The sequence below is a fragment of the Adiantum capillus-veneris genome, chromosome 10 (genome assembly GCF_014529385.1).
Source record: "Adiantum capillus-veneris isolate H3 chromosome 10, ASM1452938v2, whole genome shotgun sequence".
Lineage (NCBI taxonomy): Eukaryota > Viridiplantae > Streptophyta > Polypodiopsida > Polypodiales > Pteridaceae > Adiantum > Adiantum capillus-veneris.
Window position 1 is genome coordinate 63,290,651 of NC_140940.1, and position 60,948 is coordinate 63,351,598.

General features: G+C 40.2%; 1 pseudogene; it reads right to left on the bottom strand.

Annotated features, from left to right (window-relative positions):
• Positions 1 to 53,594: 53,594 nt before the first annotated feature.
• LOC147448951 (TPD1 protein homolog 1-like) lies at positions 53,595 to 54,106 on the bottom strand (annotated as a pseudogene).
• Between the last annotated feature and the right edge of the window lie 6,842 nt (positions 54,107 to 60,948).

A 60,948-nucleotide genomic window follows, 5' to 3' on the forward strand; every position in this document is an offset into this window, starting at 1 on the left:
ACCAAAGGTAGATATTCATTCCAATTAGATTGGTTTTCATTGACATACATTCGTAACATATCCTCTAAAATACGATTCACTCTCTCCGTTTTCCCATCAGTTTGAGGATGAAAAGCTGTAGACATGTGTAACTGGGTACCTATAGAGTCAAAATTCTCTCTCCAAAAATGAGAAGTGAACTTAGAATCTCTTCAGATACTATGCTCTTGGGCATGCCATGCAAATGAAATATCTCTTTCACAAACAAGCGTGCAATGGTCAATGCAGTATTAGTTATTTTTACAGGAAAGAAGTGAGCTTGTTTTGTGAGTCTATCTACCACCACAAAGATCGAGTCATACCCTCCACGAGTAGTAGGAAGTCTAATGATAAAGTCCATGGATATAGACTTCCACTTCTGTAAAGGAATGTCTAAGGGTTGAAGGTCATCAGGCATCCTCTTATGTTCAATTTTAACTTGTTGACACTGAAAGCATTCACGCACATAATTCTTAACATCCAATTTCATACGCAGCCAAAAGAATGAACTTTTAATTAATCTTTTCATATGTCTTATTCAATCCAAGATGACCAGAAAAAGGTGAATTATGACACTCATGCAGAATTTGACTCTTAGAAACAGAAATTTGCAGGAATACACAAGCCGTCATAATAATACAGATTTCCCTTATACAAGTGATATCTGTTCTCATACATCTCACCAATATTCTCACGCAAGAATTTCAAAATAGGCATATAAAAAGAATCATTTTCAACTAGCATGTATCTCATCAATCAAGTTGGATCGCACAACAGTCAACAAATTACACATGGTCCTACGACTCAATGCATCTGTAACTTTATTTTCTTTTCCCACACAAATACTTCAAATCAATATGATACTCAACCAACAATTCAATCCATCTCCTTTGTCTGTTGTTTAACAATGGCTGAGTGAAAATATACTTCAAACTTTGATGATCAGTACGCAATTCAAATTTGACACCAAGCAAAAGATGACGCTAATGTTTGAACAAAAGGGGGATAAGCAAAGCCAAGGCGTGGCGGCAACGAGGGAATCGCAGGGCAAAGGGAGAGAGGCTCGCCCTGGCCGGCATGGTTCTCGAATGAAGGCGGCGAAGAGACGAAAGTTTCAGAGCAGACCATTGCGAAGCTTTTTGGCGCTGGCCACTCTCATCCAATTTCACGCTACTCCGGAATCCTCCTGCCACATCATCGAAGGGGTACCCATTAGTGACATCGCTAATGGGTAGGCCCCTTTTAGCAAGAAATAAAGTTCATGCAACTTATAAAAAGGAAAGGATGCGGCTCTCAAGAGCTCTCTCATTTTTTTGGGGAATCCATCTCCTCTTGTCATTGAACTTTCTCTCCCGGGAAAGAAAATCTTGGTGTTCTTAAGCTTCATTAGCCGAGTTTAACTTAATCTCCTTAAGATAACCCAAAGTTCTAGAAGCTAAGAGCTCTAAGCCTATGCTCCAGTCTCATTAAGCTAAGCCTAAGCCTTCATGATCAAGTTATCTAAGCCTAAACTTGCCCTTAATTAAGCTAAGCCTAAGCCTTGATGATCAAGTTCTCTAAACCTAATCTCGCCCTCATTAAGCCAAGCCTAAGCCTTGTTGATCACGAGCTCCAACCAAGCTTCTCTTACTCATTAGCTGTCAACCTAAGCTTTAAACCAAAACCATAAGCCCTTAACCCGGATAAGCCTAATCTCTAAATCAAGTCATCAAAACCTTAACCTGGATAAGCTTAATCTCGGATGTCATTAATTAGCCATCATTATCATGAGATCTCAAATTTGAAGCCTAAGCTTTCTAAGCCACCTAAGCCCGTTGAATCCGGAATTAAGCCGGCAACCTTAAATTGAATCGGACCAACCAAGGCGATTGGAACTTTAAGGCAAAAGACATTCGAAGGAAGTTCTTTACCGATAGTATTGACTAGCACCTGGATTAAGACAGGTTAGACTTTGTAAAGTGCATAAACATTTCCATTATTGTTTGATTAAAGAAGAGATATTGTGGCTTATTTGGTGTTAAGAGAACTATCTGTTTTGAGCTCTATTTTCGTTAATTGTGTCTAATGCACCTCTTTTCCCCGCACCTCTCACAGCCAGGGGCCCGGTGCCTTCCCGACTCACCTTTCGCACACAAATTTCCCGACATTATCGGTGAACCCAATGTGAAACGAGCCAGTGTGAGCAGTGTCGTGGAGAAAGATGTCGACACCTCAAGAGTCATCCATGCAACAAATGATGTAGCAGTTTGCTGCTTACATGCAACAACAACAGGCTGCCCAACAACACTATAATTTGCAAGAGAGGATCAGTAAAGCTCGACACACAGTTACCAAGAAATTACAGCGATTTGAAGGCCGGAATATTAGCAAGTTTTGCAATATCTACGAGCAAGCAATGGAAGAGAATGGAATTGATCATCAAAATGCAGTGGGAGGATTCCATTGAATTGCAGAGCCAGAAATTATGAGCCGAATAAAAGAAATTCAGGCGGTTCAAGGCCCGAATTGGCAGGATTTGAAGAAGGCGCTTCAGGAGGAATACTTCCTTAACACTAGGTTGGTAACCTAAGAGGACATAAAAGTGTCCTTTCAGGGTTTTGAAAAAAACCTCCAAAACCATAGTAGATCCACTCATTTTGTAAAATCCTTTCATGAGGTTATAGTTCAAGGCCTACTACACATGGAAAAAATAAGAGACTTGTAAAATTTCTCATCTTTTGGTCACACCAAGCCTCCAAAGTTAATGGACCAGTACATTTTCATCAAAATAGTCATTTCTTTCATTATTTTGTATAAAAATAAGATTAGGGATTTTTGTAGGACTTGAGATAAATTCCCTAGTTAAATTCAATGGGTTGGTGATCAGTACATATGATTGCTTCTAACTCACTATTTTTTGTTTTGCCAAAAGAAATAGGTACCAAAAAGTTGAATTTTTACCATTCTGCAAACCTATCATCAAAGTTTGTATAGCCACGTTGAATACAAATAATATATGTATGTTTTCTTAGTTCCCTATTGTCCTTTAGGTTCATAAGGAGCCATGGAGCATGTAAAAATAATAATACATCTCTTACCAAGGGGAATCTTGGGGACAAAGATGAAGTGCTAAATACAGCAAACATGAAAAAACTGGGTTCAACATTATGAGTTGTAGAATCCTATAGAAACTATTGAATATCTAGCCAAATTTGATCCTTATGACTAGATATGGTTACTACCTACAAAATGAATATAGTTACCACAAGAAACTAGCAATATTGAAAAAGCTATACTTGATATACTAGAATGTTTCGTTTCTTCTATAATTGAAAAAATCAACCATCGTTGTGTACTATGCAAAATAGGGTATTAGGTGCCCAAAAACTCAAGGAATATTAGCTTTATGTTACAATATGGGACATATAAAATCAAAACTAAATTTGGATATCATGAAAGCCACGAAAAAAATCATAGAAGAGCTAAAATTGGCTAAAAAACAGGATTTGACAATTTTTGTAATTTGGTCATAACTTACAACTTTAACATTTATTTCTCCCTAGAAGCATCAGGACATGTTGAGGACTACTAAAGATAGTTCTCTAGCATTATAGACCTCACAAACATGGATTCTAGAGTGGTATAGTTGCAAAAAGTTGAAAAAAGCCAAAAACAGGACCCGTTTTTTCATACAGTTTAGGTTGTGAAATGTTGTGCAAAGACAAGGTTAAAGATGGAATTGATATTTCAAAAAAATGTCAAGTTTTTTTCAGCTCATGAGACAACTTTCTAGATAGATAGCACCTCAAAATCCATTTTGAAACTCTTGACATAATTCAAGGAAATGGTGACTTAACAGGACATAAAAGTGTCCCATTACCAACCTAGTGTTAAGGATTCACAAAGAATAACCAGACGTAAAGTGGGTGCAGAAGAAGAACAAAAATGTTACTGCACGAGAATTTGAGAAGAAATTCGAGCAACTTTCCTCGAGAGAGCAACGTTCAATGAAGGATCAGAAGGTTGAACATAGGGCATAAGTTTACTAAGGAGACATTGCAGCCAGTTGAAGGTTGGGGAACATGGTTTCCTCAACGAAGAGGAGAGAGAGAGACGAAACCATGTTCCCCAACCTTCAACTGGCTGCAATGTCTCCTTAGTAAACTTATGCCCTATGTTCAACCTTCTGATCCTTCATTGAACGTTGCTCTCTCGAGGAAAGTTGCTCGAATTTCTTCTCAAATTTTCGTGCAGTAACATTTTTGTTCTTCTTCTGCACCCACTTTACGTCTGGTTATTCTTTGTGAATCCGTAACACTAGGTTGGTAATGGGACACTTTTATGTCCTGTTAAGTCACCATTTCCTTGAATTATGTCGAGAGTTTCAAAATGGATTTTGAGGTGCTATCTATCTAGAAAGTTGTCTCATGAGCTGAAAAAAAAATGACATTTTATTGGAATATCAATTCCATCTTTAACCTTGTCTTTGCACAACATTTCACAACCTAAACTGTATGAAAAAACGGGTCCTGTTTTTGGCTTTTTTCAACTTTTTGCAACTATACCACTCTAGAATCCATGTTTGTGAGGTCTATAATGCTAGAGAACTATCTTTAGTAGTCCTCAACATGTCCTGATGCTTCTAGGGAGAAATAAATGTTAAAGTTGTAAGTTATGACCAAATTACAAAAATTGTCAAATCCTGTTTTTTAGCCAATTTTAGCTCTTCTATGATTTTTTTCGTGGCTTTCATGATATCCAAATTTAGTTTTGATTTTATATGTCCCATATTGTAACATAAAGCTAATATTCCTTGAGTTTTTGGGCACCTAATACCCTATTTGCATAGTACACAACGATGGTTGATTTTTTCAATTATAGAAGAAACGAAACATTCTAGTATATCAAGTATAGCTTTTTCAATATTGCTAGTTTCTTGTGGTAACTATATTCATTTTGTAGGTAGTAACCATATCTAGTCATAAGGATCAAATTTGGCTAGATATTCAATAGTTTCTATAGGATTCTACAACTCATAATGTTGAACCCAGTTTTTTCATGTTTGCTGTATTTAGCACTTCATCTTTGTCCCCAAGATTCCCCTTGGTAAGAGATGTATTATTATTTTTACATGCTCCATGGCTCCTTATGAACCTAAAGGACAATAGGGAACTAAGAAAACATACATATATTATTTGTATTCAACGTGGCTATACAAACTTTGATGATAGGTTTGCAGAATGGTAAAAATTCAACTTTTTGGTACCTATTTCTTTTGGCAAAACAAAAAATAGTGAGTTAGAAGCAATCATATGTACTGATCACCAACCCATTGAATTTAACTAGGGAATTTATCTCAAGTCCTACAAAAATCCCTAATCTTATTTTTATACAAAATAATGAAAGAAATGACTATTTTGATGAAAATGTACTGGTCCATTAACTTTGGAGGCTTGGTGTGACCAAAAGATGAGAAATTTTACAAGTCTCTTATTTTTTTCATGTGTAGTAGGCCTTGAACTATAACCTCATGAAAGGATTTTACAAAATGAGTGGATCTACTATGGTTTTGGAGGTTTTTTTCAAAACCCTGAAAGGACACTTTTATGTCCTGTTAGGTTACCAACCTAGTGTTAAGGAAGTATTCCTCCTGAAGCGCCTTCTTCAAATCCTGCCAATTTGGGCCTTGAACCACCTAAATTTCTTTTATTCGGCTCATAATTTCCGGCTCTGCAATTCAATGGAATCCTCCCACTGCATTTTGATGATCAATTCCATTCTCTTCCATTGCTTGCTCGTAGATATTGCAAAACTTGCTAATATCCCGGCCTTCAAATCGCTGTAATTTCTTGGTAACTGTGTGTCGAGCTTTACTGATCCTCTCTTGCAAATTATAGTGTTGTTGGGCAGCCTGTTGTTGTTGTATGTAAGCAGCAAACTGCTACATCACTTGTTGCATGGCTGGCTCTTGCGGTGTCGACATCTTTCTCCACGACACTGCTCACACTGGCTCGTTTCACATTGGGTTCACCGATAATGTCGGGAAATTTGTGTGCGAAAGGTGAGTCGGGAAGGCACCGGGCCCGTGGCTGTGAGAGGTGCGGGGAAAAGAGGTGCAGTAGACACAATTAACGAAAACAGAGCTCAAAACAGATAGTTCTCTTAACACCAAATAAGCCACAATATCTCTGATTTAATCAAACAATAATGGAAATGTTTATGCACTTTACAAAGTCTAACCTGTCTTAATCCAGGTGCTAGTCAATACTATCGGTAAAGAACTTCCTTCGAATGTCTTTTGCCTTAAAGTTCCAATCGCCTTGGTTGGTCCGATTCAATTTAAGGTTGCCGGCTTAATTCCGGATTCAACGGGCTTAGGTGGCTTAGAAAGCTTAGGCTTCAAATTTGAGATCTCATGATAATGATGGCTAATTAATGACATCCGAGATTAAGCTTATCCAGGTTAAGGTTTTGATGACTTGATTTAGAGATTAGGCTTATCCGGGTTAAGGGCTTATGGTTTTGGTTTAAAGCTTAGGTTGACAGCTAATGAGTAAGAGAAGCTTGGTTGGAGCTCGTGATCAACAAGGCTTAGGCTTGGCTTAATGAGGGCGAGATTAGGTTTAGAGAACTTGATCATCAAGGCTTAGGGTTAGCTTAATTAAGGGCAAGTTTAGGCTTAGATAACTTGATCATGAAGGCTTAGGCTTAGCTTAATGAGACTAGAGCATAGGCTTAGAGCTCTTAGCTTCTAGAACTTTGGGTTATCTTAAGGAGATTAAGTTAAACTCGACTAATGAAGCTTAAGAACACCAAGATTTTCTTTCCCGGGAGAGAAAGTTCAATGACAAGAGGAGATGGATTCCCCAAAAAAATGAGAGAGCTCTTGAGAGCCGCATCCTTTCCTTTTTATAAGTTGCATGAACTTTATTTCTTGCTAAAAGGGGCCTACCCATTAGCGATGTCACTAATGGGTACCCCTTCGATGATGTGGCAGGAGGATTCCGGAGTAGCATGAAATTGGATGAGAGTGGCCAGCGCCAAAAAGCTTCGCAATGGTCTGCTCTGAAACTTTCGTCTCTTCCCCGCCTTCATTCGAGAACCATGCCGGCCAGGGCGAGCCTCTCTCCCTTTGCCCTGCGATTCCCTCGTTGCCGCCACGCCTTGGCTTTGCTTATCCCCCTTTTGTTCACACACAATTATAAGAAATCATCTAGATCACTAGAAATCATTATGAAAGAACTTCCTGGCATCATAAAATAAATCTAAAGAATAATAAATATAACAAAATATCATAAAACAATACCATGAAATCACAAAATTATGATCTCAATCATTACAAATGAGCTTAAAATAACAACATGGTATAATGAATTGACTTCATGCAATAATAATTATTTCAATTATAATAAATCCTCATGAAAATATATCATCATATTAAAATGACTCTATCTAACAAAAAACTGTCTCAATTATACTAAGTCATCCAAGGAACAATGCTATGGAACATAAAAGCATTTCAATAAGAAACAATCCATATCATCATGAAAATGTATCATGGTATCATGGAACAAATCCACGAATGAATAAATTCTTACTTACAAAATGAATAGAAAATACTTCTAATCATTATGAAAATATAGCATGTCTCATAGAACAACTCCATGAAAAAATAAATATCTTCGTAAAAATTGATTATGAAAATACGTCATGGCATCATGGAGAAACTCTATAAATGAAAAAACATCTTAGTAATAAATAATCAATATGAATGGATTCTACTATCACTATGAAAATACATCACGACAGTATGGAATAGCTCCATGAAAGAATAACCATCTGAATGAAAAATGATTTGTACGAATAATTTGTAATCACCATGAAAATGCATCTCATCGAACAACTCCATGGAATAATAATCACCTCAATGATAAAGTATCAGTATAAATGACTTCTAACATATCATAAAATTATGAAAAAACTCTATAAAAGAATAATTGTCTTAGTGACGAATGTTCAATATGAACACTTTCTAATAATCATGAAAACACGTCATGGCATCATGCAAAAACTCCATGGAAGAATATGTTGACGAGGGAGGAAGACTATGACGAGAGAAGAGGAGAGGCAGAGAGAAGTCCAGAATTGCAAACCCCAAAGTGTGTCCAATGACTACACGAGATGAGTTTATATAGAGGGGGCCAGGGTGCTATATATAGAGATACTATATATAGCTCAACACCCCCACTCAAATGAAGGTCCCTAACTGTGGATGAAAAAACCCTTGGGGGATCAAGGGAAAAACCCACAGCTCTATATATACCCACCGTTATATTAAAATATTTCAAATTTACATTTATAATGTTCAAAGGAGCTACATCACTCTTGTTTTACAATGTGCCTTTTCAAGGGTCTTCTTATAATCCAAGATATAGACAATTGAGCTACTGCAAATTCTTTCATAGAGCAACTTCAATATCCTTGAGCCCCTGTACATACTGCTTGATGTCATTTAAATTCTGTAAACAACATCAAATCAAGAAACATTTCGAAACGTGAAGGTTAGAAATAATCACATCACATTGTCCTTAGAGACAGTTCGCGACGCCGCTCTAGAGACGACAGACAAACAAATAATGATGCAACGGTACATATAACAAGAATGCAGACATGTACGCACATCACACAAGCCAATACAAAAATGGTATGAAACACTAGTGTTGTATAATCACAACTGCCAAATCCTTGACGACGACGAGAGTACAATAAGACGATAACAACCATAGCACCAATGACGACGATGGTGCAACAAGACGATAACAACAATAGTACTAATCAAGAGGACGATAACATGCTCCCAAGTACGTATAAACTTTGTCACATTTCTCATCATTGATGCCGAGAACATCTGCACTTGAAATATGAAGAAATAAACATAATACCAATGGTCAATACGAGGCACCGAGCTCTCTGACGAAATAAAACATAATATCAATGGTAGGTATGAGGCACCAAGCTCTCAAGAACACAAACATAACACCAATGATGAGTACGAGGCACCGAGCTCTCAAGTACACATACAAAGTCTCGGTCGCATCCATCATCTATCACATCATTGAGGAAAGTATTAGTAAAATCATGATGTAAAATAATCGATTGACCAAATATAAGTGAAAAACTCCTCCAGTGATGATGCAGAAACCATACAATCAAGACAAGCTTACTCATGAATAAACCAAATATGACATTCCTCATCACCATTGAAGTCAAAGCCATGGAAGCTAGGCGTTATTCTTGTGACAATAGAGACGATTAATGATGGGATTGTCAGCTCAAGACAATTGGACGTAAATCTCTTAAGTCGGCATGGGCACCCATCATAGCCGCAAGTCAAAGCCACAACAGAACTGTGGGCAATGGTAATCAAGTGCTTCTCGATTGCCATTAGCCCCGATGCATTGTATTTTCTTAAAATAACATCAAAGTAAACGATAGGATTCTATTTCAAATATAACAAAGTAATAATAATAGGGTTATCATTGCTTTTAACAGGGCTTTTACAAATGACAAACATGGCAAAAACGTCACCCGCGAATTTGGCATTGACGCATGCGCCAACTCAGTTGGCTGAGAAAGCCTTGCTTCAGGTGTCCATGAAATAGCATCAAGCATAGCTGGCCACACCTTGCTTGGAATAGGCATTAGCACTGCCTCGGTCCTGCAACGAACCCAACTTCAATTCACTTGTCCATGAGAAAACCTTTGCATGGAGATTGTTTGGACAAACGCGAGCAGCTGAGAAGTAGAGAATTATATTTTGAACGTATCTATATGTTGAAAATTATATAGCTAGATCAAATAAAAAAGAGTCTGAACGCGCATGACCAGCGCCATCACTATTTACAAGCTGGCCTGCAATAGTCTAGGTCTAAGACTCGGTGATTGAGAAAGATTTGACTCTCCATGACTGAGGACGACTCGATGCGAAATTTACGGGGTAGCGCGAAAATTAGATAGCACCAAATCGGGCTATAAAAATAACGTTGTATAATCTTAAAATAGCATGCCAGCTAGAATTGGCTGGAGTTCCTTGCTCGTCACACCCCCGGTCGGCCATAGCCGTGATTGCAGAGACAAGATGGTTCGCCGTGATTGTAAAGGCAACACTATCTGCAGCTTTGTTTCTTGAACTGGCGAGCAGACAGGAGGTGCTAATGCCTTAAGGCATTAAGAGAAAGCCTCTCATCATGCAGCCGCGGCCTGTGGCAGCCTCCTCTCACCGCATATTAATCATATTTTGAATTTCTTTTCGTACACACACACGTCCTGCTTTTGCCACCACCTTGGCTCTCTGTTACCTGCTCTCAACAGCTCACCTATTCTGGTCTAAAGCTTGGTCCACACTCTAAATAGGGCGCATTGATTCTGCTTTTAACACCACCTCTACAAACACTCGACTGCAACCAATCTCTCGTCACACTTAAACTGTGCTAATTTGGGCAGGGGCATGCGAGGCATCAGCCTTGGACGCTCACACTCGTTATTAATCTTAAATTAATGATGTACTTTCTTTAAAAAAACATGCAAGTTAAAATCGCATACGCAGGTTTTGCTATGTCTGCCTCGCAGCGATCGCAACGACAGCCATGGACATGGTCTAAAAACGTGCTCACAATAGAGCCCTAAAATGCTACCATTCATCTCTGTAGGACTCAGAGTGTTCAGGGACACCTTTTAAAAATAGACCTAAAAAGAACAGCACAAGCAGAAAACGATATGAACATAATAAAAAATAGCTTATCTTCCTTGTGATAACAACTTCAAGATTGTCGAGCGTGCCCATGCAACCACCGCTCTGATACCATGTTGATGAGGGAGGAAGACTGTGACGAGAGAAGAGGAGAGGCAGAGAGCACTCTAGAATTGCAAACCCCAAAGTGTGTCCAATGACTACACGAGATGAGTTTATATAGAGGGGACCAGGGTGCTATATATAGAGATACTATATATAGCTCAACAGAATAATCATCTCAAGGAAAAAGAATCAATATGAACAATATTTAATCATCAAGAAAATGCATCATGGCATCATGGAACAATTCTATAAACCAATAATCATATCAGTAATAAACAACTAGTACGAACAAGTTTTAATCACTATGAAAACGTATCATGGAATCACAAAACAACTCCACAGAAGAAAAACCATCTCGATAGTAAACAATCAATACAAAAAAAAAAATCATCAAGAAAACGTATCATGGCATTATGAAACAACTCTATGGAAGAATAACCATGTCAACACAATGAACGATTAGTACGAACGAGTTTTCATCATCATGGAAGTGTACCATGGAATCATGGAGCTACTCCATGGAATAATAAAAAAACAATCAATACAAATAGCTTGTAATCATCGTGAAAACGTATCATGGCATCATGGACTAACTTCATGAAATACTAACCATCTTAATAAAATGAACGATCAATAATAACGTCTTGTCATCATCATGAAAACGGATCATGGCATCATGGAACAACTCCATGGAATAATGACCATATCAATAATAGAACGATCAGTACGTATGACTTGTAATCATCATGGAAACGCATCATGACATCATGGAATTACTCCATGGAATAATAACCATCTCAAAGAATAATAACAAAGAATAACCATCATTAAAACGCGTCATGGCATCATGGAATAACTCCATGGAATAATAATAATCTCAATAATAGTCAATACGAACACCTTGTAATCATCATGGAGATGCATCATGGCATCATAGAATAACACCATGGAGTAGTAATCATTATAAAATAGAAAATAGAATTGAACGAACAATACGAACCACTTCTATCATCATGAAAACACATCATGGAACAACTGCATGGAGTAATAATCATCTCAAAAATGATTGATTAGTAAGAACAACTCCTAATCATCACATGAAATTATAAATTTCAATAACAAATGATCATATGTAGAAACTATAAGTTTTTTATATTTTGGCTGAAAATAGATTATTAAAATGTATCTCTTCAATAAATTATCAAAATTATAACCTTTTAGCATCTATATGTAAATAAATGATATAAATCAATAAATTATAATGATCAGTTATAACTCTTTGATTTTTCCAATCAAAAGAGAAAATAATTCACCAAAATAAAACTCTCCAATGAATCGTTAAAATATTACTCTTTAATAAATCATCAAAAATATAATCATTGACATTCACAAAGAAGAGAAACAATGTGAATTTTCAAAGTATAAGTATCAATATTGATTGAAGATTATAAAATAAATCATGAAAATTGTAAGTATTTGAGATGTAGCTATATAAATCATTGAAACATAACAGTTTAATATTCATATAAAAAGAAAAAAAAAACTATTCAAACATTATTATTTTAGCATGAATCTTCGAATACAACACAGATTATCAAGATGTATAAATGTCAGTAATTTCAATAATATATATATATATATATATATATATATCGATTTGATCTTTATCATAGATTACACACAATCGAAAGCAAACTAAAATGATTTCAAGTGATATGACTTTGATGTAACTCGATGTACATGCATCAAAATATATGTGATATATATGAAATATAAGTATAGAGATCAATCAATTTATGTACTTCTTTCAATGTATAAAGCAAATTGAAGATGATGTAAATTTAACATGCTTAATTTCTAATCTATTTCTTTTATATTAACCAAAATTGCATATGATTCATAAAAACAAAATTCAAGAATTATACAATAAGAAGAATTAAAGATATTGTAATTTCAGTATTCTAAACTTTTACTCTATTTCTTTTACACAAGTCGAACTGCATATAACCCATGAAAAGCAAACCCAAGAATCATGTAACAAAAAACTCAACACGTATCAATATAGAAATCTAATTGAATACAACATAATTAACTCTTGATCTAAGTTCTTTTATGAAAATCGAATTGAATATGATGCATGAAAGGTAAATCAAAGATTCATAACAAGAAGCTTAAGACAAATAGATTTGAAAATTTAAAAACTCATACCTCTTGATGATTTTAATTAACAACGTGTTGAAAATAGTTATCAATTTCTTTTAAATTACTTTCATGCAGAATTTGACAAATTTGTCAGACAATCAGCTGCGGAACGTCCCAAAACCTTGATAACGACTCTTCAAACATTGAAATCAGAGTTTCAAATAGAAAGTTATGATGCTTTTATATTTTGCTGAATTGCACGTTTTTGCTGCGCGCGTGCAAGGTGAAGCCACGCGAGACAAAAATGTTCTATTTTTGTGAAGAAAAATCAACCACGCTCTGATACCTTGTTGAGAAGTATTATAATAACTAATATCTAATTTTCCCAAATGATTTTCTCATGTTAAACTGATCATTTAATATGGGGAAGTGCGAGGGGAGAAAAAGCTAGAATATTGGTTAAGCTGGCAGATTGACCATAGTAAGGATCTAGAGGTGGGAAAATAGGCATCCAAAGGGGGGGTCATCTACAAAAGAGAAATGTCCAACAATGGTCTTTAAAGACCCTAAGGTTCAGCCCATTAAGACTTCCAAAATGCTAAGGTTCCAAAATTCAAAGGTTATGTCCAAAGGTCAAACACTAGGAAAATTGGATGATTTGTATGTGTTCAAAAAGTCTTCATAGTCGCTATATAAGAGGGGGTAAGCCCTGGAAGTAGGGGATGAGACAGAAACACACACACACACACACACACACAATCACAAGCCTCGTTTACACAAAGGGAATGAGGGACACATGTCAGCTCCCTCAAATCCTATTGGATGGCCATGGAGGTGGACCAATGAGAATTAGACTATAGTTCAAATAAATTAAAAACACTTAATAAAATAACCAATAAGAGTTAAGCTCTCTAGAAGATTATTGAATAGTCTCTTGGCTTTGTGATGCAAATCTATCCAAGATCCAAGCTTCAATGTATGCTCATCTCGTCTACCATACTAATTACTAAGCTACGCTATGCTAATATGAGTGATTATGTGAGGAGATGTACATCTTTCGCGTAAGACTACTCCTTCCTCTCAATCTACTCTCATACCCCGCGAGCTCTCACCATCTTCGAAGGTGTGTGAGGTCTTGGGCCTGAGACTGTGATGGAATTGATGTTGTGTTTTATAAGTGTTTTGCTTAGTGCTTGAAGCTTCCATCTTCATTGCACTAGCTAGTATTGAAAGAACACAAAGAATTGTATTGTAAAATGACTCTCTTGATGGGAGAAACCTATAATACAAAGAATTTTGGAGGGGGGACCGGCTCCATGTAAATCCGGTCCTCAAATGTTGTTAATAGCTTCATTTCTCTCTCTTTTGAAGTATTGTTCATGCTATCTAACTAGGTGTTATTCTTTTTGTTTCTCTCTTCACCCAAGCACTGTTGTTATGCTCATTGGGAATCTATTATAATGAAATTCTCACTATGTTCATGCTAATTTTCACTAGACACAAGTTGTTGAGAGAGAAAGAGAGAGCACAGAAATAGAACCCCAAAGTTTGTGGAATACACACATGAGATGATGTATATACAGAGGGGACCTGGGTGCTATATATAGAGAAGCCATATATTAAGTAGCTTCACATATAAGCTCAACACCCCCACTCAAATAAGGGTCCTTAACTATGGATGAAGAAAACCCTTGGGGGATCAAGGGAAAAACCCACAGCTCTATTTACACCCACCGTTATATTATAAAAATCATTGAATGTACAAATGTTCATGAGGAGCTACATCACTTCTTTTACAATGAATATTTTATGAGGAGTGTAAGTCACTCCTTTTACAATGAATGTTTTATGAAGAGTTACATCACTCCTATCCTATCAAATACAGTAATGAATACAAAGATTCAATAAAGAGGTGTAAAAACTATCGATTAGCTCATGTTATCATCAATATGGCATCAGCAAACATGTCTTCATGTTGTCATCAATATGGAATCACCAAATATGTCTTGATAAATCTTACTGTCACCAAGTTTGTCTTCATGAAATCAATTCTTTGATCAATCCTCCATAGATCATAGACTCAAAAAACATAGTCATGAAAATTTTTAGCATTGTGAGTGAAATAATTACATTCACAATGCCATATGAGATGGTTCATGACGGCACCCTTTTGCCAACATATATGTTAGGAAATAAGATGTAGCTAAATAGATATTTGAGTAGATTACTTAATGGAGAGAGATAGATTTCACACACAAGAGATTATAGAGTACAGAGAGAGAGAGAGAGTACACACGATATACGTGGTTCACCCAATGTGGGCTACATCCACGGGAAAGCAGCCACTCAATGGTTTTAGTACTTCAAAACAAGAAGTAGTTTACAAAGGGATTATACCCTTAATGGAGCTCCTGCCTTGCTTCACTCTCACCACCTCACCCTCACCTTGTTGCATCAACTTCACACTATGAAATGTGTGTAGAAATGGCCTCCTTTTATTGGCCAAAAGGGCTGCCCTCTCTCATGAGAGGCAGCCATGTGTAGCCGCCCTTGTGTAGATAAGTCCAAATCGGACCCTCCAATCCGCCCATGTGTGGCCGCCCTTGAGAAGACAAGTCCCCTTTTGAATTCGGCCACCAGCCACCGGCCATTGACTTCCGACCACCGACCAACCGACGGTTGTTTTCCGACCACTTTCCGGTCGCCGTCCGGCCATAATATTCCGGCGAAAAGGAATATTTCGACGAGTTGCCCCTGATTTTTGGCCGGTGAAAATTTTGGTTTCCGGCGAGTGATTTTCCTTCACGCACGATGGCTTCTCCTCATAATGGGGGCCTTACAAATATGCGCTTTTACCACAGAAAATTACAAGGGTAAATCAGGCTCCATACTTAACAATCTCCCACTTGGAGACTGATCTCCAAACCAAACATGTGAGACTGCTTTCCATTCTGGCTTCTTATCCTTGAATGCCGATTGAAGATGAGCAAAAGCTCAACTTCTCCTTACATTGACCACCTTTGTAAACATGTCTGCAGGATTTTCACTTGTATGCACCTTTCGTAGCTTTAACTGTCCTTTTCCAAAAGAGTGCGTATGAAGTGATATCATACCTCAATGTGCTTTGTCCTTGAATGAAAGACTGAGTTCTTCGCAAGATGGATAGCGCTTTGGCTATCACTGTACAAGACACAATTGTCTTGTTTGAATCCAAGCTCTTCTAAGAATCTGTGAAGCCATAGAATTTCTTTGCTTGCCTCCGTCATTGCTACAAACTCTGCTTCCGTGGTAGAAAGTGAAACCACTTTCTGCAGCTTTGAAGCCCAGCTTACTGCTGTGCCTCCAACCGTGAACACATAGCCAGTAGTGCTCCTTCGAGTATCTTTGTCACCTGCCATATCTGCATCATCATACCCTTCTAGAAAAATATCAGTTTCTCCAAAATACAAAGCATTTGTTGTTGTCTCTTTTTGATACAACACCATATTAGAGAGTTTGAAACTTTGGAGCCAATTTGGGAATCACCAATGTCTTTAAGATTTGGCCACATGGACAAATCTCAAACTATTGTTTTAAGCCAAAGACTTCCACAAGGTAGTACTTGAAAAGATTTCTTGAGACATGCTCTCAAAATGTTGGCTAAGATCTGGCCATGTTGTCAAATCTTAAGGTTGTTTTGAAAGTGGGAATTGAAAAATTCCCAAATTCAGTAATATGGTGTTATACCTAAGTATCCACTTCACAGCTTGCCAATGCTCTTTACCTGGGTTGTCCATGAACCTACTCACAACTCCCACTGCATGTGCAATGTATGGCCTTCTCCAAACCATAGAATACATTAGAGAACGTGCCGTTGCAGCATATGGAACTTTGAACATATAGGCTATCTCCTCTTGTGTCTTTGGACACATATCCTTCGTTAGTTTAAAATGACCAGCCAAAGGTGTAGAAACTGGTTTTGCATTTTGCATTGCAAACCTTTCTAGTACCTTCTTGATGTAATCTTCTTGAGATAGCTTTATTGTCTTCTTCGTCCTGTCCCTTGATATTTTCATACCAAGTATCCTCTTTGCAGCACCTAAATCTTTCATTGAAAAAGGTTTTGACAGCTCCTCTTTTAGGTCTTTGGTGTCCCGCATGTTAGCACTTGCAATCAACATGTCATCAACATACAACATTAGGATGATGAATTTCCCATCTCCCAAATTCTTCGTATAGATGCAGTGATCCGAGTTGCATCTTGTGAATCCATGATCCAACATCCATCGATCAAACTTCAAGTACCATTTTCTTGATGCTTGCTTTAAACCATACAAGCTCTTCTTTAATCTTCAAACCATTTTCTCCTTACCTTTTACTTCATACCTCTTTGGTTGAAGCATGTAGATTTCCTCCTCTAAGTCACCGTGAGGGAATGCCGTATTTACATCCATTTTCTCGAGATTTAGATCATGAGCATCCACAAGGCTTAAGACAAGCCTAATTGAGTTCATTTTTACGACACGAGAAAATATTTCATTGAAGTCAATACCTTTCTTTTCAGAAAACCCTTTTACCACAAGCCTAGACTTATACCTTTTCTTTCCACCTTCTTCTTCTTTTAGCTTGTACACCCATTTGTTTTGAAGTGCCCGCTTACCTTTAGGAAACTCAACCAACTCCCATGTTTGGTTGCGATGTAGTGAGTCCATCTCCACTTGCATGCTCTTCGTCCATTCTTCTTTGGGTTCATGTTGCATAGCTTCTTCGTATGATTCTGGCTCTCCGGAATCTGAGATTAGGAGATGGTTGAAGGAAGGAACAAACCTTTCTGTAGGTCTACTTGCTCTTGTAGATCTTTGGGTAATAGGTTGAGGCTCCTCATTTGGTTGATGTCACCATTTTCAGTCCTTGAGTCTTCACCGTCCTCAAGCTCCATGTACTCATCACCTGTTTCTTTTGTTTGTTTTCTTTCCAAGTAATCTTTGTACATATTTTGTTCGTTAAAAATTACATCCCTACTCCTTAAGATTTTACCGTCTTCAAGATTCCATAGGCGATACCCAAAGTCACCTTCTCCATAGCAAATGAAGAAACACTTTTTGGATTTTGCATCTAGCTTTGATCTTAGGCTTCTATCTATGTGCATGAAAGCCTCACACCCAAACACTTTGAGAAATGCATAATTCACCAGTTTACCTGTCCATGCCTCTTCTGGAACTCCTCCATCCAATGTCATTGAGGGTGACCAATTGATTAAGTACACAAATGTACTTACAGCATCCGCCCAAAGCTCAAGCGGTAGGCCTGCATGTAGCCACATGCTTCGTGCTCACTCCATGATTGTCCTGTTCATCCTTTCTGAAATCCCATTTTGTTGAGGTGTCCTTGGGGTTGTCCTTTGCCTCCGAATGCCATTGCTAGCACAAAAGCTTTCAAAAGCTTGGCTGCAATATTCGCCTCCATTGTCGGACCTGAGGCATTTAACCTTGGTACCTGTTTCATTCTCCACAAAGGCTTTCCACCTTTGAAATATGGAAAATACATTGGATTTATTCTTCATGACATAAACCCATGTTTTTCTAGTCGCATCGTCTATGAATGTTACATAGTACAATGAGCCATCAAGTGATGGTGTACTTGCAGGACCCCAAACATCAGAATGAACCAACTCAAGTTTTTTATTTTTTCTTTCATTTCTCGAATTTTAAAATTTTACCCTCTTTTGTTTACCATAAACACAATCTTTACAGAACTCTAAGTCCACTTCTTTCAAACCTGGTAGAAGATTCTTTGTTTGAAGGATTTGCATTCCTTTGGCACTCATATGCCCAAGTCGATAGTGCCACACTGCACTGTCAACTTCTGTAGTTGTTGCACAAACTGAAGGTTGCGTGCTAACAATACACAAGTAAAGTGTACCGACCTTTTCTCCCTTGGCAACCACCAAAGATCCCTTTGAGATCTTCCACCCTTTGTTTCCGAATGCAATGTTGTGAACTTCATCGTCCAATTTTCTTGTAGAGATCAAATTTTTACGAAGAGAAGGAACATGCCTAACATCTTTAAGCTTCCACTCATTTCCGTTAGCAGTTTTGATAGAAACTGTACCTTTGCCGACAATCTCACAAGCTTCATCATCTCCCAAGTATACATACCCAAAATAACCTTTGGTGTAGTCTTGGAAATGTTGCTTGTGTGGTGTCGCATGGAATCAAGCCCCAAAATCTACTATCCAGGAATTAGACACATTGTCTAATGAGAAAATTAGAGCATCTTGCTCTACTTTACCTACCACATTGGCCTCCGATGTTGGCTTGTTGTCTTGAGACTCAGTCTCCTTCTTCTTCTTGGACCAGCAATCCTTCTTGATGTGGCCCTTCTTGCCGCAGTTCCAACATTCAAGAACTGACTTTGTGGCTGACTTCCTCCGCCTTGAGCGATCACGACCCTTTTGGTTTTTGAGCCTCTCCTTAGGTCTTCCTCTTGTTTCTACTGACAGTGAAGCACTTGATGATTCTCCTATGCTTCTCCTTCGTATTTCCTCGCTTAGGAGAACACCCACAACATCATCAAACTTAAGAGTATTTGTTCCAGAAATAGAATTACTTACAGCCATCACAAGGCTTTCCCAACTATCCGGTAGAGATGATAGTATAAGGAGAGCTCGCACTTCGTCATCAAAATTGATTTTCACCGATCAAAGTTGAGTTATGTTTGTGTTAAAGTCATTTAGGTGTTCTGCAACTGAACCATTCTCTGCCATATTTAGATTGAACAAGCGCTTCATAAGAAATACCTTATTGGATGCCGATGGTTTCTCGTAGAAGTCGTCAAGTGACTTCATCAAGTCCTCTGTGGTCTTTATCTCCAAAACATTGAAGGCCACCGTTGACGCCAAGCTTAACCAGATTGTTCCCAATGTCTTTCAATCAAGGACAATCCATGCTTCATCTGCCATCATTGCGGGCTTCTTTGCAAGACCGCCTAGTGGCAAATAGAAGTCCTTCTGGTAGAGATAGTCTTCAATCTCCATCTTCCAATGTTGGTAGTTTTTGCCGTTGAACTTATCAATCTTGAGCTTCCCTTCCTCCGCCATAACTCCCACTCAATTCAAGGAATCCTTTCCTTGAGATAATTTAGCTACGAGCAAACCTTGCTTTGATACCAGTTGTTAGAAAATAAGACGTAGCTAAACAGATATTTGAGTAGATTACTTAATGGAGAGAGAAATATTTCACACACAAGAGATTATAGAGTAGACAGAGAGAGAGAGAGAGAGAAAGTACGAAAGTACACACTATATACGTGGTTCACCCAATGTGGGCTACATCCACGAGAAAGCAGCCACTCAACGGCTTTAGTACTTCAAAACAAGAAGTAGTTTACAAAGGGATTATACCCTTAATGGAGCTCCTGCCTTGCTTCACTCTCACCACCTCACCCTTACCTTGTTGCATCAACTTCACACTATGAAATGTGTGTAGAAATGGCCTCCTTTTATAGGCCAAAAGGGTTGCCCTCTCTCATGAGCGGCAGCCATGTGTAGCCGCCCTTGTGTAGATAAGTCCAAATCGGACCCTCCAATTTGCCCATGTGTGGCCGCCCTTGAGAAGACAAGTCTGCTTTTGAATCTGGCCACCGGCCATTGAATTCGGCCATCGGCCACCAGTCATTGGCTTCCGACCATCGGCCACTGGCCATTGACTTCCGACCACCGGCCAACCGATGGTTGTTTTCCGACCACTTTCGAGCCCTTGTCCGGCCATAATATTTCGACGAAAAGAAATATTCCGACCAGTGGCCCTTGACTTTTGGCCGGTGAAAATTTTCGTTTCCGGCGAGTGATTTTTCTTCACGCACAATGGCCATAATGGGGGCCTTACAAATGTGCGCTTTTACTACAGAAAATTACAAGGGTAAATCAGGCTCCATACTTAACACTATATACCCACGACAACATATGTGTACATAAAGTATAAACGTAAAAGTTCAAGATGCGTGATTACGTGATGTAAATGACATGTATATATACTACATAAAATGATATTTATCAACGTAGTCATATCAATGAATATCATCAAATTATTAACAGAACATCATCATTGTATCAATAAAAATGAATAAATCATCATGGTATCAATGAAAATAATCATGGTTTCACCGAGAATAATCATTGTATGAATGAAACAACATCATGGTATCAGCAAGAATAACCATGGTATCAACGAAACAACATCATGGTATCACCGAGAATATCACTGTATCAAGGAAACAACATCATGGAATCACCGAGAATAACCAGGGTATCAACGAAACAACATCATGGTATCACCGAGAATATGGCACCCATTTCCCTGGGTAGTGACTTGCCGGTCGCGTTTTGGTGACCTAGGCCGGATGGCATCGTGCCCATCCATCCTAGCAATGTCTTTTAACCCACCCTATGATTACTAGGATGTACTCCCCTTCCCAGGATGGATGCCCATTGGATGTGTCCGTCTCTGTGCATTCGGGGTCAGTGCGGGATTAGCTAGCTCTTTTGGTTATCCATTTACATGCATCTTCTGCCTTTTGTGCACCTCGTTGGTCTTTGGATCCTTCTTTGCAGTTTTTTTGGTCCTTGCCATCTAGAAACTGCGTTTGGAAGGCTTCCTAGATCTTGTGGTATTCAATGAGGGGAGGGAGTGTTTTGTGTTTGTGATGGGGGGGGGGGGGGGGGGGGGGGTTCCTCTTGATATAGGGTGGACATATAAGTTTGGGTTCACAGGGTGGAAAAGAGCCACTAAAAGCACGAGTAAATAATCTTTTGAATTACAAAATCACATGAAAGTAGAGAACTATTCAAACACACAAAGCTATATGTTTACTTGAAAATTTTCATAAACAATCAAACAATGTCTATGCAAATTCCAAGTACATTTACCGCCTCCTTGCCTAGACTTTTCCCACCGTGGTCTTTGATGCTTGTCATAATAATCAATATCTAATTCTCCTAAATTATTTTCTTATGTTAAACTGATCATTTAATATGGGGAAGTGCCAGGGGAGAAAAAGCTAGAATATTGGTTAAGCTAGCAGACCGGCCACGGTAGGGATCCAAAGGAGGGAAAATAGGGATCCAAAGTGGGGCCATCTGCAAAAGAGCCATGTGCAACAATGGGCTTAAAAGACCCTAAGGTTCAACCCATTAAGACTTCCAAAATGCTAAGGTTCCAAAATTCAAAGGTTGTGTCCAAAGGTCAAACATGGGGGCAATTGGATGCTTTGTGTGTGTCCCAAAAGTCTTTATCAATCCTTACATAGGAGGGGGCAAGCCTTGGGAGTAGAGTATGAGAGATAAACTCACACACACACACACACACACACGCACAAGCTCCTTTTACACAAAGGGAATGAGGGACACATGTCAGCTCCCTAGCCTAGATGCCCACAAGGTGTATCCAATTCCTATTGGATGGTCTTGGAGGTGGACCAATGAGAATTAGGCTAGAGTAAATCTCGTTTAATTAATTAAAAAACACTTAATAAAAGAACTAATGAGAATTAAGCTCTCTATAATATTGTTGGACAGTCTTTAAGGGGTCCAATGAGAATTCAGCAGCCCCATGGCTTGCCTGATTCCTATTGGCCAAGAGGCAAAGGGGTCCAATGAGAGTTTAGTTGCATTTATTAATTACATAAAGCTCGCACAAAAGGGGAAAGGGGGATACATGCCAGAAGGCCTCCACTTATACTGCTTAATTATCATTGGCTCGCCCTAGGAAGGTCCAATGAGAGTGGAGCATAAGCAAATAGCAAGAGGGGTCAACCAAAAGAGAGAGGGGGATGATTTTTGCAAGGAATTTTCACACACACACTCACAAAATCTCATGTGTGAAGTAAAGAAGACTCTCTATCCTTCTCAAGATTTAATGGAAAGCTTACCACCTACTCGAAGTTTGTGAGAAGGGAGGCCTACACCAACAACTCTTGGCTTTGTGATGCAAATCCAACCAAGAGCCAAGCTTCAATGCATGCTCATCTCCTCTACCATGCTAATTACTAAGCTAAGCTATGCTAATATGAGTGATTATGTGAGGAGATGTACATCTTTCCTGTAAGACTACTCCTTCTTCCTCTCAATCTACTCTCATACCCCGCTACTCTCACCATCTTCAAAGGTGTGTGAGGTCTTGGGTCTGAGACCGGAGAGAATTGATGTTGTGTTTGATAAGTGTTTTGCTTAGTGCATGAAGCTTTCATCTTCATTGCACTAGCTAGTCTTTAAGGAACACAAATAGGTGTATTGTACAATGTCTCTCTTGATGGGAGAAACCATAATACAAAGCCTTTTGGAGGGGCGACCGGATCCATGTAAATCCGGTCCTCAACTGTTGTCAATAGCTTAATTTCTCTCTCTTTTGAAAGTATTGTTCATGCTATATAACTAGGTGTTATGATTTTTGTTGCTCTCTCCACCCAAGCATTCTTGTAATTATCATTAGGAATCTATTCTAATGAAATGCCCACTATGTTCATGCTAATTTTCGCTACACACAAGTTTTTAGGCAATTAACTGTTACAATTCTTTCCACTCTGCATGTCGTACTGGACCTTGTGAGGATCACCAATACTCTAAGGAACGAGCATGGGCTAGTTGACGGGATTCTTTTGCTAAGCACGATGACCTTGCACGTTCAATCGACACTTTGCGTCCAAAGGTGGTATGATAAAATCAATTCGACATTTCCTCAAGATAGAATGAGCGCACTAAAACCCCTCCATGTCTTGTATTTTTGAAGTAGACACCCCTAGAACAGTAGTGTGACTTCTCCATACCTTGCGTGCTCCAAATATCCAATGAACCATACATGTTCATAAAGTATGCACCATGTGCATAGAGGATGTGTTGCCCATAAAGCCACAACAAATTGATGATCAAAACTAAAGCATAGAATAGAACAAGGCAGAATAGAAAGCACTCACCATATAGTGTGTAATGTTTATTTCACCCCATGCAATGATGACCGCCTTTGTGAACTCCGCAACCAAATTTTGGATTCTTCTTCTACTCAACAATGGAGGTATTGGTCCCATGACAATCTATTGAATTTAAGAGCCCTTCTACTTTTGAGATAGCGTCAAGCGACCTCTCCGCAAGCTTCAATATAAAGACATTATCAAATAGGAAGGTTGAATAAACGATCAAAGATGCGCATAAAAGCATGAAGTGTGCAATTAGGAAGAGAATAGGGTCTACGAGGGCTTCTTTCTTTCGTAGTTTAAGGGAGAAAACTTTAGTATTAAGAAAGAAATCTAAGGACAACTTTTGAATTCAAACAGGCAAAATGGCTAGTATATTTGAATTCATTTTTTTTTCTAAAAATCAAATTTAAGATCTAGTGGCCAAAACCATACCATGTAACATATCTACGGAAAGAGCTTGGCGTGTAGATTACAAACTAGATATAATCTCCGATCAAATTGGAGATTATATATAGGAGCTATGGAAGGCATTGGCTAGTGTTTAGTCATGATATCACGAGCATACATCATAAAAAGGCCATACTATAAACAGTAGATTGGTCCAACAAATAAAGAAAACAACGCAAAATTCATTTGACCTTAGCTACTCTATCACACATTTTCAGTTAGACGTCAAAGTATGTAAAAGAATATGCATTAAGAAAATACCTGGCAAGACCAAAAACTTAAACTTCTCTTTTAAACGTGTACTAGGTACGTAGTATGAGAGTCTACAGCGTGTACAAATTACATAAACTAGGCTAAATAATGCCTTGAAATTTAGATAATGCAAACCAAACGAGGTAGAGCCTCATTGGTCAAAACGAAGGGAAGTAAATGTGTAGTTAGTGGGAATAGAAGAATAAGGATCGGACAAGTAGGGATGCCAGTCTGCGCACTAACGAGACACTTATACAATAGGTGTGTTTGTGTGGTCACAAGTAATGGCCATAGATAGTGTGCCAAAAATGAAATCAGGATAGATGGGTCGTTGCACTGTCAGCTTGCTCAAATAGCATAGTGGGGATTAATAAGCATATTTTACTAGATATGTGATAAACAACTACATAAAGACTAACAAACTATATAAACATAATACTTATCCAAGTTCTAACCAATAACATCAAATATGTAAAACTCTACACAATCATTCTCTTTCTCTAGATACTGTATTTTAATGGTTTTTTTATATAGAATAATAAATGCAATTGTTTGATTATGATACAAATATAGTTTATACTGATTTCAATGATACAAATCTGATTGCAATTACCAAAACGCAATTGGGGGGGTGAAGAGAGAGGGAGAAATGAATTGTTAGATTAGACTTCGTCCAATGGCCTAGGGGACCAAACTAATACAATGTTTATGGATCTAATACAATGTCTCGATAAAAAATTAACATGGAGTAACGTAAAAGTGTATCCTGGCAGATCGGGAGTTGTTTGATAAAAAAATTACAGTGGATGTTGTAGAGCTTTGTTATTGTCGGATTTTGTAAGCAGTCATACTGGGGAAAGAGGGAAGAGAGAAAGGGAGAGTGGTCGGGAGTTTGTTACATCCAAAGAAAAAAGAGAGAGAGAGAAATGAACTTATATTAACAGTTTTCAAAAGGCCAAAATTGCACATGAGGCAAACGGATATCATCCGTGTGAATTTGATCCAATGCTAAGGTACAAAAAAATTGAAGTAAAGTGAGAATAAAAATAAAAATTAAAAAATTCTTCATCAGCATCGTTGGCGTCAGGTGTTTGTTGAAGCAACGGCTATGCAAAGCTTGGTCAATGTCCGCTTCTGTACGCCATCGTACTCGAGGAGTCGGGGAGAGGGAGATAGAGCGAGATTTTGATGTGTCTATTGAGGCTATTCGCGACAGAGAGTTGGCTCATCATGGAGACGTCCTCAGTTGTTGACGACGGATGAGAGAGAGAGACAGATTCTACCAGGGGTGCTACTAGTTGGAGGTGTCTGCTAGCTTTTTGTTCCCCTCTTGATAGTGCCACCATCCATAGCAATCTCTTATCACCACCACATGCATGCCAGGATCAACTACTTCACACCGTAGAATGAGCAGAAGCCGCTGCCTACCTCAAGGTATTGGAGTATGTCAGAGGCACGCGCAAGGGTTTTCCTGCCCCCATTTGGCAAGAGCCGGTCATCTTGGTGGTCATCGTCCTATTGGAAACTCAGAGTCAGGATGAACGTGCCGATAGTAGATGAGAGGTTTGATGGGTGATCAGCTCGATGGCCACTAGTTGGGTGCCAGATATTGTGCATGTAGAGGTGGTGGGTAGCCCACCGTTCTTAGTAAGTGGTTGACGGCTCTGGTTGAGTGCGACGCCATAGGTTGCTGCGTGGGTGATGCCATGCAGGCAACTAAGAGAGAGAGAGAGAGAGAGTGAGAGTTGCGATTGGCAGAAGAAAAAATCACAATAATAATAAAAATTGCCACTATCTTGCATGCACCCGCTCCCACATAACCTGAGGTAACAGTTTGTGCCTCTGAAAAAGAAAAAATTGCCGGACTCATTGACGCTGCTGCGCATGTGCGCCAACAGCTACGTGCTTGTATGCACTCGCATGACTCGAGTGCTCGTGGAGATGGAAAGTGGACGGTCTTTAGTTGAGGAGAGAGAGAAGATAGAGTATTTGATGGCGGTCAACAGTGAATTTGGGTTAGCAATTCTGGGCGCCTTTACATGCGAAAGGGGCAGGTGGGTGGTCGAAATGCAAAGTGAGGCACCTGCTGCTGCATGGGAAATCCAATGAATGCTGATGCATGGGGAATCCAACGAACGTCAGACAAACTCGCAAAATGCCGAGGGCCTCTACTTTGAGAGTGCACATGGTCTTTGCGGTGCCCATTATGAGCCTCGGCATGGCAGTGGCGGCTACCTAATCGCATGTGCACGATAGCCATAGAAATGTGCAAGATAGTAGCACGCTAACGATGCATGCCGTTGTGAGCGGGATGAAAACACACACAGCGCCTCTATAACGACCCGACACACACTCTTGGGAAGATACACACACACACTATGGGGCACCACTCGGCTTACACAACACACCTGGCCGAGACAGGGAACACACCTATGGAGTGAGGGGAGAGGATGGTCCGTTTACCCACTCCACACAGAGATACACACACACACACACACACTCAAAAAACTCAGCTCAAAAGGGGAGAATTTCTGATGTTTAGATACAATTGAGCTTGGGCCAACACCAATGGGGCAAATAGCTCACACAATATGGGTAAAACAAGCCAGATACAATCACAAACTAGAGCAGAAACTTCGCTCATAGGAGAAACTTACACAGAAAAACAGCAAGAAAAGAGTGCTGAATTTGGCAAAATGTACAACGCCATCGCGTCCGGAACGGCCCAAAACCTTAGTCTACAATGTCAAAGTGCTCAAATCCGACCTCGGATGAGCAGTTTACGGCCAAAACAGGCTCCAGAAACCCCAAAAACACACTTGCGGCTGTTCCTCCTATCTTCTCTCAGTTTTTTCAGTTCCCACACTTAGCTTTATTACTTGGGCACCCTTGGCCTTTTAGATGACCTCAAACGGACCCCGAACAGGCCAAAAACTGACCTCGCAATGCATAGTTATCACCTTTTTGCATCATCCGCACACCTGGCACTCATTTCTTTTCAATAATGCATTCCGCAACCACATGAAGTGGCCCCAAAAAGTGGTCCTCATGATGACCTTTCTGCATAAGTATCACAAGAAAACACCCACGTTGTGTCCGTATTCATCCACGTGGAAATATTGACCCCGTTCGGCGTCCTGACGCCACTCGATGCCATCTGACGCACCTGCTTACCTCATGTCGTCGGCCCGCGGATAGCTTCCTCAAGAAATTTTACGCGCTACCAACTCCTTATTATTGTAGAAAAAACAAACTGGTACTGGTAACGATGAAAATCGATGCACTATGTACACGTTGTCCTACCTGTACACATGTGGGCTCCACGTAACCACCTGGCTATGGAAATTGGGCAATCCTTTATTCGATGCACCATGCATGTGTATGTACATATGCACAATCCCTTGCTCCAAAAAACTCCTGACATAATTTGCCCATCCCCTAGCCTGCTAGATCATTCATGATCAGCAGCCGCAAAAAGAGATATGAGACTCGCCGCATCACAGGTCTCCTCATCCCTCACCAACACTCCTTGATCCACATACAGCTCATCCTGCTCGACCATCATCAACCTGGCATGATACAATTTAAGACGCAATCCATTTACCCTTGACTTATGTAGAAACCCATCCAGTTTAGCCAACTGATATGTACCATTCGGGAAACACTCCACTACCTTGAAAGGGCCTTCCCACTTCTTTTGGAAGGTGTTATCCAGCTTACTATTGTAGCGCAAAACCAAGCCTTATCCTGCATCTGACCATAATGCTCCAATGTGCTCATCCTATCCAACTGGACCTTTTGTAACTGTAAGAGCCTCTCTTTGAGTGCATCACTAGGCGGCCCAAGCAACTTCTCTAACATCTTGACCGCAGGTAACTCTACATCCACAGGCAATAGTGCTTCCTTTCCATACACCAAATGAAATGGAGTAAACCCAGTACCTGCCTTCACCGAAGTACGATAAGCCCATAATGCACTAGGCAATTCCAAATCCCAATTCTTTCCTTGGTGCTCTGTCACTTTAGAAAGAATTTGTACCAACTCACCATTGAATCTTTCATTTAAGCCATTACACTGCGGGTAATAAGGAGTGGTATGCTGGTGCCTAATCTTCATCTTTGCACATAAAAAATCTAGCAGTTCAGCTCTAAATCCAAGCCCCTTATCTAAAAGTAGCTCCAGTGGCACCCCAAACTTGCAACATATTTCATCATACACAAATTTTGCCACATCCTTTGCAGTGATCTATTTTAGTGCTATAGCCTCTGCCCATCTAGAGAGATAGTCCACTGCAGTCAAAATATAGCTTTTTCCCCTGCTTGTGATAGGTAACGGGCCTATTGCATCGATCCCCCACTTTTCAAACACATCAAACGCCATAATGGTTTTTCGTAGCTCTGGCTTCAACACTCTCTTCCCAAATGCTTGACACCTATTGCAAGACCTACACCAATGGCGAACATCCTTGTGCAAACTAGGCCATACATACCCCTCTTGCAATATCTTATGCAAGGTGATCTTTAGAGAAAAATGGCCACCATGCGCCTTCATGATTCTCTTCCAACACTCTGTAAAGCTCCTCCTGCCAAGGTACACGTCTCAACACGAGATCAGTCCCTTTCATGTATAAGACATCACCAATCAATTTGTACTTGTATGCTCTATGCACAAATCCATACTTCTTAGACTTCTGAATATCCTTTGGAATAATTCCTGTTAGCAAAAACTCCTCTTCTTGATCCAAACTTTCCCAGCCATGATAAAGAGGTAAAGTGGTCCTCAACACAAATAGCTCCCCAATCATGCCTCGAGCTGCTTCATGTGCCTCTCCATTTAGAGCACGTTCAATGTGTCTAATGATCCATGCTTCGAAATTTTTTAACAGGCCTTTCATTCTGAAGCATATTGCCTTCAATGAGGCGTTCTTGCTCTTCCACACACCCAGCACTTGCTTCACCACTAACAAAGGCATCACCTTTTATGCTCAACCTTCGAACCCCAGGCTTCAAACAAATGTGTAATCCGGCTTCCAGAGTAGCATATTCAGCGTCATTGTTACTATGAGCATCCAATTTGAACCCTCTCTTGCATACTAGCTTCCCCTCTAGATCATAAAGTGCTATACCCCCTGACGCTGCATCATGGCTCTTTCTGTATGAACCATCAAAGAACAACACATGTCCATTGCTGATCTGTGGCACTTCTTCAACTACCTTTCTCACCACCTCTTCCTTAACAATAAGGGGATTCTCCTTGTAGGTCAACAAATCAGCTAGGGTAGCCCTTGTACTATCTTCCACTAGAAAAGAGAACTCAAACTCTTGCAGCTCAATTACCCATTTCTTCACCACATTTGACATGTTAGTACAATTAATTAACTGTGGCGAAAATGCATAACTCGTTAAGAAAACAAAAGGCCGCGGTAGCAAGTAATGACGAAATCGTCGACAAGCAAATATTACACTGGCCATCACTAGCTCTACTTCCGAGAACTTTCTCTCCGCTACCAACTTCACTCGGCTTGCACAATACATTGGCCTCATTTAATGGCTTCCCTTCTCCTTTTGCAATAGCATGGCTCCAATGGCATCATCCCCTACTTAGGGATTTACATAAAAAACTTTCTCCCAATCAGGAGCCTGAATGGCTGACAAACCCCCTAACACCTCTTTCACCTCTTGAAACACTTCTTCACACTTGTCATCCCATTGCAATGGATCATGCTTTGCCACTTATTGTAATGGATAAAGAATCTGAGAAGACAATGGAATAAACCTTTCCATGTACTTCACATTGTGTATAAAGGTTGCCAATTGCTTTGTACTCGTAGGTGATGGAAGAAGAATAATAGACTTAACCTTGTCTGGATCAGCCTCAATGCCATTTTCTAACACCATGTGGCCCAATAACTTCACCCTTGGCTGTGCTAGATGAAATTTCGATTCTTTGGATTTAGTTGTCCTCCACATTCATCATATCGAGCCAATACCATCTGCAGCTTCTCATGGTGTTCAGCCCTACTGCTATAAACAGAGAAGTCATCCATAAAAGCTTTAACACAACTACCAATGAATGGTTCCAACACCCAATTTGCTCTCTCTTGATAGAAGGAAGGTCCATTTGACAACCCAAATGGCAATACTGTGTAGCAATAACAGCCCCATGGCGTAATAAAAATTGTCTTTGTGCGGTCTTTAAGAGCAATCTTCAATTGAAAATAGCCTGAAAAACCATCACACACACTGTACCTCTCATAACCTGCCACTGAATCCAAGATCTGATCAATGAATGGAAGAGGATATGGGTTCTTCTTAGTGGCTGCGTTTAAGGGTTTAAAATCTATACAAATTCTCCACTTCCCATCCTTCTTTGGACTGACTACAACTGGACTCACCCATTCTGTGATCTCCACAGGGACTATGAACCCTGCCTTCAATAACTTGTCCACCTCTTCTCGCAAGGCTTCCATTTGCTCTTGACCCATCCTTCTTAGTCTTTGCCGCACTGGCTTAGCACCTTCTTTCAGCTCTATATGCATCTCTTCGCCCTTGAACCCTCTGATCTCTTCATATGAAGTAATCAACAAATCAGGAAAACTAGCCAGCATGTGCAAATATATATCCTTCTCCACAGTTGAGAGGTCTCCACTGATCATTTGTGTCATCAATTCCTGCTTCTTTGACAACTCAACCTTGGTTTGCATCAGCCCTTCAATCACTTCATAAGGCCCTTCACTTTCATCTTCAACCTCATTCGAAAATGCAACTAAACCAAACTCCTGGATTTCTTTGTCCATCAAAAGAAATGCAACATCAGCATCCTCATCACTGCTGGTAGTGCTATCACTGTCCTCATCTGTCACCGTGGAAGAGTCTTCATCACTAGACTCATCCTCATCTTCATAAAGCTCCTCTAATCGTTTCCATGTGTCCATATTATAAAGCTTCTTGGTACCTGTCTTTCCATAGAGGCTAATCGTACCATGTCGCCAATCTTGAACAGCTCCCACTGCACCTAACCATGGTCTGCCCAATATAATAGGATATGCTCCCAACCCTGCTGGCATCACATGAAAATCAACCACTGCCTTTGCACCATAAGCCTCCACTTCTAAGATTTTACAACACCCAAGCATTTTACTTTTTGATGGTTTGCCAATCTGATCCGAAACCCTGACACCCTAGCCACTGTGAGACCCATCTTCTCAACGCATGAGTGTGTTATGATGCATATTTGGGCTCCGCCATCCACATAACCTTGTCCCAAATTTTTCCTTTTATGCCACACATCTACTATTGGACAAATGTCTGGTAGCTCATCCATTGCCAACACCTTTACTGAACCTCTCTCTGGCTCTTTCTCCATTGGGTTAACCATCCTCTTCAACTGTCACTTTAGCTTAGGCACCATCTCTATAAGCTGCCCAAAAGTAACATCTACCTTCCTGCTCGTCAGATCCTCCTTCAAGTCATAGCTTAATTGCCCATCCCCTAGTGGAAAATCTGAAACATGAAACTTTCGACGAGCTCTCCTTTTCCTCTTGGCCTTGACATCCTCGCCTTCATGGCTCTTTCATTTTTTCTTACTAGGACCTGGGGCACTTCTTCCTTCCTTTTCCTCTGTGGTCCTCTTCCCAATAGGCATCACTAATGTATCCTCTAGCTTTGATGTCTTCTCCAAGGTGACTACACTTAGCACTTTTGTCTTTCCTTTTTCCTCCTAGGTCAATCCACGGGTTCCTTCATCTCCCTTAATTTCGATGCCATAATCATTTGACCTAGTTAACACCTGTCTTGGCAATGGATACATGTCTCCCTCCATCCTTGGTGGCTTATCACATTGCGGGCTGATGTGACCCAACTCTCCACAATTGTAACAAGTGGGCGTCTGCCTCCAAAACCTACCATTGCTTTGTCCAACACCATTCTAAGGTCTTTCTTCACCTCCTGGCTGATTTGCATACCTCCCTCGACCTCGATTATTTCCCACTTGACCTAGCATGTTTAGGATGAGATTCTTCATCAAATCTACCATTTGCCTCATGTCTTGACTTAGCCCATCATCTTGCACTGCTGTAGTGACCACTGCTGGCATAACCTGAGTAGTAACAGGAACCACTGGTTCGTGATGAACCCCTGACATGCGACCTTGTAAAGATTCTATAGGCTGAAATTCAGACCTCATTGACAAAGACTCCACCCCTAACTGGCTCATTTTCCTCAACTTCCACTCTTTGTTCCTTGCTACCTCTAGTGCATCTTCATATGTCCTAGGCTTCTTTAGCTCCACTCTCCAACGTATATTCTCCCAAAGACCAGCCAAGAACCTGTCCTTCTTCATCATGTCAGGCGGGGGTACCTGTGGTGCTAAGGCCTTGCACATTCGCTCCCATGCCAATGAAAAATTATGTATGTACGCATCTACTGGCTCACCTTCCTTCTGCACCAAACCTTGTACTTCTTGCCACACTTTGTCAGGATCTTCTATCTTCACAAACTCCACTTCCAATCCATGCCTTAGATTGTCCCAACTCAATCTTACAGGTGGATCTGCTGCACACAACTCCTCTTCAAATGCCTTGGACCAAACTCGTGCATCACTCTTCAAACAAATTTGGAGAAGGCGTAACATTTGCGTAGGGTCATGAATCTGGTTGCTAATGCAGGCAACCTCCATCTTTTCCAAAAATTCTTCCACATCTTCATAACTTCTTCCATGAAACTCCAGATAAGAGAAAGCCATGGCTACCCAAGTTTCAATGCTTTGAGAACCCCTTTGAACACACGTGCAAGAACCCAAAACTTTTGACTACCCAATCCCCAGAAACTTCAATGGAGCTCAACTTTAGATAAGGACAAACACATGCACATCAAATGAGTTTTCATAGTTGATCATCGGAATTACAACAAGCAAAGGACATTCCAAGATCTCTCGTAATCTTCTTGGCCCAAACATAAAGACTATGCGCTGCTGGAAAAAATTCTTCCTGGACACATGAACATTTATCTGGATTCTTTGAGTTAAATGAAATGGAGTGAATTGAGGGCCATTTTGATCATCCATTAAAGCCAACCATGAAGCTCCCAAGAAGGCACACCTGACTTAACCTTTAATTTTGCCAAAATTTCAGCAGCATAACAGCATAAATGGCTTAAAAGACCAAAAAACTAGCCATCATAACTTGGAAAAATTTTGGCAGAGTTTTCCCAGAAATAGAGCAGTAGGAACCCAAAATATAGACTGTATATGTATACATAAACTGTCAACAATAGAACCCGAGCATTAAGTAGCACTCACTAGTACATAGCCAATGGCTAGGTCACAAAAAGGGTGCTCCAGCTATTTGTATCACCGAAAGGATCTCTACATTTGAGAATCCCCCAGCTCAATAAAAACCTCACGCTATCGACCCTCACACGAAGGCTAATGCAAATCGCGTATAGTCAAGTCTCAGAAATGACTATCTTCCAGACCAAGTCTCTGAAATGGCTGGAACTGCCCAATACAACCAAGTATGGCTCCACAAATGCGTACAATGGCAGTTTCCACAAGTAACGTACAATCCAGCAGATAATGCGCTCAAACAGGCGCCAAGTGATACATACCCACAACAATTGCAAGTGACATCACTGCTAGTATATCACTGTACTGCAGCTACCTGTACCTGTCCCTGTAACCTGTAACCTGTAATCTGCAACCTGTAATCTCGAAGCTCGAAGCTCGAAGCTCGAAGCTCGAAGCTCGAAGCTCGAAGCCGAAGGTACTTGAAAAAGATCCTCCGTGAATGTGAGCGGGATGAAAACACACACAGCGCCTCTATAACGACCCGACACACACTCTTGGGAAGATACATACACACACTATGGGGCACCACTCGGCTTACACAACACACCTGGCCGAGACAGGGAACACACCTACGGAGTGAGGGGAGAGAGACGATCCGTTTACCCACTCCACACAGAGAGACACACACACACACACACCCAAAAAACTCAGCTCAAAAGGGGAGAATTTCTGATGTTTAGAAACAATTGAGCTTGGGCCAACACCAATGGGGAAAATAGCTCACACAATATGGGTAAAACAAGCCAGATACAACCACAAACTAGAGCAGAAACTTCGCTCATAGGAGAAACTTACACAGAAAAACAGCAGGAAAAGAGTGAGGAATTTGGAGAAATGGACAGCGCCATTCGTCCGGAACGGCCCAAAACCCCAGTCTACAATGTCAAAGTGCTCAAATCCGACCTCGGATGAGCAGTTTACAGCCAAAACAGGCTCCAAAAACCCCAAAAACACACCTGTGGCTGTTCCTCCTCTCTTCTCCACGTTTTTTCTAGTCTTCTCTCAGTTTTCAGTTCCCACACTTAGCTTTATTACTTGGGCACCCTTGGCCTTTTAGATGACCTCAAACGGACCCCGAACAGGCCAAAAACTGACCTCGCAGTGCATAGTTGTCACCTTTTTGCATCATCCGCACACCTGGCACTCATTTCTTTTCAATAATGCATTCCACAACCACGTGAAGTGGCCCCAAAAAGTGGTCCTCATGATGGTCTTTTTGCATAAGTATCACAATAAAACACCCACATTGTGTCCGTATTCATCCACGTGGAAATATTGACCCCGTTCGGTGGCCTGACGCCACTCGATGCCATCTGACGCACCTGCTTACCTGATGTCGTCGGCCCGCGGATAGCTTCCTCAGGAAGTTTTACGCGCTACCAACTCCTTATTATTGTAGAAAAAACACACTAGTACTGGTAACGATGAAAATCGATGCACTATGTACACGTTGTCCTACCTGTACACATGTGGGCCCCACGTAACCACTTGGCTATGGAAATTGGGAAATCCTTTATTCGATGCACCATGCATGTGTATGTACATATGCGCAATCCCTTGCTCCAAAAAATTGCTGACACCGTCAGTTGTTTTTTGTTTTTGGCAAGTTAGTGGATGACTGCTACAGTATCAGGGAGTGCCCCGGCTGCCCTATAACGATCAGTTCCACAATAGATCACCACCAGATTCCCCTACTTTTCTGACCCGCAACCTAGTGTTTCCTTGTTGCAGACTACATCCTTCAATTCTTGTAACCTGCAGTTGTTGAGTGTCGTACGCGCTGCTGCTACTACGTCCTCTTAGTGGATGGTTTTCTTGTCCGTCAAAATGGACTCTTCTACCCTGCTAAGGTTTGGTATGCTGAAATTTTGGGCGGTTGGGATTACAGTCAGGTCCAAGGTTTCAACAAAATCTGGATGCAACGCGCCTTGAATTGTAATTAGGGTTGGGATTCCTATGACGAGAGTGAAAAAATATTTGTCTATGTCTCTCATTGTCCAACAGTTCCCACTGCTCAAAGCTTGTCTGACCCGGATTCGCCTCATTCTCGATAGAGAAGTCTTACGACTTCTTTTGTCCGACTTTAAAAATCATTATTATTATTATTCTTATAGACTTGAAACATTCTTACATCATGAAATTTTCTCTCTTTTTTTTTGGATTTCCATAATTTGATATCTCTATTACAAAATCTAGTTCACGCTTATATATCCCCTAAGCATGCATGCTATTATAATGTAATGGTTTGAAGTATTCAAACCAAGATGATGTTATGTTTACTAATCAATTTATATCTTCTCCTTCTCATGCTCGAGAATGGTCATATATGACTCCGTTGATTAATCGCTACTCTCTAAGTCATCGTGATCTAGGTCCTACATAAGGTGGTCTTCTCTACGGCTTTTAACCGTGATAATTTTGTTTAAATAAATCACATAATGTTCAATTAACTGATAAAATACATTCAACTTTACTAGCAGCATAAAATCAATGGAATTTGAGAGAGAACCAAACTTTGCTCTGAGATATGTTCGTCATGACTTTCATCAGGAGCCTCTTTTCACCTAGCTTTGATACCACTGCTACAGCCCGAGGCGTGGAGTTCCCTGCAAAATACCCAAAATAGCATACTACAAACCATAAAATAGATTAATCGACATACCTGACAACCACATAGATGCATAAGCACGAGATACAGGAACAGAGAAAGACAGAGTGCAAGAGAGAGTAATAGAACGCGTGCAGACGTACCTCCTAGAATGGAGTGCTACGCTGGCACGGCGAGAGAGAAGAGAGGAGAGGTAAGAAGAGAAGAGCAACACAAACACTGGGTGCAATCTCCCCCCGTGCAAGAGTGAGCATTTTCCTCTTGCACATTTTTATCTATAGATTTCTTGAATGCCCAAAATGAGTACAAATTGGCCGGCCGGTCATAAATGGACAAAGCTCATAAAAGAGCACTTGAATAATAAATTATAAAATATAAAATTCTTTCGATATCCTTTCGCATAACCCTTAGCCTTTTCCACCTGTCAGCAGCTGCACTAAATAATAAAATACAAATTCCATTACATGGAGCGATCCCTAGAAGTAGGAGATGAGACAGAAACACACACACACACACACATACACTCACAAGCCTCCTTTGCACAAAGGGAATGAGGGACACGTGTCATCTCCCTAGCTCATATGCCCACAAGGTGTACTCAAATCGTATTGAATGGCCATGGAGGTGGACCAACGAGAATTAGGCTAGAGTAAATATAGTTGAATTAAATTAAAAACACTTAATGAAAGAACCAATAAGAATTAATCTCTTTAGAAGATTATTGAACAGTCTCTCAAGGGGTCCAATGAGCATTCAACAGCCCAATGGTTAGGGACCCTTATTTGAGCGGGGGTCCCTAGCTGAGCATTCAATAGTCCATAGGTTTTTTTACACCCACGTTATATTATAAAAATCATTGAATGTACAAATGTTCATGAGGAGCTACATCACTCCTTTTACAATGAATACTTTATGAGGAGCTACATCACTCCTTTAACAATGAATGGTTTATGAGGAGTTACATCACTCCTATCCTATCAAATACAATAATGAATACAAAGAATCAATAAAGAGGTGTAAAAACTATAGATTAGCTCGTGATCAAAAGTGTCTCCGTGAATCTGTTGTGTACCTTGTCATCAATATGCCATCACCAAACATGTCTTCATGTTATCATCAATATGGCATCACCAAACAAGTCCTCATGTTGTCATCAATATGGCATCACCAAAAATGTCTTCATAAATCTTTTATTCTCACCAAGTTTGTCTTCATGAAATCAATTCTTTGATCAATCCTACATAGATCATAAACTCAAAAAAACATAGTCATGAAAATTTTCATCATTGTTAGTGAGATAATTACATTCTCAATGTCATAAGAGATGGTTCTCAATGCCACTCTTTTGAAAACATATATATGCATGCAAACATATCTGTACATAAAAACGTAAAAGTTCAAGATGCGTGATTACGTGATGTAAATGACATGTGTATATACTACATAAAATGATATTTATCAACGTACATGTATCAATTAATATCATCAAAGTATTAACAGAACGTTATCATTGTATCAATAAAAATAAATAAATCATCATGGTATCAACGAAAATCATCATGATCAAAGTACTAACAAAACATCATGATGATACCATCAACATCACTATGGTATTAACGAGAGATCCTTAATAAGACGACGTAAACTATATCTCTAGAAGAATAATTATACCAGAATCAATGAACGCATATATCAGATAACCAAAGATCACGTACCATCAATAGCTTGACGGAATTTGGACGATCATCAACGGCTCGATTGAATCGAAAGGATATTCATGACAGATATCCATGAAAAGATCTATAAACATTTGATATCTCGAAATATAGGTATCCAAAAATAAATCATCAGTAAATATCTCAGAACGCATTAGACAGCTTGAAATAGTATAGGCTCTTGAGAACATATATCTATAACAGTGATTCGATTTGTAACTGTCTTTTGCAGCAAAGTTACGTCACTAACAAATATATAATTGATAAAGAGAAAAATATAATTAATAAGTTTTCAATTAGAAGGAAAATCAAAAGCAAAAAGAAATATTTTCTTTTTAAACATGTTCATAGTCTAAGAACGATAACCCAAAATCGATGGAGAATTTAAAGAAACTTTCTTTTGGAAAATTGTAGATCACGTTGATCCCGGTGGCTCTCGTGAATAGTCTCTACAAAATCGTTTTCCATCAGGAGATCAATCGAAAATAAAAAATGAAAGTTGCTTTTTATGCATGTATGCAGTTTGCGAACAATAACTCAAAATCGATGCAAAATTTGGAAAAACTTTCTTGTGCAAAGTTGTAGACCACATCGATTATGGTGCCTTAAGTAGGCTATTTCTGCAAAATCGTTTTCGATTAGGAGAAAATTGGAAACAAAAAATGAAAGTTTCTTTTTAGACATGTACGTAGTCTGCGAGCGATAACTTAAAATCGATGCAGAATTTGGGAAAACTTTCTTCTCCAAAGTTGTAGACCAAATCGATTCGAGTGCTTCATGCGTGCTATTTCTGCAAAATTGGTTTCAATAAAGAGAAAAAGTGAAAACAAAAAGCGGAAGTCGCTTTTCAAACATGTATGCAGCCCGCAAACGATAACTCAAAATCAGTGCAGAATTTGAAAAAAGTTTCTTCTGCAATGTTGTAAACCACATTGATTTCAATGCCTCTCACGGGTTGTTTTTGCAGAATTGTTTTCAATTAGGAAAGAAAAAAGAAAAAAGAAAGCAAAAGTTGCTTTTTAGACATGTACGCACTCTGCGAATGATAACTCAAAATGGATGCAGAATTTGAAAAAAGTTTCTTCTGCAAAGTTGTAGATTACATTGATTCCAGTGCCTTTTGCGAGTAGTTTCTACAAAATTGTTTCTTATTGAGAGAAAAATTCAAAACAAAGACGTCCTACTCTGATACCATGTTGAGAGAAAAAGAGAGAGCACAGAAATAGAACCCCAATGTGTGTTGAGTACACACATGAGATGATGTATATATAGAGGGGACCTGGGTGCTATATGTAGAGAAGCCATATATGTGTAGCTTTACATATGAGCTCAACATTTACTAGGCCATAAAATGTTACAAGAAGGTAGAGAAAGAGAAGAACAGAGAGGTGATACGCAGAATGTGCAACCCCAAAGTGTGTAGAATACACACCCAAGGTAATATATATATAGAGTAGACGTAGGGATATATTTAGAGTAGCTTCACATTTAAGTTCAACAAAAGACACGCTGGAAGAGCAATTCAAGGACTGCAATTCTGGATCATCATCTCCAATCTGTGATCACCTCAAGAATACTCCTTTTTAGCATCATCAAGGCATATGTTGGTCCCTTAAAGCCGCATCTGACATACATTAATCGTAGAAATAGCTTGCTAGCAAGACTTGAACACTGATCGTTAATCAGGTAAACTTCAATTAAGCTCAATGAGCATTTTCTTGGAATCTTTCTTAGCATGAGAGCGGAGCTGCACGACAGGGGATGACATTCCCAGGGAGCTACCTTGTAAAAGGGAATAAGATGTCAATAGAACTTCTACATGGTAGTTCACCTCCTAATACGCCTCCTTATCAGCTCTCATCGGCTCAAGAAGAGGAGATTATGAGGCAAGTGAATTAGCTTGTGAAAAAGGGTGCTTAAGGCCGCAAGTAAACTCCTATACTTAGCCACCATCCCTCAAACAACCCCTCTAGCCAATCCTCATTCCCTTGTAGATAAAGTTATTTTTTTCCAATTTGCTATCGTTTAGCAAATTTAGGACACCAGGTGTACCGAATGGACAATTTTAACCATTTAAATAAAATAAATGTAGAAAAATATGGACATTAAGTTTAAATTCATTGAGAGATATACATGATTGTATTTATCACAAAATGCAAATACACTGAGTTCCAAAGAAAACTTGATTCTAGTACAAGGGTTCCAAAGAAAACTTGTTTCCAATACAACGGTTAGTTACAAAAAGGGGTCTAACATCAGAATGTATCACTCATGTCCTAGACGACATGCTAGTTGCATGTCCTTGGTCATGATTGTTACACACTTAGCATGGACAACACATAAGAACGTGTCAAAAAAGAGATTGACCAAATAAGTCTTTGCAACCTCTTGATTTGACTCAAGGGTAGCAGACATCCAAAGCTTTGTGTTGTATCTCTGTAGCACCTCCTTAAATGTCCATGCAAATGGTGCTTTCTTGATAAGCAACGCTGTTGTCTTTTGGTGATGTCGGATTTCAGTGACTGCTCTACAAAAGCATTGTGCTCTTTGAGGTCAGTGTTGTGGGGGGCTCAGAGCTCCTTGTGGCTTTGTTCTTTGCGGCTTTTTGTAGAATCTCAACTTGCGATGGCGTTTGGGAGGTGGTTGGGAGGCATCTTCATCAGGATCATAATATTCATCATCACTGCTTCGCTCATCATTGCTGGGTTGATTGGAGACATGGCACCCATTTCCCTGGGTAGTGACTTGCCAGTCACATTTTGGTGACCTGGGCCTGATGGCATCGCGCCCATACCTCTTGGAAATGTCTTTTAACCCCCCCTATGATTCACTAGGATGTCCTCCCCTTCCCACGATGGATGCTCATTGGATGTGTCCACGTCTCTATGAATTCGGGGTCAGTGCGGGGTTAGTTAGCTCTTTTGGTTGTCGATTTACATGCATCTTCTGCCTTCTATGCACCTCGTTGGTCTTTGGCTTCTTCTTTGCAGGTTTTTGGTCCTTGCCATCTAGAAAGTGCGTTTGGGAGGCTTCCTAGAGCTTGTGGTATTCACTGAGGGAGGGAGTGTTTTGTGTTTGTAATTGGGGGGGGGGGCCGGGGGGTCCTCTTGATATAGGGTGGACATATAAGTGTGGGTGTACATGGTGGAAAAGAGCTGCTAAAAGCATGATTAAATAGTCTTTTGAATTACAAAATCACATGAAAGTAGAGATCTATTCAAACACACAGAGCTATACATCTACTTGAAAATTTGCATAAACAATCAAACAATCTCTACACAAATTCCAAGTACATTTATTGCCTCCTGGCCTAGACTTTTCCCACCGTGGTCCTTGATGACGGGCTTCTTTTGCTAACAACGATGCCTTGCACGTTCAATTGACACTTTGCGTCCAAAGGTGGTACGATAAAATCAACTCGACCTTTCCTGAAGATAGAATGAATGCATTAAACCCCCTCCATGTCTTGTATTGTTGAAGTGGGTTTTCCTCTTGATATAGGGTGGACATATAAGTGTTATTTCACATGGTGGAAAAGAGCCGCTAAAACCACGAGTAAATAATCTTTTAAATTAAAAAATCAAATGAAAGTAGAGAGCTATTCAAACACACAAAGCTATACGTCTACTTGAAAATTTGCATAAACAATCAAAAAATGTCTGTGCAAATTCCAAGTACATTTAATGCCTCCTGGCCTAGACTTTTCCCACCGTGGTCCGTGATGCTTTCCACTCTGCATGCTGTACTAGACCTTGTGAGGATCACTAGTACTCTAAGGAACAAGCATGGGCTAGTCGATGGGCGTCTTTTTCTAAGAACGATAACTTGCACGTTCAATCGACACTTTGTGTCCAAAGGTAGTATGATAAAATCAATTCGACATTTTTGGAAGATAGAATGAGTGCACTAAACCCCCTCTATGTCTTGTATTCTTGAAGTAGACACCCCTAGCGTAATAGTGTGACTTCTCTGCGTGCTCCAAATATCCAATGAACCATACATGTTCATAAAGTATGCACCATGTGCATAGAGGATGTGTTGCCCATAAAGCCACAACAAAATGATGATCAAAACTAAAGCATAGAATAAAACGAGGCAGAATAGAAAGCACTCACCATATAGTGTGTAGTTTTTTTCTCACCCCATGCAATGACGATCGCCTTTGTGAGCTCCGCCGCCAAATTTTGGATTGTTCTTCTACTCAACAATGGAGGTATTGGTCACATGACAATCTATTGAATTTAAGAGCCCTTCTACTTTTGAGATAGCGTCAAGCGACTTCTCCGCAAGCTTCATTATAAAGACATTATCAAATAGGAAGGTTGAATAAACGATCAAAGATGAGCATAAAAGCATGAAGTGTGCACGTTAGGAAGAGAATGGGGTCTACAAGGGCTTATTTATTTGGTTAAGGGAGTCAAACCTTTAGTATTAAGAAAGCAATCGAAGGACAACTGTTGAATTCAAACATGCAAAATGGCTAGTATATTTGAATTCAATTTCTTTTACCAAAATCAAATTTAAAATCTAGTGGCCAAAACCATACCATGTAACATATCTATGGAAAGAGCTTGGCGTGTAGATTACAAACTAGATATAATCTCCGCTCAAATTGGAGATTATATATAGGAGCTATGGGATGCCAAAAACCATAAAGTTATCCACCCTCTTTTTTGGGGAGAAAAGTACATTCTTTGACCACTCTTACACCTCTCTTGCACACCCACCATTCTTGCACACATGTCATGCATCTATTTAAATGTTAATCACCTCTATAATCTCATGGAAAATAAAGAGGCCCTCCTATACCCCATCCTCTTCCTAATGAAAAATGCACATTTTTGAGAGGAAATTTGATTATAGAGTTCCACTATTCACTGTCTTTTAGGGCACGATTGTGCTCCCCTAGCAAAATTGTTTTCAATTAGAAGAAAAATCAAAAACATAACATGAAATTTGCTTTTCGGACATGTACGCAGTCCGCGAAGGATAACTCAAAATCCGTGCAGAATTTGAAAAAACCATTTTTCTACAAAGTTGTAGATCACATCAATTCCGTTGCCTCCCATGGGTAGTTTTTGCAAAATTGTTTTCAATTAGGCAAAAATTTAAAAACATAAAATGAAAGTTGCTTTTCGGACATGTAGGGAGTCCGCAAACGATAACTCAAAATCGTGCAGAATTTGAAAAAACTTTCTTCTGCAAAGTTGTAGACCCATTCTATTTTATTGCCTCTCACGAGTAGTTTCTACAAAATCGTTTTCAATTAGAAGAAAAATCGAAAACATAAAACGAAAGTTGCTTTTCGGACATGTACGCAGTCTGCAAACGATAACTCAAAATTGATGCAGAACTCGAAAAAACTTTTTTCTGCAAAGTTATAGACCACATCAATTTCGATGCCTTTTGCGAATAGTTTCTGCAAAGTCGTATTCAATCAAGAGATAAATAAAAAACAAAAACGTCTTGCTCTGATACCATGTTGAGAGAGAAAGAGAGAGCACAAAAATAGAACCCCAAAGTGTGTAGAATACACACATGCGATGATGTATATACAGAGGGGACCTGGGTGTCATATATAGAGAAGCCATATATTGAGTAGCCTCACATATAAGCTCAACAGTACCTAAGGGCGTCTTTTTAAGATGCAAGATCTTATCTTCAATATTTTCAATCTTAGCATCCTTCTCTTCTATTTGTAGCTTAAGATTTTTCACTTCCTCCTCTGCATGAACAATCCTTTCATGCAATTCGCTGGTGGTATGGGAAAGAATTTGACATTGATGCAAAGAACATCATGTGCTATCAGCTCCAATAGTCGACGATCTCTTGCAATATCCAAGAATACCTTTCTCCCCTCTATCTACATATTGTAAGAATGAAGCAAGGTTATTGAATGTTGAATACACATTGATGGCTAGATCATTAGGGTAGAGGCAAGCATGCACCCAAAGTTTCAAGACATCGGCAAGGCCTGACTAGACAAGGGCACGGCCGATGGGCTAGGCAGTGTGGAAAGGGAGTCCAACTAGGGCAAAGGGTTAGGGGCTATGCTATATAGTGGGTGGTTGGGTGGTGGACTCGTAGGTTCTAGTTCCCCTTGTCTAACATTGGTATCAAGAGCTTGGTTATTTTTTTGGGAAAGGACAGCCATGGAGGAGGGGAGCCACACAACTTTGCATGAGAAAGTTGCATGTCGGGGTTACCAAGTTGTGGAATACCTCTCCTGTGAGGAGGACGACAAGTCAAGCCATCCGTGGGCAACCCCCCTTGCTAGGAGGAGCTGCCGAGGCGGACCTGCATCAACAAGGCCACTTGTGAGGGAGTGTTTTATGTCACTGGGCCGAAACCTCTAGCTCACCACAATGGCGGCCATGGCATTTTCACCCGCTCGCGCTCTGCTCTGAGCGGCCATAGCCGTTGTGTGAAGCTTTTTTTCCCACTATACGGGCGCCCAACCCCTTGGGGGTTATTGGACACACTCAAATTTCAACACTAAGGGGCGGTACCCACAGTGGGGTACCCCACCCCCTTCCTCGTGTGCGGATTCCGCAAGGCCCGGAGAGGTGCGGCCTAGCATTGCCGAGGCCGGAACAAACTTCGACCCAAATTATCTGCGCATTACCGATAGAAACTCAGAGATTTAAAGAAAACCATTCTGACGGGAGTTCAAAGTATAGTTAATTTGTAAAATCAATTAACAATTTCAAGTCTAATTGATTCAGCTACCAAGGACTTATGGAGTTCCATATACGGCGGACAATTCGAATCAATTTCCTCCAGGATACTATCAACTACACTTTGCGGGTGCTCTCAATCTCATGTATTTTTCCTGACTACTACTTGCACCGCACTATGTCGCCATGGATTTGGATATCAATATGACATTCGATTTTGAGTAAAGTATGCCTGATCCTGCCAATGATGGCCCGCAGCCGGATCCTCTCAAGGAGAGTACCCGCGATGCTACGACAGGTGATGATACTTACGAATTGCTCGATATTCAAGAATTTCGTGCACTTCAGAGGCGCATGACAGTCATGGATGAAGATTTTAAAGCTTTAAATGAAAATTTTACTAAACTATCCACGTTAGTAATTCAATTAATACAACAGCAGTCCAAGAGTCCTACTGACATGCACATGCATGAGCACGTTGCTACACAAGGGCAAGGCCCAATTGTTGATACGTTCCATACTCCACCAAACCACCGATTTTTAAGGGAGAAGACCGAGACCGCAATAAGGATGCAGTGAATATATTTCTCGGTAAGTGGGATGGAATTCACGCCTTACGGCATACTCCGGATGCAGTCAGAGCTTTGCAAACGAGCTTAGCTCTAGAAGGTAAGGCCTACAAATGGTGTATGTCTCTCAAGGAGAAGAACATTATACCATAGAGTTGGGCATCTTTTGAAGCTATGTTTAGCAAAGAAATTTTGCCTACAAAGGAGGCAGATCGGAATTGGACGGCTTGGGACACATGTTCTATGCACCAATACCCATCACTGCTTGAATATATCTCTCATTGTCGAGATGTTATCCTTTCAACAAGTACGGGGGTTTATACAAGGTCTGACACCAGAGCTTAAGAAGTATGTCAAGACCCAAGACCCTAAAACACTTGAGGAAGCCATAGTGAAAGCACATATTCATGATGATCCAAATGAAAAGAAAACACATAATAGTCACCTGTGTGCTAATACACATGGTAATCCACGCACTTAGTATGGGCACAATAAAAGAAAAATTATAGTTGCCAATTAGGATGCATCTAAAAACCTCAAGGGGTTGAGGGGTCCTCTCTCTCCTGAGGACTTTGATAAAGCCAAGAAAGAAAAATTATGTTTTCAATGTTTAGGAAGAGGTCATGGCAAAAAGGATTGTCCCAAGGGGAAATCTGCTCATTAGGGCAAGGAGAAAGCAGTGAACACGGTGCAATTGCTACCTCTTGAGTCTTCCTCATGATTCTCTATAGTGGAAGTAACACACAGCGAGGTAGTGCGTGAATGTTGTCTCACAGCTTCCATGTGGCAACCAACCTTTGGACCACATGAGTTAGTACGTATGACGGATGTCTGCAAGGGCACAAGGTGCGCATCTTGGTAGATGACGGTGCTACTCACAATTTCATCAATTACGGATTCGTGAAAAAACTCAAATTGCCTCAAACTCCGAGTACCCATCGCTACAAGGTAGCAATGATGAATGGGCATGATACCGAAATCTGGGATACTCAAAACCGAGTTGTTCTGTTGGAAGTACAAGGGTACTCCACATGCTTGGTTTTCAGGTTATGAACATGGAAAGGGAAGAAGTGGTTGCATAGCCTAGGACCATCACTGAAGCGTAGCTATGAGCACAACAACTTGATGTTTGAATCCCATGGCGCACATGTGTTGTTGTTAGGAGAAAAAGATATACCTTCATCACCATTGATTTGTACCGCTGAGCTTATGCATCTCGTTTTTGATAATGAAATAGATCAAGTTTTCTTGTGTTACTCCATGTGTCATTTTCTTTCTAACATTGAATCTGTTGAACATTCCTCAGCACCGCATGCTTCTCTCTTATCTTGTCCACCAATGGCTAATTCTAAACAAGAAACATTGCTAGTCAGTTAAGAAATTATTTAAGAAATTTCAAGATGTTTTTCCTAATGATTTGCCACCAGGATTACCGCCGACAGGATCGGTGAACATAGCATCGACGTGCCTGGCTGCATGCTGTAAACCTGTTAGAAAACCACCCTACCGTATGAGTTATTCGGAAGAGACTGAGATGGAACGTCAGCTTGATGACTATCTTAGCAAAGGGTTTATACAACCTAGTTCTTCACCATGGGCTTCGCCTATCCTATTAGTGAAGAAAAAAGACGGCAATATGTGCATGTGGGTAAACTACAGTGGCTTAAATGCAGTGACGGTTAAGAACAAATACCCATTGCCCAGAGCAGATGAGTTGTTTGAAAAACTCACTCATGCTCGCATTTTTACAAAAACAGACTTGCAGTCAGGATACCACCAAGTCCGTATTTGACTTGCCGATATACCCAAAACTGCATTCCAAACACGGTTTGGACACTACGAGTTCTTGGTGATGACCTTTGGATTAACCAATGCGCCCGCAACATTCATGACACTGGGTAGTGTCTTGAAACCATATTTGGACAAATTTGTCATTGTTTTCCTCGATGACGTCTACAGTGCTTCTGAAGAAGAACACTTACAACATCTCAGGCAGGTATTTAAGTTGTTACGCACAAAGAAATTATATGCCAAGGAATCTAAGTGTGATTTTCTAAAAGATGAAATTCACTATTTAGGGCATGTTATTTCAGCTAATGGGCTATATATGGATCAATCCAAAGTGGATACCAACTGAAAATGGCCTTCTCCTAAAAATCTGGAAGAGTTACAGATGTTTTTGGGATTTGCAAGTTTTTACCGAAGGTTCGTTAAAAACTATGCTAATATTGCTGTCCCCGTGACGGATCAACTAAAAGGCAAAGGCAAAGCTTTTCAATGGGGATCCACTCAACAACACAGTTTTGATACGCTCAAGGATGCAATAGCTACAGCTCCCATACTGGCTATTGTAAATCCTTTGAAACCATTCATTTTGGAAATGGATGCCAGTGACCGTGCTATTGGTGCAGTTCTGTTACAAGACGGACGATCGATTTCATTTGAAAGCAAGAAGCTTGATGCAACTCAGTAGAACTATTCTGCTTATGAACGCGAACTCTATGCACTAGTGTCTGTCTTAAAAACATGGCGGCATTATTTGTATAGTGCTCAGTTTGAGATTGTGTTTGACCATAAAAGCATCAAATGGTTTACACAACAAACGGATTCGAAGGGTCGAAAAGCCAGGTGGGCCGAGATTCTTCAGGAATATGAAGCCAAGCTAAGGTATCCTAAAGGCCGGTACAATGTAGTGGCGGTCGCTCTAAGTCATGTGCCAGAGATCAATTCTCTCTTGTTCACGAAACTTCGTAGTGAATTTTTTAGATTCTCTCAAAGGAAAATATGAGCATGCATGATGAAGAATATTCCAAAGTGTGGAGCCATTTTCAAACGAGGGATCCTTCTCACTCCAATGACAGTAGTGTACAGTTAACATCCACACCTAGTTCTCCTTTATCGAGTAATGAACTACAACGATGGAAGCATTTCACCATCGACAATGGGTACCTACTCCATAAGGGGAGAGTTTGTGTACCAATGGACATAGACATTTGGCGCCAAATTCTTTATGAATGTCTTGATAGTCCGAGTGTAGGGCACCCGGGTATTAGAAAAACTTATGCTCGCGTACAATGACAATTTCACTGGCCAGGTATACATTGCTTTGTTCAAGCTTATCCCTTGCATTGCCAAAAATGTCAAGTTAACAAAGCAGTGCGCCTGAAAGTAGGAGGACTTTTACATCCTTTGGAGATTCCCAATGGAAAATGGCAAAGCATCTCTATGGAATTTATTGTGGATTTGCCAACCACTGTACGAGGTCATGACTCAATATGGGTGGTCGTAGACCGGTTGACCAAACTATGTAAGTTTATTCCAACCAAATCAACGGTTAAGACACCAGAGAACTAGCCAATTTATTTGTGGACAATCTATACAAATTGTATGGTTTGCCAAGTAACATTGTCAATGACCGTGGTCTCAAGTTTAACAGTCACTTTTTGAGAGTTGTGTTTAACCGATTGGGTACACAACTGAACCTCAGTACAACCAATTATTCAAAAACATATGGTCAGACTGAACGAGTTAACCAGGTGCTAGAGGATATGCTAAGAGCATACGTCAGCAAAAAACAGTCAGACGAGGAAGAGTACTTACCTATTCTTGATTTTTCCTACAACAGTGCTAAGCATGTCACAACGGGCTTTAGTCCTTTCATGCTCATGTATGGTTTTCAATCTAGGTCATCAGTTACGGTGGGGTTGGCAACCGAAAAACTCCAACAGGGTAAGGATTTTTTCCAAGACGACATGGATATGCTGAAACTTACTCGACAGAATGTCAAATAAGCACACTATCGGTATAAGAAGTCACTGATGAGAAACGTCGGCAAGTTACCTTCGAAGAAGGGGAGGAAGTATTTTTACGTGTGCTAGAACATGCAGAAAATCTGAAAACTGTGCCAACACCTAAATTATCTCCCCGATATTGTGGGCCTTTCAAAATACTCAAGCAAGTAGGTAATCGTGCCTACAAATTATTGCTACCTTCACATTCTAGTATTCATCTGGTGTTTCATGTAAGCCGTTTACGTAAGCGGTTACATGGGGATGACAATGTCATTGAACAACAGATTTTGGTAGATTTCATTGAACCTCCTACCTTACCGCATGAACCTGAACGTGTTCTCGATTATCACGAGTTGCATACATGTCATCATGTACGTCAACAAGCCTTAATCAAGTGGAAAGATGGACCTGAGGAAGGTGCCACTTGGAAAAACATGAATGTTCTAAAGAAGAAGTTCCCCACTTTTGTTTTCAAGGACGAAAACTCTTCTTAAGGGGAGAGTAAGGTGAGGACACCGGCAAGGCCGGACTAGACAAGGGCAAGGCCAGGCTAGGTAGTGTGGAAAAGGAGTCCAACTAGGGCAAAGGGCCAGGGGCTATGCTATATAGTGGGTGGTTGGGTGGTGGACTCCTAGGTTCTAGTTCCCCTTGTGTAACACAAAGGTGGGCACAATGAAACCTGTAGGCATCACTCATCTTACACTTAAAGATCCATTCTATGCAACAAAGATCTTCAAAGTCCACTTACATGGACCTATAGTGGATCAACAAGTCAAAGACGAAGCCAGAATTATGGACATCGCTCGTCACCAAGTTATTTATTCACTTTCCATGGTTTGTCACATGGATCATCCAATGCTCATTTCATTTTTTGGAATGGCGGCCATGTAGAGAAGGGGATAAAAGATTGCAATGCAGCTCATTTCATGTTTTTGGAATGGCGGCCATGTAGAGCAGGGAATAAAAGAGTGCAATGCAGATGGAAATCAACCTGCCATTAGCAATTATGTGACCACTAAAGGAGTAGAAGAGCTATTGCACACTAACATTTTGCAGATAATTAATGGTCTTCTTCAGACCTTGAAGTATCTACATGCACACGGCTATCTCTACAATGACCTACACTCCTGCAACATGATGCTTCATTTTGGACATAAGGGGGTCTATGCAAGCATTGTGGATTGGGAGTCATGTACAAATACCAAAGCAGGGGCATTCTTTCCTCCACTCTGCAGATTTCAAATAGAAACTAGAAATCAAAGCAAGAGAGATTTTTCATGGGCCTCCCAGAATGCATATCTACTAGTCCCCCTCCATGGAAATATTCTCCATGTGTCATACTTGTAAATAGCTCTTAAAGTGCATGTTGGTGCCTCAAGAGAAAAACAAAAGTGATAGTTTAAGCAATGTACTTAACCACCTTGAGAGTGGCAAGCGAAACAATCCCTTAACTCGACCTCACACTTTTGATCTTTCTTGTTGTCTAAATGGTGTCCATAGAGTGGGCTATGACATTGTAATGATTTTTGGTCTATGACAGTTGATGATCAATGTGATTATTTGATTGTTGTCTTTTCCCTAGCTGAAAATGTAAATTGTATAATTGAGCAAGTTATCTTGCGTCTTTTCTATGACATGGTGATAGATATTCTGTCTCTTTCTTGAAGCATGATTAAGTTATCTTGTATTTTTCTTTCATGGTTATAAGTATGTGAACATCAAGTAGTATAGCACTACTATATTTCATAATTTTCAAGTAATCACACCAGGAAAAACTTATAGGACTTAAGTCACACATCTTCATCTGCATGAAAAACACCAACGATATCATCTACTTCATCCATATTACATCATTATCAAGATATCTCCCATTCCATATCATCATCATTACAGCCATGGGTTTAGAAGAAACTGTAATGCTTTTATGTTGCTCTTGTTGCAATGTTCACTAGCTTATGGAAAAATTTCATGTTGCAGATCTCTCACAGTTTCCACTTGATGTTGCAATAGATAAAACCTTTACTGCAATGTGTTGCAGATCCACATTCTTTCGCCATACTTTTTCCATTATATAGGCACACTTGTGTGTGAAATGAAATATATATGCCATGGATCATGGAACATACCAGTTATGTTAGCATAATCAACTCGCTGATGAAAAGCAATTTTCCCATCCTCCTTTCCCAACAGTTAAGAGCACATTGTTTTGAAGTCGGTCATGAATTTTTTGTTGGCCGATTGTTGATGCATTTGGGATTTGGGATCCAATACAAATGAAACACCATGCAACCGCATATGCAACTACACCGTCGCATGTTGGCCGCTGTTTATGACACCTTTGTTCTTTGCACCAATGCCAACATTCTCTATTACTTTGCGCAATGCCTCTGAGATATACTAATAAACTCAACCAAAGAAGAAAGAGTCTTTGTCGGCTATTCATAGAAGATCTAAAAATGGTTTGTCCGGACTGACAATCCTCTCTACATTGCACGAAAAAATTGTCAAGTTCGCAAGTTGTGCACATCTTGTAGTTGTCTTTTAATAGCTAGGATACTTGCTGAGCCATGCATCCCATCGTCTATCAGCTACACTTTCTATCAAGGTAGGCTTCACTTCTTGCAAGGTGGCAAGAACATGATATGCGGTTGCAAACCTTGTCGCACAAAATATCTGTAAAGTTTTATTGTGTGATTTTTGTTCGAAAAAGAGCATATAGAAATTGATGCTCCCTAATAAATTTCACCACATGATTTGCATCCAGCAATAATACGCCCGTATAATATGGGATAACCTATAATATGCTCGTGTATGGTGTATTATATGGATCACGTATATATAATGCAGCTTAGGTAGGCGAGGGTTCCCATACAAATGCACACATGGACTCATGGCGAGTTCAGACTCTACAAGCGCAGCGAGCCCACCAAAGCTTTTCCCTCTCTCTTCTATTCACACAACGCAATTCTATGGTGAACATGTTTTGCATTTGTGATTTTTTTCTCATTGGAAAAATAGAAATCAACAGGTTAATTGAGATTCTTATGCTTGCAAAAGCTTCACATGTTTGACAACATTAGATGTTTTCAATTATTAGAATTTATATTTTTGATAATTAGAAAAAAAAAGACACCATCTTATCATGAAGGAAACTACTTCGTCTCGTAATGCAATTAACATTGCAATATAATCCAAGGTAGGAATGTGCCAAACTCAACATGCAACATAAAAAAGGAGGACAAGTTTATATCTTTTCATGATTGTGCATTTACGGATTCAAATAGTTTGCCGAAGGTGGAAGGAGGAAAAAGACCAAACTCAGAGATTCTTGATTAAGCGGCCTTGATTTTTATCCCCATTCCAAAGCTTGCAGAGCGGTTAAAACCTCTTGGGCAACATAGTAGATGACAAAAATTATCTTGTGCCTGATTTGTCTCAAAGGGTGATGGAAAGACATCTTTGTAAGAATTTTTATGTATTCGCTATTTAGTTTTGCATGTTTGGTTTTCTAAACGGTTTCATGTACACGTATGCCTCTTTGTAAGCTACTTGTAATATACAGTGTATTGTTTTCTACAATCTTTGATATTTCTCAAGTATTTTTTTCTACATTGTCTTGTTGCACGACGGGCACATGCATAGACATACACACAACGATACTCAGTTTCTCATAGTACAGAGTATAGATATTTGAGTGATTATATCCAAGGGAAAACTAACACAAGAAGATTTAGAAATTTTCTCATGTAGGAAAACGGAGTCTTTTTCATCATTGTTTTTCATTCAATGCATAACATAATGAGCTTCTGCTCGAGAGGGACCGTATACCTAGCTAGGTACGATTGGGGTTAGGGGACCACCGGCCCCCCACCGGGCCAGTGGTCCCCTGCCCCCAATCGTACCTAGCTAGGTATCTGGTGCCTCCCCCACAGAATCTCATGATGTTGAGGTAAGTCACAAGGTGGGAATTACTGTGAGAATTTGTCCAATTTAACTTCTTGTGGATAACTTAAAATGGATGAATTCCAAGCACTAGTGAGGCAACAGACCAAATGCGAGAAGTGCTTGAAGCAACAGCTTGTATACACTTCTCAATTATTCCAAATTTTGAGTACGGAGTGAAAAGAATGAGTGCACTTGCTCCCAAGAGATCAACATTTTACTAACATGAGCCAAAAGGTCAGGTCAAGGACATGAGGATTCCAGAGTTGATGAGTAAAGAGACAAATGAATGAGTTGCTAATGACAATCAGCACAGCATGGTGGCAGAGGCGATGGAGAGGGGGAATTCAACAGCGCTGACGTAGCGAAAGGTGACGCCCTCGCCTGGTGCCAGTGCACCACCGGCCTTCTCAACACAGTCGTTCAAGGCTACCCGCTTGAACAGCGCCGGATTGACGAAGCTGTCCGACCGAAACGCGCCGCACGAGACATGAATGTCACGGAAGGAGCAGCCATCGATACACGTGTTGATGATCTGCACCAAGAATTCGGAGGGGCCTACGGGTCCCTGCAGCAGAACGATGTCCTCCTCTGCCTTGCACTGCGCTTGTACTAAAAGTATCTTTCTACCGCCACCACTTGTAGCCGTCGATGCAAAGAGGGCGACATGAAATTTATGCGGCTGCAATATAGCGTTACCTGCAAAAGTCGCGTTATTGGCGATGGAAATCTGCACAGAAACATTGCCACAAGCACCACATTAACCCAAAAGATGTTGCGGTGATGGCCTTCTCATGATCCTCGCCGCATCATGGCCATAGCTCCTTATCTAATCGTGGCGTTTATACAAAAGCTCACCCAAATTTTCTATTGCACTACTTATTTTGCCCTACAAACTGAAATTATAATTTCCGGTTTTGGGGAGTGTCACAAAAGGGAACTTGGAGAGTTTGAGCTAATTTTTAATATTTTTACACTATTTTCCTCATAATGCAGGCCTCCGGAGTTATTCCTTTCCGTCTTATTATCAATCAACATTTTTGAACTTCAAAGCGGCATAGTTATAAGTTGAGACACACTTTTCCCCAACACCAGACCACCACATCAAGAAAGAAAGAAACGATGAAACAATCATAAGAGTGGATTTTGGTCCATGAGAATACAATTATTCAAGTGTCTTGGTTTCATTTGTGCACGTTAAGATCAGCACATTGTGTGTGTGTGTGTGTGTGTGTGAGAGAGAGAGAGAGAGAGAGAGAGAGAGAGAGAGAGAGAGAGAGAGAGAGAGAGAGAGAGAGAGAGAGAGAGAGAGAGAGAGAGAGAGAGAGAGAGAGAGATCAGCATGCTTGGGCCCACCACCTTATTCACATCGTGACAACCCTCTAACATCTTATGAAGGTTGTTATGGCCCTAGCCGACACTCATTGTCTGCATTTCTCTGGTCCCATATACTCAATCTAAAGTGTGTAGACGCGTGCACCAACTGTCAATAACATGTTATGGTACAACCATACAACCATACAAAAATTGGCATAGCTACAAAAAGGACTTGCATAGCTACTTATTAGAAGCCAAATAAATGATGTATATGTGACCATTGGTGAGACATAGTCATTTCAAAAAGGTGCCAATGCATTTGCTTCGTGTGACTATAAATTATTAGCCATGTCCTATGTAACCTCGATGAGACTCATGAGTACTAACCCATTCGTGAAACGGGATCTACATAGTGTGGCTAGTTTCTATTGGAGCAATGACACTACAAGAATGGAGGGAAAAACCAACCCATTGGTCAAGGGCATGAACACCCACTGGAAGCTCACATGTAGCTTGATAAAAACTACAATATTTTTAAAAACAACCTCAAAAAATCTCATTATGAGTACTTCAAAGTTCTAGATACTATTTAAAAAATCTTGAAGTGTAAGGCTTGTTGCTTCGTTGTCAATGTTAGGGAAAGAGTATGGTCTTCCTTCGAGAGACTCTAGGATCAAAAAGTGAGATTCAAAAAGGTTTCAGCACTTTCTCAAAAGCCTAGAGTAGAAAGAAAATCCCATCTGCCACCTTAGATGTATAATTGTGAAGAGTGTGTGCACGAATGTGTTCCTACTTGGTGTAGTGTGGGAGGAAGGAGAACATAGAGAGTTTTGGGTTGAGTTCTCACTTAGGATTGAAATGCCTCACTGTTCATTATTGAAATGTATTACCAATAAATAGGGAGAAGGTTGGTACGGTCAGTGTGATGGATGTCCAACTAGTTCGCACAAACCCTAACAATCTTGCTCCCTTGAACACCAACATGGCCCAACAGGCCTATGTATGTACAACTTGTACAACCATAAAGCATCCAAGTGGTGTCACCGTACACCCATTATCTCAATGCGATGTGAAGAGTGCTATGAGGGTAGGCTCTTTGTGAGATCATCCACAGGGTTGTCATCCATATGAACCTTGATTAGCTCCATGTGCTTCGTACCCGATATGTCGTGTATCACATGATAACAGACTTCTATTTTTTTGACTTAGAGTGAACAAGGGGTTCTTCTCTAATGTAATCACACTCTAGCTATCACAATGCAACATTAGAGTCTGAGTAATGTCAAGATCTCCCACAAGGTGACCTAATCACACAGCTTCCTTGCTAACATCAGAAACTGCCACATACTTTGTCTTTGTGGTGGCGGAAGATGACATATAGTCGTAGGGACATGATCTCCATGACTACACGGATACTCTAGGAAAAAGGAAAACATAGCTAGAGGTGGATATTTGACTATACAGACAACCCGCATAATCCACATCTATGTAACCTACAATGGATGCATTACTATTCCCAAAGCATAAGCACTTGTCTATCATACCTTCCACATATCTCAAGATGTGCTTCACTGCTTCCCCTCATGGCAACCATGGCGAACATAAGTATGTCAATTGTTGAAGAATATGACACCTTGGCCCTTTTGATTTCTCAACATCAAACTTGGGAGCATCATTCTTGCTCAATTTTCTAAATGAGTGCATTGGGTTACTCAATGAGGCATCCCCCCCCCCCCCCCCCCGCCCTCCCGCACCCCTACATTTAAAACATTGCAAGAGCTTGTGAATATAATTTTTGTGTGACAGATTTTCCTTTTGATCTCTCTTGATTAACAACCAAGAAAGTAAGAATCTCTTTAATGTTTCATAGAAATCTATGTGCCAAGATACTGCTTCAAAATGACAATCTCATCTTTTGGCTTCTTGGGAATAACCATATCATAAACATAAAGTATCAAGATAATAGTTGAACTTCAAGGTATACAAGCAATAATCTTGTTGGCTTCTTTCATGTCCTTGGGATTTCATTTACTTTTCAAAATTCATGTACCAGTTCCTTGAGCCTTGTTTTAGGCCATACAATGCCTTATGTAATTTACACACCAATTGTGCCCTTGTAGGCTTCTTAGCTTCGACTTCAAAATCCTGTAGTTGTTTTGTGTAGACATCCTTGTCAAGATCCCCATGAAGAAAATCCATCTTAATGTCTATCTAGACAAGTTCCATGTCCTCAATGGATACTAGTCTAAGTAGAAGATGGAATTTAGTTACCTTGCCTACCCAAGAGAAAATCTCATTAAGGTCCACAGCTTTGTTCATTTTGAATCCCTTAGTGACCAATCTAGCCTTATACTTAGGCTTGGGATCTTTTTATACGCACGTTTTATTATATACCCTTGTGCAAGGCAAGGCTTGTTTCCCCTCTCGTAAATCTATCAGTTAGCAATTTTCATTTGCCATAATCGAGCGGCATTCAGATTGCATTGCCTGATCTCACTTCACACTATCGTCCATCTCAATAGCCTTTTGGTAGTAGGTACCGTTATAGAATTGATATTTTATTATCTATTACATTTTATGTATTTTTTATTATCCAATTGCTCTTTATGAGCTTTGGCCATTTATGTCCGGCTGGCCAGTTTGTACTCATTTTTGGGCATTCAAGAAATCTATAAATAAATACGTGCAAGAGGGAAATGCTCACTCTTGCACGGGGGGAGATTGCACCCAGTGTGGCGTTCTTCTTCTCTCCTCTCCTCTCTTCTCTTATCTCTTGCCGTGCCAGCGTAGCACTCTGTTCTAGGAGGTGCGCCTGCACGTGCTCTCTCCCGCTCTCTGTCTCTCTTTGTTCGTGTGCAGCGTTGGTTACATACTCGATGTGCCAGGTATGCGATTCCGTTTGCGTATGGCTTGCAATACGTTGTTGCTCTATTTTGCAGGGCCTTTTGCGCTCTCGTTTGTAGGAGTGTTATCAGAGCTCAAGGCAACGCGCTTGCATGCTGTGGAAAGCGACAAAGGAAGATAGAGGAACCAACTTCTGGCTATGGAGATCGTTAACACATCTATTTATGACAGCTGAGTGCCCTCACAAAATCATTATTGTACATATATTTTTTTCTTTAGCATTTTTAGATAGGTTGCATCCTTTTATCAAATTTCATGTTTGTGTACGAAGGGTGAGGGAAATTTCTAATAATCGATCAATGAGATTTTAATTAGAGAAGTTTGATATAGCATTACTAGATTTGTATTATTCGTCAAATGATTTTTATTTATTCATTCATTTTAAACACAAAAAGAAAAAATCCACTAGAGCATTCGGCACAAGAGAATAGGGAGAAGTAGCGGGAGTATTAATTCGAGGAACGAGAGGTAGAAGGATATGGTAAGAGATCCTAGGTGTTCTCAAGGAACTACCAGGATATGTGGAGACCAAGATCAGATTTTACAAACAAATTCACATGGGATACAACCCCAAGCATCTTCAAAGGTGAAAGATACCATATTATATATATATATATATATATAATTTAGAGACAGGATACGACGTCTGCCAATGGATCCACAATGCTATTAAGTGCTATTTGTTGACGATCGGCTCTAGCAGTATGTGGTGGAGTAGCGACAACGACGACAACCTACTACACATCAGGTTTAGACGGGCTCCATGCAACAATATGCAATGTCTGACTGCATTTGCATACCCTTCAAAGTTCAACCTCAACCCATGTCTTTCTCTCTCTCTCTCTCTCTGTCTCTCTCTCTCTCTCTCTCTCTCTCTCTCTCTCTCTCTTTGCTCGGCAAACACCCTCATCTATATTCTCTCTCTTTCTTTCTACCACCACCAATCAACTCTCTTTGAAGATCAAGCTGCCATACAACGCCCTATTTAATTGCATGGCTGTTTATGGTGCAACCCACCGTGGTGAGTGGCACAACTCTTTTGCAATTCCGGTCATTTTGTCACTTAACTGCTACTTGCCACTTGAACACTCTCCCTCTCAACCATTCAAAACTACACTCGAGCTCTCTCTCCCACTAGCCGCCATGTAGCTTTTGCCAACCAACAACACGCACACACATGTCAAGGCGCAGACTCTCACCCTCTCACTTTTTCTCATTCAGCAGCCAGAAACTCGTTGATCATCCTCTCCCTGGTCTGTCTCTCTTTCTTTCTCTACCCCCCCCCCTTCTTTTAGCTGCTAGTTTTTTTTTTCTCTTTCACGAATCACTGTCGGCGTCAAATTTTTTATTTTTATTTTTTTTCCCGGCATCCCCATGCAGCCATCAATTACCTCGTCTAAACCACAAACTCCACTCATCTCTTCTGTCTCTCTCTAGCTCTATTGAGCTCCGCCAACAATAGTTACCTGCTCCTCTTCACCCACCAACTTGTACCAGTTCTCAACTCTTGCATGCCCATGGCGACCACTCAACTCTCTCTCTCTCTTCAGACATCACCCCACACTCCCTACCTAATTCCAGCCACCATGCACACACATGTAGTTGAACTCTCTCTCTCTCTCTCTCTCTCCTAGTTGCATTTGATTACTCAAGGCTGCCATTGCGATAGAAGGTTGCTTCACTATTTTGCGCTTTGCTACGTCCAAGGTGTGGAGCACTCGCATCAGCAGAGTTTAATTAGGGCTGAGCTTTGACGTGGTGGTTGCATTAACTGTACTGAATGCAGTTTGTTATGCACACACACATCCTGTTCCATGCAAGCAGTGTTCTCTCTCCCACTCTCGCTCAAAAGATGAGATGCAATGCTCTCTCTCTCTCTCTCTCTCTCACACACACACACACACACACACAAACACACGCACATAGCCAGCCATGGTGCTCTCTACTTCTAATGAGAGGACAAGGATGCATGACCCCCACTAGAGGCTCGATCTTCTAGGATTCTAGTGTGGAAGCAGTAGTCCATTGTCAATGGAACCCAACAGTGGATCCCGCGGATGCAGCAGAGGCGGTTCTCAATACGATGATTTCAACATCTCTACATATTTGCATGTGCTCCAACCCGAGGTCCTTGCACTCAACCTGACACCCGAGTCTTCAATTCAGCGAAAAATGTAGAGCAAGACAACACACCCCACACCCCGCTGTTTTCAAGCTGTCTGAGATGATGTGAGTGTGGGTGTCAGAACCCTCAAGCCGATAATGGCATGAGCTAGCTCTTTAAACTCTCACCCACTGATACCTGTCTACAGCTTTCCCTCTTTTGCCTACTTTTAGACAATCACCCACAACCTTGGTAGCTTACAGTGGCTGCCGTCACCACTCCATTAACCCCACCTTTTCAACCCCTCTCTTGTATGCTGCCATGCAAGCGAACGACTAGCATTGAGTGTCCATAGTACACACTCCACCTTCTTGTCAGCTAGCCACACTTAGGCATAGCATGCCAGCTTAAGCATGATCTCTCTTCCATAGAATCCTGGTCGCACCTTCATCGTCTTGGCAACTACAGAGATCATGACTTCCTCTCTCTGTTTCAACTAACGAGCTTCACTACAGATGAGGGAGATATAGGACATCTACTCAACGAATTTCTTGATCTCCACCCACCAGCAGTCTCTGTCTCCTTGCTCCCAGTACAACTACTTACAGAGACATACATTTACAAAGCTCTTCAACGACGACTGCAATAATTTGATGAGCATTGACGACCATGTTGATGACGACTTTTTTTTCCAGTCTTTTATTTGTGTTTCATTTTATTTTATACCCAGATATTGTATTAGATCCTTATGACATTGAATTAGATCATTAAGGATTGTATCACCATGGTCTCCCAGACTTTTGAACACAAATAATTTAACAGTTTATTTCATTTCTCTCTCTTTCTCCAGTACGCCTACCTATAGAGGTGGACATTAACGACTCTCTTCAGTGCTTGCTGCAATATTTTATCCGACACACGCCCATTATTGAGCATTCTCACGCATTGGCAATGATGATACTGATTTTCATCACAATATTAGGCTCTAGGTTTTATGCTTTCAATTGTACTTCAATTTGTTTTATTTTTATTTGTACCCAGGCATCGAAATAGATACACAAAGACTGTATCAGTTGTTCTCACATTTAGTTTTACATTTTTAAGACGGTTAATATAACATCTCATTTAATTTTCTCCCTCTCTTTCCCCCCTCAGCCAAACTACACACCCTACCTTTGTGATCGATTACCCCCAACCTTGCAAGTCGATGACCTCTTGTCCTCCACACACACTCACTCATTAATTCCGATGATAATACGCATAGACACTCACACAAACACACACACACACACACATTATGTGCATATTCTATATGGTCTTTCATAGCTTGAATTTA